General features: G+C 40.6%; 1 protein-coding gene across 4 annotated transcripts; it reads left to right on the forward strand.

The window, feature by feature from the left end:
• Window positions 1-3,907: 3,907 nt before the first annotated feature.
• ACP3 (acid phosphatase 3) lies at window positions 3,908-50,007 on the forward strand. 4 transcript variants are annotated; one of them, XM_040480194.1, is made up of 11 exons: window positions 3,908-4,139; window positions 11,978-12,073; window positions 16,136-16,222; window positions 16,664-16,816; window positions 21,748-21,846; window positions 26,214-26,306; window positions 27,916-28,048; window positions 32,300-32,382; window positions 34,209-34,312; window positions 38,784-38,953; window positions 46,519-46,731. In XM_040480194.1, the coding sequence occupies exons 1-11, from the start codon at window positions 4,020-4,022 to the stop codon at window positions 46,617-46,619; spliced, it is 1,239 nt and encodes a 412-aa protein (XP_040336128.1). In that variant the 5' UTR covers window positions 3,908-4,019; the 3' UTR covers window positions 46,620-46,731. The 4 variants fall into 4 exon arrangements, with proteins under 4 accessions (XP_040336128.1, XP_040336126.1, XP_040336129.1 ...); XM_040480192.1 differs by lacking the exon at window positions 46,519-46,731 and adding an exon at window positions 49,068-50,007 and having other exon boundaries at window positions 3,909-4,139; XM_040480195.1 differs by lacking the exon at window positions 46,519-46,731 and adding an exon at window positions 39,620-40,428 and having other exon boundaries at window positions 3,910-4,139.
• The last annotated feature ends 22,082 nt before the right edge of the window (window positions 50,008-72,089 follow it).

Genomic DNA, 72,089 nt, shown 5'->3' on the forward strand with positions numbered 1-72,089 from the left:
CTGAGCTGAAGTTGGACGCTTAACCGACTGAGCCACCCAGGCGCCCCTAGTTCTTGATGCCTCAGTAGAGCCATCCAAACCGAGCCTTCTCCTACCCAAGCCTTCATTTCCTCAGAGACAGAACCAGAGGAAGTCAGATCATTTAATCTCAAAAGAAGGGGCGCCTGGGTGGCTCAGTCGGTTGAACGTCCAACTTCGGCTCAGGTCATGATCTCGCAGTCTGAGTTCGAGCCCTGCATTGGGCTATGTGCTGAAAGCTCGGAGCTCGGAGAAATTGTTCTCTCCCAGGTTCCAACTCTCAGAGTCACATCTGGGAACTAGGTGAGGAGAGCAAGGCACTCATCTTGCACTCATGATGTAAAGGGGTGCCAAAAACTTCCTAAAGATGATCGATAATATTTTAACACAGTATTTTTAAAAACAAAAATTAATGTAAAACAATCTGTCATTTAAAAAGATGTCAAATTTGGGGCACCTGGGTGGTTCAGCCGCTTAAGTGTCCAACTCTTGGTTTTGGCTCAGGTCATGATCTCATGGTTCATGAGTTCGAGCCCCGCATCAGGCTCTGCGCTGGCAGCATGGAGCCTGCTTTGGATTCTCTCTCACCTCCTGTCTCTGCCCCTCCCCCACTCATACTCTTCAACGTGCTCTCTCTTAAAATAAATAAATAACCTTTAAAAAATAGATAAAAATATGTCAAAGTTTAGAATAAAGGCAGGATCTATATTACTTCCTTTTGCCTCAGGCTCCCATAAGACTTGGCAGGGCATTGTTGCTTATCTTCCATCTGTCCCCCATTCCACCAATGACATGGATATTGGATGTTTGCCTAAATATTAAAAATAAACTAGACATACCAAGGGCAAATAGATCTACAGACAGACACAAAACACACAAAATGATCCGTTGAGGTGAGGGGAGGAAATTTTCTATTCTTTTTTTTTTTTTTTTGATGTTTATTAATTTTGAGAGAGTGAGAGGGTGTAGAGAGAGAAGAGAGAGAATCCTAAGCAGCCACCGCAGTCAGCTCAGAGCCCAACCCAGGGCTCAATCCCACAAAACTTGAGATCATGACCTGAGCCAAAATCAAGAGTCAGATGCTTAACTGACTGACCCACCCAGGCACCCCAGAAAACTTTTATCTGAACCCATCTTATATTAAATTTTGCCTCAAAACAGCTAACATTGTAAACAAGTTCTGATGCAACAATTTGCCTTTACAATGACTATTGATCAATCGATACTATTCAGTACCCAATAGTCCATAGGTCACTGAGAGTCAAACAATACAGTTGTAAAGGTATAGCAAGTCCTGGAGTTTAAACACAGCCTGCCTACTTGGTGAACAACCAGTATAGCTATTAGTGGATCTTAACTCCAACCCAGACTCTTGCTATCAGAAGTACACTTAGTACTTTCATAACCCTTGATCTACTGAGGATCATGAATTCTTTTCCAATGAATATGTGTTCATTGTCATGGGTTCTGTGTTATACCACCCACATGTCCCTTCATGAGCTGAAGGATTAATTCCCCCCACCTCTTGGGACTTTGTTGTCTGACATCACTCAGCAGTCAATTCCTTTCAGAATTGCCGTGGCAGAAGAGAGCCACCTTCCCTGCGGTCACACTCTCTGCTGGGAGCAGCCTACCTCCAGTGAGTGGCTGACATAGGGGTAAAAAGCCTGGGTCCCTCACCCCAGTTCAGCACCACTCCCAAAGTCTTTTCCAGTTTCAGCATGCCTAGCAGGGTCAGCTGAGGCCTTCTCCCTCTGCCCAACCCTGCTTATTTCTCTTCCCCCTTCTGTTGTTGATCCTGAGAGCATTCCTAAATAAAATTTCCTGCATGCAAATCTCCATCTGGAAGTTTGCTTTCCGATGAACCCAACCTACTCCATTTATGGGACTTCCTAACATCGTGTTAATTGGAGGCTGAACACTTGCCATATGAAGAAACAAAAGTGATTCAGCCAGTAAGTTCTGCTAATCACTGACACTAAGATTATTGGCACGCTTCATTGGGATATCAATTACGACATCCCAATATTTTTTTCAAGTCTCACCTTAAATGCTACCATATCTGTGTGTTTATTTAGATGACTCTTTAAAGTCTTTACAAAAGCCTTATGAGTTTAAGGTTCCAGAGACCAAAGAAGGTTTTTAAATGAATTTTATCTGAGTTGAGATGCTTTCAAACTCAACTTCATGGTGTTCAGATCTATATTTATGATTTCCTCTCCTTATAATTGGATGATCAAAGTAGAAGTTAGGGTGGAGAATAGAAGTATAAACCATCCACTTATTCCAACTTGAATCAGTTTAAGTTGAGATGTATTCACTCTAATCAGCCTTTTTCTGGTTCTCTCTAGAAGAAGTTGTTGCTGCTATTGCTACTATTGTTCCTACTTGGAGGGCTAAAAGGAGCCCAAAAGAGGTGACACAGAGAAAGTTGGGTCTGGACCAGAAAAGGGATTTATCCCCGCTAACAGGACATGGCATAGGTAGGTTAGAGAACGAGTCATTATCAGGAAGCACTGGTATAGCCAATATAGTGCCAGGCATCAATCCAAAGGTAGACAAAGAAGAAGACAGGAGAACAAGGGGCCAGGCTGATCCTTGAAAAAAACAAGACATTCAACAGAATCACGGATCTGGCGTGATTTAAAGCGTGTGGGTCAGAACCAAGTCTGTGGAAGGTAAACAGGTGCTGGAGCTTCTTTGTCACGTGGCCTGGTGCATACAGCAGGGATCCGAGTGGCAATTTCAAGTCTGCCCTGGACAACCTCCCAATCTCCATCCCCCTTTCCCTGAACCCATCTCCTCAAAATGCCACCCACTGAAGAGGAGTGTGGGGAGTGGCAGGTGAAGAATGTGGCAGCAAAGAGAGGGTCACAAGTCCCCTTAAATGTGTAACCGTAACCACACATTCATTTGTTCCTCACACACATCTTCCCATACCAAAAGAAGCAACCTCTCTCCCACACACCACATTCTAGGGCATCCTGTGATCACATTACAACAGAACCTTCTTGTCACAGGGAAGTGCAATATACCAGAGAATAGGTTGTGGGGAAAACCACTGTTCTCTCTCTGCTGATGGAGTAGAAGCATCGTGACAGGGAGTTTTGCACCCAAATCCTGTTGTAGCCTATGATGGAACTGACAGGTTGGGGGAAATGGACAGCTAAGTTCCCTTAGTCCGGATTATCCTCTTTTATAGCGTCCCTGATGAGATCATAGCTGGAGAGGCAGGGGTGTGACTCCCAGAATGAAGAATGTAGGGCTAGTGGCCAAAGCTGGTGACTGACAGTAGAGAGCTATAGGTAAGTTTGTCCTTGTCATTGTTTTTTAAATTGTGTCAGGTTTGGAAAGGTCCTTCCAATCCTAGTGTTGAGATGCCACAGATGAACCCCAAATATCTTAAGGTGTCACTAAAAATTTTGAAAATAATATTTCTCTTACTTGCCTTCAATTTGAAAACACCCCTCTAGGCTACATGAGAGTTTTACAAAGGGAGCCATATTTGGCATGGGGAATAGACCCCCAAATATGCCAGAACCCACAGTTCCTTCCATATATCTCTGCCTATAATTCTGGATTCCCAAAAGATGAGGAATCCCTGGCCTAAGGTTTCCAAAGTCAAGATTGATCCCTTTCCCAAGTGACAGTCACAAAACAAACACTGTATCACACCCCACCTCAAGAAAAGAGAATTGTCAACTACAAAAAAGTCTCTCAACATGCTCTTTGTGACCTTAAGCAACAGCTTTCCCCTCGTTGGGCCTCAGTTCTACCTTAAATTCAGAAGACTGTGATCGCTCACACCCAGCCCCAAAATTATCTCACCAGTCACTTGCCAAGCCCCGCCCCAAGCTACCTGGCGACCTTACTATTTCTGAGTCTGACTCCTCCCAGCGACTCCTTCCCTTTCAATTCCTTTGATAAATAGCTTCCCCTCTAATGGCTTTTGCTCTGGAAACTGCACCTCCTAACTCCTGCCAGAGACAGTTCTCCCCAGCATGAGCGCTGTCCCGCTCCCCTCGGCCAGGACAGCAGGTCTTCCTCTTAGCTTCTTGTTTCTGCTTTCCTTCTGGGTAGACCGAGGTGTGGTAGCTAAGGAGCTGAAGTTTGTGACATTGGTGAGTAGACTTTTCTCATTGCTTTTCCCTTAAAACTGTTACCAGCAGCGGCTGATAACCAAGTGTCAGGTTTCATATTAGCCTCCTGTGGTCTCCCAGAGACCAAACTCAGAAAGTGAATAATCAAGTTTCGCAAGTTCCTCCTAACGAATACTTAACGTGTCCTGACAAAAAGTGTTTGGTTTGGTTGTATGTGCCTTTGTCGATGTTCTTTATTCACTTACTTCACAACTGCCCTAAATGCACGTTCTTTTTGACAGCCTCAAAGGAAGGGGGAGCTTCCTCAAAGTGGGGGGAGGCCTCAGCTGGCCACGGTTGGCACTAGGAGCTTAATCGGGCTTCATTCAGTTTAATGATGATTAGTTTGCATACCAAAAAACTGTCCTTTTCTGAATTAAGTAGCCCCTTCCCTTTTATTTATCAGGAAATTGGAAAATATATTTGTAAACAGTCTTTGAAGCGTAAAAATGAAACTAAACTCGAGACTTCGAGGACTTCCTGATGCATAGATTTGGTTGACCATTAAAATAATGTTTTTCTCCACGCAATGTAACATGCGACAAATTATGGGGAAAAGGGGTGGCATGAAGTTAAGGAAAGAAAATATACTGTTGATGTTATTTTAAAAATAGATAGAAAGGGGCTTTGCAAAGTAAAGGGGATTTATCATTTTACTTGGGTGTCCTGGAATCAATCCCTGTGTCTCCTGGTTTCTCTTTGTGTTTGATTTTCTTTGTATGTCTGTTTCTCTTGTTCTGCTTCACTCAGTCTCCGTCTGCCTCTGACCCTCTCTTTGTCTTTCACAGCCGCTCTCTCAATCTCTTTCTCTTCCTCACTTTTTTTATTTGATAGAGTGAAAATATGCTAGTAAATAATTAAATTTTCATACTGTAAGAGTACTCAAAATTTATTTCTATAATTTGCAGGGAAGTCATCTTTTACTTAAAAATTAAACATGAAGTTCCTGTTTTCTCAGCGCAGAGTATCCAGCACTCCTTTCTTTCCCTACAGAAAATAAAAATTTCATACCATATGATTATTAGTACAGTAAATCATTACTAGGTCATGAGTCAACAAATGAGAGACAGAGAATCAGAAACATATCATCAATTTATTTACAAATGATTTACCAGCTGCCAGACTTCTGTGCTAAAAAAAAAAAAGTGTGTAATATTGTGTACCTTCTGTAGAGACATCCATGCAAGTTAGACTTTTTTGTTTGTTTTTTTAACGTTTATTTATTTTTGAGAGCCAGAGAGACAGAGCATGGATGGGGGAGGGGCAGAGAGGGAGGGAGACACAGAATCCAAAGCAGGCTCCAGGCTCTGAGCTGTCAACACAGAGCCTGACCTTGGGGCTGGAACCCACCTACCGAGAAATCCTGACCTAAGCTGAAGTCGGACGCTTAACTGCCTGAGCCACCCAGGCACCGTAGTTAGACTTTTACTTGTATTCCTTGCCAACACGTGCGTTAAGTGAGTGTCGGGACTCTGCAGAAATTACACTGTCAACACTGTAAACCTGTTGCAAGCTGGTTGAGTGGAATCTTCTCTGAGATATTACAGGGAAGTTTCAGTTAACTTCACGTGGCCAATTCTCTGCCTCTTTTACCGGAGTCCAGGCTAACTTCCATTGGTACCAAACTGTTGTGGCTTTCCTTTCTCCCCCATCACTCTCAGTTAACATGTATTCAAGGACCACAAGTTAATTCGATCTAAGGACTTCAGCAAGAAGATACTACTTTCTTGTTTTTATTGATTATAGATAATATTTGACTATACATGGTTAAATTATATACCCAGGCAAATCCTTACAAAATTATTAGAACCAGGAGCACCTGGGTGGCTCAGTCGGTTAAGCATTCAACTCTTGATCTCAGCTGAGGTCTTGATCTCAGGATTGTGAGTTTAAGCCCAGCATTGTGCTCCGTGCTGGGCCTGAAGCCTACTTTATTATTATTTTTTAACATAAAAAACATAATTTAATTGTTCTAAAAAGCCTTTTCCCTAGGCATTATAGTCTCACTGTTATAAATGTGCAAAGTAAGACAAAGAAAGTTAGATTGCTTGCTTAGTATCATAAACTATATAAGTGTTCATTATTTTATTTTTTTAGCTTTCTTTTTTTATTGTTCAAAATTTTATTTAAATCCAAGTTAGTTAACATGTAGTGTAATAATGGTTTCAGGAGTAAAATTTAGTGATTCGTCACTTACATGTAACACCCAGTGCTCATCCCAACAAGTGCCCTTAATGCCCATCACACACCCACCACCCCTCCAGCAACCCTCAGTTTGTTCTCTGTATTTAAGAGTCTCTTATGGTTTGCCTCCCTGTCTGTTTTTATCTTACTTTTCCCTCCCTTCCCCTGTGTTCATCTGTCTTGTTTCTTTTGTCTTTCTCTAACTGACGTATTTCAGTGAAGCCTACAAAAAGAAAAAAGAGAGAAAATTGTTAGAACCAGAATAAAGGAAAGCTGCCTCTGATTAAAGTGGTAACATTAGTGACAATAACCAATCGTGACTCAAATGTTTTTTACATGCCAGGCACTGCTCTGAGAGTTCAATATAGAATATGTCACATTATCCTCCCAAAAACGCTGTAAAGTAGGGTTTCTAGGAAAACACAGAATACCAAATTAAATTTGAATTTCAGATGAACATCAAATAAATTTTTAGAATAAAGGGTGTTTCATGCAATATCTGGGCCTCCTGTAGTTTTGTTTGCTATATCTGGCAATTGTTCCCCAAAGTTTTTGTAAAAACCTTACTAACTCTATTTTATCGATAAAGAAGTTGAGACACAAAGAGGTTAAGCAGTTTGCACATGGTTACACGGTGCAGTCAGGATTTGAATCCAGGCTGTATGATCAAAGAGGCCATGCCCTTAATCACTAAACATATTCCATTCCTGCTGTATGTGTTTAAGCCAGCACATGGAACTGAGATCTTTCCATGGAGGTTAGGTGTACAGATTTAACTCCTACTCAAAATCAGCAGGTGGCTTCCTCGCTGTTTCTCTCTGATCCAAGAAAAATAAATCTTCCCCAATTCTAAAAAGCTGTTCTTGGCAGAAAGAGCAGGAAACTGTCCCGGGTTCTTGTTCCCTGTCATGAAGAGTCGTCACATGATCTTTTAAAACAGGTTTATCAAAGTTCGTCTCATGGAATGCTAGTTTGATGACTTGTTAACAGGAGTTGCTTGGTGAAAACAAAATGGGTTTCAGTAGTTAAATCTGCACTGGGAACAGAACAAGAGTTAAACTGCATTTCAGGTGTTTTAAGGGCAGGACTCCTCAGTCTTTTTCTGATATGTGCTGTGGCTTTAAAGGAAAGGATTTAATAAAACTGCATTTCCTAAACTTTGACCATAGAATCTACCTCCTTCTTTTCCAGTGTCCCATAGAAAATCCTTAGAGAATCATTATTCTTAACTTTTTAGAGAGAGAATAATAAGCATGGTGAGTATGGGAGGTCAAGGGAGATCTCTCTCGATTGCCTTTTTTCAGGTGGGACCTGAAATTAGTGACTGCCAGGATTAGAAGCCGAAGTAGGACATTCCAGGCCGACAGAACATCACTGCCGTGAGGCTAGGATAAACAATGTATTAGGTGTATGTGCCACAGGGGCTCTGAGGCAAAGCATGTTTAGTAAGAATATAAAGTTATAACATCCAGGTGGGCAAGACCAGATCAGGTAGGGTGCTGTGGGACCCACGTAACATGCCAAATCTGCTTAGCAGACTCAGTGGAGAAAGATCATTCATGGGGTCCAAACCATGTTTTTTGTTTGTTTGTTTGTTTTTGTTTTTGTTTTAAGTAACCTGTGGGCACCCAGGTGGCTCAGCCAGTGAGTGTCCAAGCTTGCCTCAGGTCATTATCTCACGGTTCGTGGGTTCAAGCCCTGCATCCGGCTCTCTGTTAGCGTGGAGCCCACTCAGAATCCTCTGTCCCTCTCTCTCCCTGTGTACCTCTCCCACTCTGCTCCCTCTCTCTCTCTCTCTCTCTCAAAGGTAAACAAACATTAAAAAAAAAAGTTACCTGTGATCTAAAAGGATGAAGTGAATGTGACATGGTGGGGAAAACAGTGGGTAGCCATCATGAAAAGAAGGAGATCTACACAACTCATTCAATCTCTTTGAGCCTCGGTTTCCTTCTTTGTTCAGAACAGCAACAGTGCCAGCCTGGACTCACAGGAGTTGTGAGAATTGAAAGAGCAGGGAAAGAACTGTACAAAACCATGGAGGGTTGCACAAACACAAGAGGTTGTTATCCTGGATGTCTTCTATTGCAGTTACCACTACTGCAAACAGTCCTATTGCTGACCCTCTATTTTTAGGTTTCTAAAGGATTTCGTAGAGTATGACTGCTGGACTGAGAACATAGGTTACAAATTTGGCAGAGCGGTAGTTAAGAAGATTGCCTTTCCACAGACTTAGAAGAGGACCTAGGCATGTCCAAAGGCTCCAGCTGAAACTCCAGTTGCTCAAGAATCCCACCTGTGCACTTGAGGGCACTCCCTGATATGCACGTGTGCACACGCACACACACATATTGATTTCCAGTGCTGGGTAGGGGGGGATGGCTTATCAAGTGTCTCTGTGGGACACCCCTTCTGAAGAGCTCATGGCATGTTTGAGCCCTAAAACCTATTGAAATATAGAGGAGTTATTCCTGACCTGTAAGGACAGAGTGAGAAAGCTTGTTTAAGCCTTATGATTATGTTCCATGGCTCTGCTGTTTAACAATCCCTCCTCCAAGGGGACCACACTTATTTTCTCCCCAGGCTGTACTGTCATTTAGATGCATAATCTCAGTTTTATTTTTTATTTTAAAAATTTTTTAGGGGCGCCTGGGTGGCGCAGTCGGGTAAGCGTCCGACTTCAGCCAGGTCACGATCTCGCGGTCCGTGAGTTCGAGCCCCGCGTCGGGCTCTGGGCTGATGGCTCTGGGCGGATGGCTCGGAGCCAGGAGCCTGTTTCCGATTCTGTGTCTCCCTCTCTCTCTGCCCCTCCCCCGTTCATGCTCTGTCTCTCTCTGTCCCAAAAATAAATAAACATTGAAAAAAAATTTTTTTTAATGTTTATTTATTTTTGAGAGAGAGAGCAATAGGGAGAGCATGCAAGAGTGGGGAGGGGAGCAGGCAGAGAGAGGGGAACAGAGGATCGGAAGCAGGCTCTGCACTGACAGCAGTGAGTCTGATGCAGGCAGGGCTCAAACTCATGGACCATGAGATCATGACCTGAGCCAAAGTCGGCCACTTAACTGACTGAGCCACCGAGGTGCCCCTCAGTTTTATTTTTTAAATGGTATTCAGGGTTGTTTCTTATATCAAGGTTTTATTTTCCTCTAGTGCAACACTGCCTCCCCCCCAACACACACAGCTTCCAATCTTAGAGGAAACCCCAAATTCCAGATCACCCACTGGTGGGATGTTAAGGACTATGTTTTAGCATAGAAAAATGAGCCTCTTACACAGGTTGAGAATGCAGGCATTGGAGACACACTGTCTGTGTTTGGATCTCTGCCCTATCATATCACTTACACTCTGTGTGACCTTGTGAGGTCACTTAACTATAGGGCCGATTTCCTTGTTTGTGAAATGAAGATAATAATAGTAAATGCTTTGTAGAACTGATGAATGGATTAAATTATGAGAAGCACTTGCCACATTTTCTAGGACACAACAAGCATTCAAAAAAACCTTGAGGAATTCTTGTGGTTATAGTACGGTAGGAAGCATTGTAAGTTTTATTTCACTACAGTGTCTCTCATCTGACTTCTCTTTGGCTAACTCAGGGCCTCTCAGCTACAGGTACCCCCCTAAGGCACATTTGGCAGTGTCTGGAGAACTTTTGGGTTGCCACAATTAGGGATTGTTACCGATGTCTAGTGTGCAAAGGCCAAGCATGCTGATAAACATCCCACAATGAACAGGACAGTCCCTCAAAAGGAATCATCCAGCCCCAAATGTTAACAGTGCTGAAGTTGAGAAACCCTGGAAACTAAACATTGTAGCTTTTATAATCTATTGAAACCATATAACAACTTTAGTTACTCTGATGTAGGAAAGTATTTTTGCGCAATTACCTGGGATCTAAAAAAGTCTAAAATGTGTTTCGAAGATAGAGCACCAATGATTAGCCTCGATAATTTCTGAGAATGTGCAGCCTTTCTTCTTTCCATGAGGGGACCATTCATGACTGCAGTTTCTTACCTGACCAAAATGATTGCTTAAGACCCACTATACCCTTGTCTGTCTGTTTGTTGCAAACTATTCTACTGAGACTTTAATTTCTTAGCAGTTTAGGGAACCAAAAGATCAGTTTTCTTTTTTTTTTTTCTTTTTTTTTTTTTAATTTTTTTTCCACGTTTTTATTTATTTTTGGGACAGAGAGAGACAGAGCATGAACGGGGGAGGGGCAGAGAGAGAGGGAGACACAGAACCGGAAACAGGCTCCAGGCTCCGAGCCATCAGCCCAGAGCCTGACGCGGGGCTCAAACTCACGGACCGTGAGATCGTGACCTGGCTGAAGCCGGACGCTTAACCGACTGCGCCACCCAGGTGCCCCAAGATCAGTTTTCTTTAGACACCAGAGACACAACCCAGGTCCTAGAGGCCTCCCTCACTTTCTTAGAATCCCATCTGAAAGATGACCAAAATTTAAGACTGCTCCTTATTCTACGTCTACTGGAGCATCTTAGCCAGGCAGTGTAAATGATAAGTACAGGAAATCTCAGACACCGCAAGGCGTTATGCAGCCCTCCTCTGTATTAAAAATGTTTGGTGGCCTCAGTGTAGACTTCATCTTGAGTTTCTTGAGTGTTTTACTTGTCTTATCTTTTGATTATAAAATAGCTTTGTGTTTGGTATTATTCAGGAAGCGTATTGGAATCATAAAATACCAGGGTCTTGAAAGTCCAGACTACTCTCCCCCAAGGATAAAATGAGCAATCAAAATAGCATGACATGCATATTAATCCAGAAGTATGTTCTTAAAGGATTGATGCTTAGCTTTTCTCATCTTCCTATCCACAAGTCCTTTATTCCTAATCTCCTAAAAACTAATAAATCATTGGCTCAAGACAGTCACAAATGGTATGTGGCATTTAAAAGCCACTATTTTTATGTTATGTAAAATTTTTAACACCATTTTTACTGTAACCATAATTAAGGAAGAATACTTCTTATCAGAGTTTGTCTGCGGTAAAGTGATTTTTCTAAGCTTTGTGTTCCTTCTTGCCCTGATATACAAACCAATCTCCACACGTGGCTTGCCTGCTTTCTAATGAGTGATCGTCTTGTTACCTACATTACCTGAAACACAGAAAAGTGTTAGTGAGCTTGAAACAGTGGTCCTTGAGGCACCTGGGTGGTTCATTCTGTTAAGTGTCCGACTTCAGCCCAGGGCATGATCTCACGGTTGTGGGTTCAAGCCCCACATCGGGCTCTGTGCTGACAGCTCAGAGCCTGGATCCTGCTTTGGATTCTGTGTCCCGCCCCCCCTCTCTGCCCCTCCCCTGCTCACACTCTTTCTCTCTCAAAAATAAATAAACACCAAAAAAGAAAAGAAAGAAAGAAAAAACAAAAACAGTGGTTCATAACCTGAGATTTACCTGGGGAGATCTTTAAAATCCTGATGTCCTGACCACATCCCAAACTAATTAAACCAAAATCACTAGGAGGGGGATCCAGTCCTCAGAATTTTTTTAATTGCCCCAGGTGATTGCAATGAGCAGCCTAGGTTGAGAACCAGTGGTTTAAAAGAAAATCTATTAGGATGAGCAGAGGCAAAACACCGAAGTGAAATTTTTAACATTACTGTCTTGACCTCTTTTCAGGTATTTAGGCATGGAGACCGAAGTCCCATCGAAACCTTTCCTAATGACCCCATCAAAGAATCCTCATGGCCACAAGGATTTGGCCAACTCACTCAGGTTGGTTGAATTGTTAGCTAAAGATTGCCGATAAGTCTTAAGGGAAATTAAACTGTGTGGGGTCTGTAATATATTGAAGCCATACAACTACTTTAGTTACTCAGATCTGGAGGAGTATTTTGCACAGTTGCTTAGGATCTAAAAAGTCTAAAATGTGTTTTGATTGTGGAAGGAGAGGCAATAATGTTTAATTTCAGTAATTTCTCATTATGACTAGATCACCCTAGTGACAAGTAACTGTGGGAAAATTGTATAAAATAGCCAGTTTTAATTTTTTTTTTTTTTTACCCTGTTTGGCTTTATTGAAGCATGAGAGCTGTGCATGGCCACAGATGAATACATGAACTTAAAGGTGCTGAAGAGAGCCAACAAATGCTTGGAGGCCAGCCCCCCGAGTTTCTCAGCCTCCACCTGAGAAAGTAGAAAATAATCTTGTAGTCGATAAACTGAATCAGCAGGGTTAGGGAAACAGAATTCCTCTGCAAATGCCCATACCAAACTTGATTTTTTTTATCAGCTATGTACACTGGGATTGAGCCTTCCTGATAAGTGGTCAGTTAAACATAGGGAGCCCTGCTCCCTGAAGAGCACCAAAGGAGAAGGTGAAGGGGAGGAGGGCAAAGGCGTCTGTAGTCACCACTCCAGTGCCCCACCCCCTTCCCTTGCAAGAGTGGATGGCGCCTGTTTGGGGCCATGAGGCCACAGGTGTTGCTTCTGTCCCGACCAAAGCAGTTTAAATACATTAAGAAAATCTCATAGAATGTTTAGAGTCAAAAATCTCTAAACATTTAACTGAACATTTAAACCAGTGGATCTCAGGGTGCCTGGGTGGCTCAGTTGGTTAGGCATCTGACTTCAGCTCAGGTCATGATCTCATGGTTCATGGATTCGAGCCCCATGTCAGGCTCTGTGCTGACAGCTCAGAGCCTGGAGCCTGCTTCAGATTCTGTGTCTCCCTCTCTCTCTGCCCCTCTCCTGCTTGTGCTCTCTCTCCGTCTCTCAAAAATAAATGTTAAAAAAAAATTTTTTTTAAACCAGTGTACCTCAATCGTGGCTAAAAATTGAGATTATTTGGAGAGCTTTAAAAAATATTGATGTCTGTCTGGGTGGTTCTTATTTGATTCATCTAAGATGTGGCCTGGACGTTGGGATTTTGAGAAGCTCCTCAGTTGAGCATTTGACTCTAATGTGCAGCCAAGGCTGAGAATCACTTCCCTAACTCAACCATGTTGCTTCATAGAGGAGAAATCCCACTGAGGCTATTTGAGGCCAGTATCTTTTGGCTCCCAGGTCTGAGCTCCTCCCACCATAGCCTACCCAGCTTGCGGCTCCTTAAAAGAGAGAACGGTAGCAAAAACCCAGCACTAGTCCTTAATACCTGTGGCGGTGTGAAGAGTCCTGTTCCCTTGCTTGCTTTTCCAGTAAGACGATAAAATACTTTTAGATTGTGGGATCTGGATTCTCCTCTGGGTGTCTCTTGACTAGCCATCAGACTTTCCTAGAGCAGTGTTTCTCAAGTGCCAAGTGTAAATGTATCATCTTGTTAAAATGCAGGTTCTAATATTCAAAAGAAATAAAAACACTAATTCACAAAGATACCTGCACCCCCATGTTCATTGCAGCATTATTTACAAGAGCCAAGACATGGAAACAACCTAAGTGTCCCTCAACAAATGAATGGATAAAGAAATATATATATAGACATATATATCTATATATACACACATACACATATGTATATATGATGGTATATATTATATATATGGAATATTTTTTAGCCTTAAAATTATTAGATCCTGGTGTTTGGGACAACATGGATGAACCCTGAGGGCATTGTGTAAAGTGATATAAGCCAGACAGAGGAAGACAAATACTGTATGATCTTATTTACATGTGGAATTTAAAAAAAATTTTAAAAACCAAACTCCTAGAAAAAGGGATCAGATTTGTGTTACCAGAGGCAGGAAGTAGGGGGAGGGAGGTTGGGAAAAGGGGGATCAAAAGGTACAAACTTCTAGTTACAAGGTAAATAAGTACTAGGGATATAATTTACAGCACAATGACTATGGGTAAAACTGCTCTATGATATTCTATGATATATAGGAAAGTTGTTAAGAGAGGAGATCCCGACAGTTCCCATTACAAGGGAAAGCAATTTTTTTTTCTTTTTGCTTTCTCTTTTTATTGTATCTGTATGAAATGCTAACTAAATTTATACCAGTGATCATTTCACATTGTATGTAAACCAAACCATTATGCTGCATACCTTAAGCTTATACAGTGATATGTGTCAATTGTATCTCAATGACACTTGGGGAAAAAATGCAGATTCTAATTCAGCCAGTCTGACATGGGCCTAAGAGTCTTCATTTCTAACATACTCCAAGGTGATACCAATGGTGCTGGTACATGAAGTAGCAAGGTTCTAGAGCTCAAATTCCTCCCTTGGCCAGGCACTTCCAATCTACATAATGACCGAGTGATGGCTGTCTAGGTCACTGGCTCTCAAAGTGTGGTCTCTGGATGAGCAACATCACCATCACTTAAAACTTGTCATAAATGTTAGTTCTCTGGCCCTCCCCGACTGAACCAGAAACTATGGGGTTCAATTCTGGGAGCTTTTGTCTTAATGAATCCTCCAGGTGATTCTGGGAATGCTGAGTTTGAAATCCCCTGCTCTGTAGAAGATGACTGTTTCTTCAAAATTCAGCTGTAAGTTAATGCAACAAATTAGGTCCAAAGTACCTGCTTCTTTAGCTACTCACATCACCCAGGAAACTAGCAAAAATTAAAGCACACCTGACTCTTTTCACACCTGCTTCCTCATCCTAGGGAGGTGGTAATGATCATGGTATCTAGGAGTAGAAGCAAATGAACAAGTGGGACCAAGCTGAGCTATAGTGACCATATCCTCTCTGACTCCTAAGGCTCTGGTAAAACTTGGGATTAAAGATGGACTCGAATGCAGTGTTTCTCAAAGCATGGCACTCTACTACATGGATCTGAATCACTCAGGGCACTTGTTGAAATGCAGATTCCAGGGCCACTCCAGGATCTAATGAGCAGGAATCTCTGGCGGAAGTGCTGAGTCATCTGCATTTCAACAAGAACCCCTAGATAATTTTGCTTCTGATGCACAGTAATGCTTGAGGATCACTGAACTAAAGCAACACTCCTCAATGGTTATTGGCCATCAGAATCTTAGTAAGCTTGTTAAAAACAGGTTCCTGAGCTCCATGCCCCCCCCCCCCGAAGATTCTGGCTCAGTAGATCAAGGTGAGTCCTAAGAATTGGGTTTCTAACATACTCCCAAGTGATGCTAATACTGCTGATCCCCAGACCACATTTTGGGTAGGAGGCTCTAGTTTTTCATGAACCAGGCATAAATAAACTGTGCAGATAATAAATCATTACACCTAGAAGTTAAAAGTGATCTTCAGGGGCCCCTGGGTGGCTCAGTTGGTTGAGCATCCGACTTTGGCTCAGGTCATGATCTCGCAGTTCCCGAGTTCAAAGCCCCGCATCAGGCTCACTGCTGTCAGCTCAGAGCCCACTTCAGATCCTCTGTTCCCACCCCATACCCTCCGTCTCTCTCTCTGCATGTCCCCCGCTTGAACTGTCTCAAAAAATAAATGCAACAATGTGAAAAAAGTGATCTTCAGATTCATCAAGTCCAACTTCTTACCAGATGGTTGAATTTCTTCCACAAAACCTCCACCAAGTGGTCAACCAGCTCTCTTGAATGTTCTACAACAAAGATGAGCCAGTGATATTCTACCGCACCAGAGATGAACCATTTATTTAAATCAGATCAATCACCAGCTATTAAGTGTGCAAGGCTCTATGTTAAGTGCTAATAAAGGTGAATGAGTTTTCTCCAGAAGTCAGGGCTAAAGATTACAACTCTCTTTTCTTGTTTTCATTTAAAAATATGTTGTTGTTTTTGTTGAACTATTGAAGTGCACCGTTATTTACTCCGCTCATTCAGTGAGGAGAGATGAGACTCACACATAAGTTCCAGAATTTACTTTCACTGATTTTTGCTTTTATTTGTTCTCATAGCTGGGCATGGAACAGCATTATGAACTTGGACGGTATATAAGGCAAAGATATAGAAAATTTTTGAATGAGTCCTACAAACGTGAACAGGTAAGTTGGGGATCCAAGAGTGGAAACGTTTTTCCTTGATAGGATGTAACATAATGGTGCATTTGTGAAAGTGTTTTACCTGTTTTCCAAGGAACTTATACAAGTCAGAGATCTCATTTACAAATATACTCCTCTTTATACAAACATTTTATTCCTAAAAAATTTATGAATATGAATAAGTTCAAAAATTTATGGATAACTATTGGCAAATACTTTGGCTTGGCAAGTAGCCACCACTTAATTGATCTCTTTTGTCAATTCAGCTATTGACATACCATCTGGCATTCTCATCATACTGTCTCTATCTCCATAGATACTACGATCATGATGCTAATGTTTTGGTGTGAGGGTCCTGGCCTTTCTCAAAAATACTCTTCACTCCACAGTGGAAAACCCACAGTTCCAACTGGTTGGATTCTCCTTTGATTTTCCCCACTCTAGGTTTACATTCAAAGCACGGACGTTGACCGGACTTTGATGAGTGCTATGACAAACCTTGCAGGCCTATTTCCCCCAGAGGGTATCAGCATCTGGAATCCCAGCCTACCATGGCAGCCCATCCCAGTGCACACAATCTCTCTTTCTGAAGATCGGGTCAGTATTCTGGGATAACCAGGACATCCCCTGGGGCTGAGGAGGAGGAAGGCAGGTTGTCCAGTACTTGTGGGCTTGGAGGTCTGGACACTGCTCGGTCTGTGCGATCTCAATCCTTTTCTAATAAAGGTGCAAGGGACAAAGTAGGACACAGAAAGCCCCAGGCAATAGAGAGTAGGAACAGAATTTCAGCTTGGATCTTTATCATCGACTTTGTTGTGCTACTCTTTCACCGAATGGCAGTTCATCCCTTTCCATCTTCACACACACACACATGCACACACACGGGGTTCCCCTTGTTCTACCTTCAATTCCCAGGCTTTTGGCGCCCCGCATAGGGTTCTCTTTCTTCCAGAACATCCTAAGACCTCTCTCCCTACAAAACACCCACCCCCACATTAAACTCTCATTCTGAGGTAGGGGAAAAAAGAAAGATTTGAGTACATAGTTAGTAACTAGCACTTTATACGTGTCATCATATTACCTTTTGTAACAATCTTGAATGGACAATATTAGTATTCTCCTTTTATATCCAGGGATATAAGTACTCAGAGACATAAATAAAATGGGCTCAATGCCACAAAGCTGGTAAGCATCACAACTGGGACTAGAACCAGGTCTGGGTCATTCCAGAGCAATTTCCTTCCCTGAAAAATAGTGGTTCTCAAAGTTATTATATTAGAATTACCTGAGAATGTTTTAAATCCTGGCACCTATGGCACTTCCACAACAAATCAGAATATCTGAGGCTGGGATGCAGATATGAGTACTTTTAAAATAATCTCCCTTGGGGCACCTGGGTGGCGCAGTCGGTTAAGCGTCCAACTTCAGCCAGGTCACGATTTCGCGGTCCGTGAGTTCGAGCCCCGCGTCAGGCTCTGGGCTGATGGCTCAGAGCCTGGAGCCTGTTTCCGATTCTGTGTCTCCCTCTCTCTCTGCCCCTCCCCCGTTCATACTCTGTCTCTCTCTGTCCCAAAAATAAATAAATGTTGAAAAAAAAAATTAAAAAAAAAAAATCTCCCTAGATGTTTCCAGTGGACAGCTGAGTGTGAGAACCAGTACCATAAACCAAGCTGCCTGAATGAGGCTATATAAGAGAGGCTCTCAAATTTATTTGCACTGCATAGGAGGGACCAAGAACTCTTTAACATTTTCAGAGGAATTGCTTTATTTTAATAGTATTAAATACATCTCACTAATCTCCCAGATGCATGATTTAAGACTAGATGAAGGAAATAGTTTGGGACAAGGAATCCATCCTGATTCCCCTGCAGTCACATTGTAAGCATGACCATGTCATTTCTCTGTAGCTGGGGCTTAGCACAACTTCTGCACCCGGATTGTTGCCCAGAGACCCCTGGGGCAGGCCACTGTCCTCTTTGCCCTGCCAGTACTCCTAGACATTTGACTGAACTGTTGCATCTAATGACGTAAGAATATTTCCCAAATACTTTGTAGAAACAGCCTGAGCCTGTCAACCTCACTCCAGGTAACTCTACTTTAACCAGTCGTTCTTATGTTTCCTGAAAAGATAGGATGATTTATTTGTACCTCTTTTTCTTCAACAGAATCAGGAGTAAAATATTATGATGATCAGTGTTCTTAGGAGTTGGTGAATATTGTCTTCCAAAAAGAAAAAAAAAAATCACATTTGCCACAGCCTTTTCTGCAAAGATAGACACTGGACAGCAGAACCAAATTTAGCCAGTGCAGACCAAGGTAGCTGTTTAACCCTTAATCCTGAAAGCTAGTAATTAAATTATGTAGTAAAGAGAATATAGGAGCTATTAGAAGAGGAAAAGAGAAACAAGGAGAGCGAGGGAGAGAGAAGCAAGCAAGATTATCATGGCTTCCAGCTACGTGCTAAGATGAAAACAGTTCTAACATCAGCTAAGAAATCTGACAAAATCAATCAACACACAGTTATTCCCAGAGCGGTGCTAAGTGCCAAAGAGAAATATAAGGCCAGGTTCCTTCCCTAATTTATCATCCACTTGATTACAAAGACTCGCGTGTGTGACACGTGCAGACCACAATACAAGTGGTGGGTTGATGATCCAAGTATAAGCTGCCCGTGCTGAAGGAGCCCAGAGAAACACACACATGTAGCTGCCACAGGGAAGCCCGTAATGACAGAGTCTTCGTGGAGGGAGTGACAGCTCACACCAGACCTTGGAGGAAGGAAGGAAAGGAGAAGAAAGCAGCCCCAAAACATGGCAGTGGGTGAATATACAGAGGGCTTGCCCTTCTGTGTCCAGAGTTCGTATTTAGAAAGAATGAAAATGTCTGAATAACTATATTGGACACAGATTAAAGAATCCAAATTGAATAGCCAGGGGGAATCTTGGGACTAAGTGGCAGTGTGATATAGGAGGGCTGCATTAGGGGTGCCTGGGTGGCTCCATCAGTTAAGCATCTGACTCTTGATTTCAGCTCAGGTCATCATCTTATGGTTCATGAGATCGATCCCCATGTCAGGCTCTGCGCTGACAGCATGGAGCCTGTTTGGGATCCTCTCTCTCTACCCCTCCCCACTGCCCCCTCCTCCCAAATAAATAAACTGAAAAAAAGAAGGAAGGCTGCATTTAAAGTTGGAGAAACCTAGGTCTGAGAGCCAACTACCATTTCAGACACTTGACCTCAAGTCACCCCCCCCCCGCATCAGTGTCCCTTTCTGTAACGTGGGAACAACAGCACCCACCTAACTATTTCATGACGATTCATGAAAACCCAGTTGGTTAAGAAATGAAAAATTTTGTTAATTGCAAAATGCTGGTCAGATGTTTAGGTGATTATCCCACTTATTTTCAGCCTCTCTCATTTCAATGTGTGGGATGAGAAAACTAAAGACTAGGAAGGTTGAGTAATTCATTGAAACCTAGGCCTTTAAATGAACAGTCCTGTCCCTTTTCCCTTCGCAGTGTCATTCGTTCTGTGGAAAAATTAGAAAGTCATGCAGGGAAATGAAGATGTAAAGCAGCAGACATAAAAGAAACCTGTGCATGTTCATTCTTCAGTACCATGCACACATGATAAGTGGTGGTCTGAGGCACCTGTCTGACAGTGGTTGGGAAGTAAAGGATACTGGAGCATCTGAGAATATCTGGGGAAGCAATTCAGCAATGAGGAGATGAAGGTCTGAAATTAGATGCTAAAGACATTAGAGGAAAGAAAGCAAAGTAAGACAAATGAGACAGAGTCAGGAAGCAAGTTATTAAAACAAGTTTCCTGAGTAGCTACTCATATGCCAGGCTCTGTTCGAGGCATTGTCAACACAGCAGTGAACAAGAGAGACAAGATCCTACTGTCCTCAAGTTTGTATTTTATAGGAAACAGATGATAAAGAAGTAAAAAATAGTAACTATTTCAAATGGCGATGAGGTCTTTGAAGGAGATAAAGCAAGAAAGAATGGCTAGAAGAGGCTGGTGAGAGTCACTGGGGGCACAGTCTCAGGCAGGGGACCATCTGCAGCGCCCCCAAGCCTGTGAGCTCAGGGGATAGTAAGGAGGCCGACAGTGTTGCTGGAGAGGAGTGGGTGAAGGGCCAGTAGCAGGAAAGCAAGGCAACGAGATCTCTAGAGTTAGCTGAGTTTGGATTCTAGCAAGTAAGATGAAAGCCAGTGAAAGTTATAAACTGCAGAATGGTGTGGTCTGATTGATGCTTTGGAAAGATTTGTGTTTATAAAAATGAAACGCGAGGGACACCTGGGGTGGCTCAGTCAGTTAAATGTCTAACTCTTGGTTTCGGCTCAGGTTGTGAAATCATGGTTTCATGAGTTCAAGCCCTACATCGTGCTCTGTGCTGTCAGTGCAGAGCCTGCTTGCGGTTCTCTCTTGCTCGCTTTCTACCCCGCCTCCGCCCATGCTGTCTCTGTCTCTCTCAGAAATAGATAGATAGATAGATAGATAGATAGATAGATAGATAGATGATGTGAAAAGGATTAGGGTAACTGCAGTGTGGAGAATGAATTGTGAAGGTAGAAAGAGTGGATGCCTACTGACCAAATAGCAGGCCCTTGCATTAGCTGAAACACAGGTTACAGTGGTTTGGACTGGGAGGGAACAATGAACGAAATGAAGAGGGGTCTATTTTGGATATATTTTGAAAGTAAACAAACAACTGAGTAGTCTATGAAATAGGATGATAAATGTTACCATTGCAAAAGTAAGGAGATTACAGAAGTAAAATGGTTAAAAATGAAGTTGAGTTCAGTTTTGTACATGTTAAACTTGAGGAGAAAGAAACATCTAAGTAGTGATGTCCACCAAAGGCTGGAAATACGAGACCAGCCACAAGTGAAAAGTCAGAGCAGCAAAATAAGCTGAAGAGTCACCAACCTGTAGGTTATATTAAGACTACAAAAGATTGTTGAATTTAAACTCATCCCTTTGTCCTCATAATGGGTTTTTAAATGTATTTTTCTACATATTTAGTATATGCCCTTATTTTAACAGCCTGCGAACTTGCAAGAATCCAAGTCAATGAATGGTTAATCAATCTCTTAAGATTCTTTCCAGAACCTCTTATTCATTTCTCCATACTTATGTGGGGTGGGGGGGAGGGGTTGCATGTGCACATACATGTGCAATTTGTGCTAGAAATGAAAGAGGTCCAGTAGGAAGCAAGATAATCATATCAACATGGAAAACCACGAACTGTGACTCTTTTACCAATGATATAGTCCTACTTAGGCAAATTCATGAAAGAAGAAAAAAAAAAGCTTTTCAGTTCTGGGTACATGTCCTACTCTTTAAGACCTACAGACCATTTATCTCCTTTTCCTCAATTTTAGAATTTCCTTTCAGCTGAAAACACATTTTAATCTTTTATTCAGGTCGCTTTGTACCTAATGAGGCTTAAAATATGTCTACTGCTTCTTTAGTGAAAAGTTCTTCCAACAAAGAATTTATGATTTTTCTTTTGTCCTCAGTTGCTGTACCTGCCTTTCGGGGACTGCCCTCGGTTTAAAGAACTTAAGGATGAGACTCTCAAATCGGAGGAATTCCAGAAGAGGCTGCATCCTTATAAGGTTAAAAAATGGTGTCACTTAGTGGTGTGCAGGAGTGAAAGGGCCAAAGACAAAGGATGAAACTCCAGCTTCTTAAACATGTGGGAGGAATATGTCTGCCAGTGGCTGGTTATAGCAATGGGTTAAAATGTTTAGTGAGAGTCAGTCATCTCTACCTGGTCCCCTTCCCTGTGTGAGACCACAAACTAATAACGAAGCCAGTCCCTTTCTAATCCTATACCCGTGTGTCTGAAGGAGCCAGACGAAATTGCATGGCTAGGTCAGAATAAATGAAAGTCTAAAATGATCTGCCTTATTGAGGTTGAGGGGTTGGGACCATTTATCTTCAAACATAAAGGATAATCTTTTTTATTTTATGTTTCCACTTTGCAAAATACTCCTTTTTAATACTATGCAAAAGATAGATATAATGCTTCATACTTTTAAAAATATTTTGGGGGCACCTGGGTGGTTTAGTTGGTTAAACATCCGACTTCAGCTCAGGTCATGATCTCATGGTTTGTGGGTTCAAGCCCCACATCGGTCTCTGTACTGACAGCTCAGAGCTTTGCATTCTATGTCTTACTCTCTCCTTGCCCCTTCCCCACTTGTGCTCTCTCTCTGTCTCTCAAAACTAAATAAACGTTAAAAAGTATTTTTAAGAAAAAATAATATTTTGAATCTCTAATACATTAAATACAGTGGAAAGTCTCTTAAAGACCCCACAGGTAATTGCTGGTAGTATTTTCATATAAAGTCTTGCAGTTTCTTTATGCATATGCAAATAAATACGAATATATTTTGGTGGTTTCCTCTTTGCTACACAAAAGTGGTATACTATATTCACAAGGTTGGACACTTTGGGTTTTTTTCAATTAACAATAGATCTTAGAAATATTTCTATATGTGTACATAAAGAGTTTCCTCATTTTTTTATAACTGCATTTGAATTCATGGACCTCCCATACTTTCTCTAACCAGTTCATATTGATAGACAAGTGAGTCATTTCCAGTCATTTACAGTCTGTATGAATATCTTGTGCATCTAAATCATTTCGCAAGAATATCTGTGGAATAGTATCCCAGAAGTAGAAAATCTGGGGCAATTGGAAATATTATCAAAATATCCTCCAAAGTGATTATACTAATGGCTACCCCTATCAACAATGCACAAGATTGCCTGTTTCTCTATAGCCTTGCCAACAATGTGTAGACAACTTTAAGGAGATTTGCCAATCTGTATGTTAAAAAATGTTATCATTAGAAGCATCCCCTCTAAAGTCAGGAACAAGACAAGGAAGCCCAGTACCATCATCATTATAGAGCATTGTGCTATAGTACTTTTCTCTTATGATGAGTGAACTTTGGATATCTTTATCTAGTTAAATGTCTTTTGTATTTCTTGTTGTCTTCATATCCCTTTACCATTTATCCTTTGAGTTATTGCTTTTCTCTTTTCTATAAATTTTAGGAGCTTTCTCCCTGTATTTTGACATTTTTTTCCTGTTCCATAAAGGGCATTATTTCTATTGTTTGCCTATTGATGTTGTTTACAGTGTTTTTGCTAGGGCATAATCTTAAGTGTGCTGATGCGTTCATATATGGTTTGTATATTTGTAGTCATATTTAGAAAAGTTTTTCCCACTCCTAGGTAACAAAGGAAGTCTTCAATGTTTTCTTCTAATTCCACCCTATCATACATTTACATAGTGGACCCATTTATAGTTTATGCTGGTGTGAGCTGCGAAATTTGTAACCTGCTTAAGTTTTTCCATATTTCCCTAATCACCCTGTCACTATTTATTGAACAGTTCCTCTTTTTCCCACCTTTTTCTTATTATATATATTAAAATTCCCCAGTGTATGTGGTCTGTAACTGGAATTTTTATTCAATTATTTTTACGTTTCATTAGCCAAAACTACGCTGTTACACTTAGTAACATTTATACAGGCTTTAATATCTAAAAGGCTTGTCACCCTTCACTCTCTACTTTTCTGGTTTTTCATGACTATGTTTTTATTTTCTTTGTGAACTTTAGAGTCCACTTGTCTGAGTTCCAAAACCACTTTTTTTCCACTTTTTAGTGTTTTTATTGGAGTCAGATTAAATTTATATATTAACTCGGAGAATTTGCAATTCTATGATATTGAGTCTTCCTTTCTAAGAACATGGTACATGTTCCTATTTGTTCTCATCTTCAAGATTTTTTTTTCAAGTCTATTTATTTATTTTGAGAGAGAGCATGCACGGGAGGGGCAGAGATGAGAGAGAGAAAGAATCCCAAGCAGTCTCTGCACTATCAGCATCAGGAGCCTGATGCAGGGATCGAACTCATGAACCTGTGAGCCAAAATCAAGAGTTGGATGCTTAGCCAACTGAGTCACCCAGGCGCCCCTTATCTTTAGGAATTTTTTAAGGTTTTCTTCATTTAAGTCTTTACATTTATTGTTAAGTTTGCTCTAGACTTATAACATCTGCAAACAAATATGGCTTATCTCTATTTTTCCAATATTTATGCCTCTGATTTCTTGTGCATATTTGCACTGGCCAATACTTAAAGTACAGTATGACATAATAGTATTGGCAGAGGACATCTTTGTCTTATTTTTTATCTATTAAGCATGTTGGCTTTAGGACCAAATAAAGATATTTGTATCAAGTTAAGGAACTAGCTATCTTTCCTATTTTGTTGATTGTTTTTAATCAATAGTGGTGTTTAATTTTTTGAAAAGTCTTTTTAACATTATTTAAATATAATTAAGTTATTTTACTCCTTGGATCAATTACTAAAATTAATTATTTTCATAGATTTGCTACTATTGAGTCATCTTTACATGTCTAGAATCAAGCCCTTTCTTTGGATATTGAATTATTTGTTAATATGTTACTTAGACCTTTTGTATTCATATTCAAAGCACCATTGGACTATAGTTTTCTGGCCAGTCTTTTGTCAGTGTCAGCGTTGCACTTACTCAGAAAAATGTTTTGGAAGTTTGTTCTTTTTTTCTTTTTCTACACTCTATAACAGTTAAAATAGCATTAGAATAACTTACTCTTGAAAATCTTGGTAGAGGGGCGCCTGGGTGGCGCAGTCGGTTAAGCGTCCGGCTTCAGCCAGGTCACGATCTCGCGGTCCGTGAGTTCGAGCCCCGCGTCAGGCTCTGGGCTGATGGCTCGGAGCCTGGAGCCTGTTTCCGATTCTGTGTCTCCCTCTCTCTCTGCCCCTCCCCCATTCGTGCCTGTCTCTCTGTCCCAAAAATAAATAAAAACGTTGAAAAAAAAAAAAAAATCTTGGTAGAATTCCTCTGTAAAGTTATCTGGCCCCAGAGCTGTTACTTGGTTTGGTTTCATTTCATTTAGAGGGGGGATCTTTAATAATTAATTTATTTTAAGAAGATTTGTTTAGGTTAATATTGGCAAATTATATTTTCCTAGAAAATTTATCCACCATATAATATCTTTCAAAAGGATTCCCAGAAATTGCTGCCAAATCCATCAGGCAGGTAGCTGAACAGTAGGTGTCATTATCATGACAATACAAGAATAATCCAGAATCTAGAGAAATGTGTGCATCCCTCCCAAATTTGATTGATCGCCAGATATCAGGTCCAGTTTCTGCTGTATATTCCTGAGGTGTGTTGGCCTAAGACCTGCTTCCCCTTCCCACCTTGACCAGTCATTTGTATATGTGAGTTATACTTCACCTATTTCCAAAAAAACATTTGAGGTAGTACACTTGGCCTGGTTCCAAGACAAACCAGGAGCACGTGGCAGTAAGCCAGCATGTGCCCACATTTTAATGTAATCATTAAAACTAATCAATTAGTGGGGTGCCTGGGTGGCTCAGTTGGTTGGGCGACCGAGTTCAGCTCAGGTCATGATCTCGCAGTTAGTGAGTTCGAGCCCCGCGTCGGGCTCTGTGCTGACAGCTCAGAGCCTGGAGCTGCTTCGGATTCTGTGTCTCCCTCTCTCTCTGTCCCTCTCCCCCTCACGCTCTGTGTCTCTCTGTTGAGCTCTCAATAATAAATAAATGTTAAAAAAATTTTTTTTTAAGTAATCAATTAGCGTTCGTAAAATTCTTCAGGTTTGTATTACCACAGCCAATATTCCAGGTTCACTTTCATGTGAAGAACAGCACAGCTCTCAATGGCGGCAAATTTGCCCCACAGGGAACATTGGGAATGTTTGGAGACACTTTGGGTTGTCACAGCTGAGGGATGAGGGATGATGCCATGCTGTTCATCTGGTAGATACAGGTCAGGGAGACAGCCAAATGTCCTACAAAACATAGGGCACTCCCCACAACAAAATTAGCCCCAAATATTCATAATGCTGAAATTAAGAGTCTCTAATGTAGAAATGTTTTCTCCCTCTGTGTGTGTTTCAGGATTTTATAGAAACCTTGCCAACATTTACAGGATACCATACCCGGGACCTTTTTGGAATGTGGACTAAAGTCTATGACCCTTTATTTTGTGAGGTAAAAGAAAAATTATCAAAGATTAACCTGCAATCTGATTTTATGACCCCTGCCTATTTTGAGACAGATGAATACATTTTCTTTCACTTTTTGGCAGATATGTTACTTATGCTTCCTTTGACATTGAAACATAATTCAAGACTTATTTATATGAACTTAAAAATTCTGACTTCTTCTCTCCATTATTTATGTTTTCACCCTTTAGAAAATTGCACGCAAAATTGCTTTTCTTCTGTGCCTTGCCGTGTACTTATTTTTCAGTCACTCAGGAATGCTGGGCTCCTGTCATGGATTTTAATGAAAGCAGCAATGTTATTGAATAGACAGGGGAAAAAAGGCACCTCATTTCTGGATATAGAAATAAGCAAGCCAACTTGAAACCAGGTTATTGAAATTGGTTTATCGGGAATCTCTTCCTTGTGGTACAATGCATACGAAATAAACTCTGTAGCTGGATCAATGACTTTTGAGGTTTTCAAGCCTACATGGTATTTTTCACTCACTATGCACCACCTACTGGCCCAAAGGGGTACTCTATAATCCTGTTTTCCCTACCAGGCTCCCTGAATCCTGGGGCAAAATTCTGACCACCCACATGATTTACAGCCACCTCTGATCTTGAGGCCATCATGAATGTCTGGGGACAGCAATTACTTTCATAGTTCATCTTAGTAACAAATGACACAGTTTGCCCCCTTTCATGATTGAGTTCATTGCCTAAAAGTACACATGACTCTCCCAATATTTGCACTTTATCATTAGCCCCTGTTTCAAGGAAGATTCGTTAGCTTTACAAAAGACTCCTTAGTGGGGACAAGAGCCCACATTTTGGTTCAAGTCTTGATTTCTTTTCTTTCTTCCTTACCCTGGGTTGATTTGAGCTGTTCCATAATGTGGGTGTGGTGCGTGGTTTCCTTTTCTCTTCCCTCCCACTTATTTCCTCTCTGGGCCACTCCACTTTGATCTCCTCTTTCAAGAATTCTCTGTCTCTCTGTCTCTCCTGTTTCGAATCTGGGGGAGTCTTAATCAGTTTTTCATAGCAAGTAATAAATATTGGCACAAAGCCTTTACCCACCATGCTATACAGCTTGTTCATCCGTTTAAAAAGTTTCACAAAGAGTCTACTGTATATACAGTGCACTTTCTCAGGAGTCAGTGAACTGGAGCTAATGGGAGTGGGGGTCTGGTACTGAAGGTTCCAGAAATATATTGCCTCTCCCAGCTATCCTCTCAGGACGTTCATTCAGCTTTGAGGAAAACATCATCAAACCTTGTCAGTGTCACCTTCCCCACAGGTTAATAGATTTCTAAACCTTTCATAAAGGAATGAGGTACATTTTTACCCTATCTCACCCTTACTTTGCAAAATAGGAATCATCCTTTGGACCCACAGTTAAGCCAAAAGCTATGGGCTTGGTAGGAAGGGGCAAATTAGTCCCTGTGAATTTTTCTTCTGAAAATTAATACCACTACTTATCACAAAGGAAAGGTTTCCTAGAGACAAATGTCAGGACAAGAAAGCCTAGACCCAGGAGTTCTTGTGGTGGAAAGAGGACAAAAAAGTTAACAAATAAAAATACACATTTTCTTCCCTTTTTCTCTGCTACAGAGTGTTCACAATTTCACTTTACCCTCCTGGGCCACAGAGGACACCATGACTAAGTTGAAAGAATTATCAGAATTGTCCATCCTGTCTGTCTATGGAATTCACAAGCAGAAAGAAAAATCCAGACTGCAGGGGGGTAAGTATATAAGAAAGTGAAAGGAGCGTGTTGGATTTGTGGTTGAGTGATATATACGTATGTATTCGATAAACGTATATATTCAAAAAGCTTAGGGCAAATAGTACCTGGTACATAATACACTGTCAGTAAACATTATGTGTTTTTATACTCATTAACATTGCCCACTCTGGGCCTTAGTTTTCCTATCTGGAAAATGGAAGCTTTGGGATAAAGGTAAATGATACTTTTCATCCTTTCAAACAATTAAGGCTTTTATTGTTGTTGTTTTAACTTTTTAAATGTTTATTTTTGAGAGAGAAAGAGCATGAGCAGGGGAGGGGAAGAGAGAGAGAGGGAGACACAGAATCCAAAGCAAGCTCCAGGCTCCAGCTGTCAGCACGGAGCCTGACACAGGGCTCGAACTCACGAACCATAAGATCATGACCTGAGCTGAAGTAAGGGCTTAACCAAATGAGCTACCCAGGTGCCTCAATGACTTTGTATCAGAGCTCCATGAAAAGCAATTGTGTCTGGTGGCCTATAGTATGAATTTTTCAAGGGGGAAGTATGACAAAAGGGGCCCATTTCCCAAAATTCTTGGTGGTATCCACTGTTTAAGTTAATAAAACATATTTTTCAGGCTAATTATGTCCTGTAGATTAACACATACTGCAACTGACAAGTTTATGACACAGCTTAAATGTTCCCATTGGGGGTGGAAGGTGTTTATTTCTCAGTGATGCCTCCTTTCAGCTGGATTTGGCCCTTCATTGTGTAGGACATCCTATCATAACAAAGGTAGACCAGGCAAGAGGATGCCAAATCCTTATAATCAGGATAAGGATTCTGAGGGCAGTTGGGTGGCCAAGCCAAGATACCAAAGGAAGCGTCAGATTCAGGTGTTGTTAATATAGGCATTAAAAGTAAGGATGGAGAGGGGCGCCTGGGTGGCGCAGTCAGTTAAGCATCTGACTCTTGATCTTGGCTAAGGTCACGATCTCACAGTTTGTGAGTTCGAGCCCCATGTCGGGCTTTGCAATGATTGTATAGTCTGCTTGGGATTCTATCTCTCCTTCTGTCTGCCCCTCCCCTGCTTGTTCTCTCTCTCTCTCTCTCTCTCTCTCTCTCTCGCTCTCTCTCTTCTCTCTCTCTCTCAAAATAAATAAAAGTAAGGATGGAGAGTAAGATAGTCCATTATGGCAGGTTGACATAACAGTGAAGAAATTCTAAGCCACAGGATTAGAATTTCCAAGTAATATACTCTAGACAGTTTGAGAAAAAAAGGGCAATCACATCAAGACTCCAACCATTGCCAGACCCTATTCACTGGCGGGGTCAGGACAAGTTCAGCAGAGCCCCAGGAGAATACACAGAGGCAAAGCATCCTGGTTGTTGGACCAGACTGGGCAGATGTTCATTCAGGGCTGGGTGTAGGGACAGAGACCAGGAAGCAGCCCAATCTGATGTGCTAAACAGGAAAGGAGACAGAGGGTGAAAGCTGGGCCTTGTTGACTACACATACACCGGGTCTTATTCCTGAACCACCAGGCCTTAGAAGTGTGACTCCATCCCAAGCCACATCAGATGGTAGAGACAGGGTTCTTGATTGAGGTCCCTCAACCTAGTCATGATGGGCTGAGGAATTCAGCCTCTCACTACTCAAAATGCAGTCCATGGGGCAGTAATCTCAGCCTCACCAAGCCTCTGGTTAGAAATGCAGAAATTTCAGGCCCCACCCCAGACCAGATGAATCAGAATCTGCATTATAATGAAATCCTGAGGTACCTCATAAAACATGAAAGTTCAGAAGCACTTCTCTAGATGCAAGAAACAGTGAAGAAATGGGCAGAGAAAGCCAGGCAGAAGTTGAGAATAGTTTAATAATAGATGTAGAACTCTGTACAGGAATAAAAAATGGGGGTTTTCCTCACAGCTTGTTCCTCTTCTTTTTTTCCTTTGACTACTAGAGATTGCATTTCAGGGAAATAACTTCCCTGCTCAGCCAGTTTCCCCATCTAGATTCTGTCTGTGAGAGTCTTTCCCTCAGGGGTTCTTTCCGTCTTGGACTTTGAAGACTGGTTTCTCTGTGAACGCACCTGCCCTGTTTTCTGGAGAAGTCCAGTGTATTGATAAACCAGGGAATAGTTTCCTGAATGATTCCTACCAAAACCCAAGTTCAGCCTATTGTTTGGATCTGGCTAGGCAAGAGAGATTTGTCAACTACGTGCTTGTTGAATGATGAAGTGGCTGAACACAATCCTACAGAAAAAAAACATATTGTCTAGGTGACAGAGTCACACAGGAACATCAGGACTTTGACTGGTATCTTCTGATCTTTGCCAAAACTTTTGTTCTACCAGTTGGTGTTAGGGATGATACAATTTGGTAATATGCACACTCCACCCACATTTTGCCACATACACACACACACCAAGAAAATCCCTAAGGTTCATTTAGGAATATATGGCTGGTCACATCTGTATTAATATAAACCTCTTCTTGCTATAGACCACAGGTTAGTAAACTATAGCCTGCAAGCCAAATCCAGCCCGCTGCCTATTTTTTATAAATAAAATGTTATTGACACTCAGCTACACTCATTCATTTAGGTAGGACTATGGCTGTTTTGGGCTTCCACCCAAGAGTGAACAGTTATGGCAGACCATATGGTCCACTGTCTGGTCCTTTGCAGAAAAAGTTTGCCAGCCCCTGCTGCAGCTCAAGAGTGTGGGAAGGGAAGTTTATGTCTTCCAGTCAGTGATATTTTGTCTGGTTTATGCAGTTAATAAATGATGTAACAGGGAACGGAGAAGCTAGTGCACACTACAGTGGAATCTAGTGATTAAGACATGCTGGGTTCAGAGAAGTTCAGCCCCCCTGTGCACAAGTTGTGGAATCTTGGACAAGTTGCTGAGTGTCTCTGAACCTAGTTTCCCCTCCTATAAAGCAAAATAATAGGCATGTCAGAGCCCGGGGATAACTATGGTAGTTACCCCTAGTTTCTTCTGGGGGCAAGGTGGACAATCACCTCAGAACCAAGAGCTGATATCATCTCCCATTATCAATGCTGAAGGCAGCTTCAAAGTACCTGTTGCAGAGCAAGTTGCTGGTAGGTGATGGTGTTATCCCTAAAGGACTCTGAGAAAGCAACCTTCTCTGAAGCAGAGTGATGTAGACCCGTTGGAGAAGCAGCATCTAGCTTCTTCCGTTCCCAGTCAAGGGAGTCACAGCATCTACAGAAAGAAGAGACCACCTCCCTTTGTAATTAGCCTTTTATTGTGCCTCTTGGTATATAGATGAATAAACAGTCTCTGTGTACTATTTTAAGAGATTTTCGAAGGCAGGAGTCTGATTCACCTAGCATAGTATCTGGCCCATGGTAGCTGCTCAGTGTGTGTTTGCTGAGTGGACCACAGAGTCCAGAATGACCTTCCATCTGTTAACATCAATGCCCTGCTCTTGACAAAAATGAACTGATCACTGGGAAGCCAGGAGAGTACACGTGTAGTAAAAAAACCACCAGAGATATAAGGAGTCTTCAGATGATGGTTGTGGAAGTTCCTGGGGCAGGATGCCCTCAAGACCATGCCTGGCACTCCAAAGTACCCCTCAGCCTTCAAGGACATGGAGACTGTGAGTTGTGTACCCGCCTTCATCACCTCAGGAGCAACAAACATGAAAGACAGATGGATTCCTTAGATGAAAGATGCTGACTGCCCCCTAATAGTGATGTAACCTGGAGTAATGGGCCACAGAAAACAGCCCATGACTTGTACAGACATCCAGAGAGCTGCTTTCTCCCACAGCCTCCCACAGGTTTGACCAAGGGAACAGAAGCAAGAGGGGGAGACAGAATACGTGCCAGGCTATCGCATCATGGCTGCCCTGGAGAAGAGCACTCACTAACAACTGTCTGAAAATGCCATTTGCAATTCCTTTCAAGTTCCTCAACCTCCTGTCTTGAGCTTTAACAAAACCTGGGGGTGGTAGGGTCCCAGTGTGCCAATCCAGCTCTCTTTGCACAGCCTGTATATGACTCGCTGTCTGTCGCCGGGCCTCAGCTTCCTTGGTGTAAACGGGGGATGGAAGTCAGGTTCAGTAAACTAATGTGTATAAAGCACAATAGATGCTCAACCAAAGTTAGTTCTTTTCCTCTCAAGTCTTGAGAATCATGGCAGAGAGAATCACTAAGTAAGAATAAACACAAAGTTTAGGAACTAAAACATAAGCTCACGTTTGGTTCAGCTCCTTTGTTGATCTATCTTTAAGGTGTCCTGGTCGGTGAAATCCTCAATCACCTGAAGAGTGCAACTCGGCCACCAAACCACAGAAAACTTGTCATGTATTCTGCAGTAAGTATTTTCATCTCCAATCAATATCCATTTGTCCAGTAAGTGACCTCTTTAAGGAGGGAGCCTCATTTTCATCATCATTTCCCTAATGCCCAGCAGGTAGTAGACAGCTCTTCAAAGCTTTTCAATATTGATTTGTCAGGTCTCCTGAATATGTGTATATGTGACCACCGATGTGGTTGGCATTTTTTAATTTTATTTTGCTTTTATATTTAAAATTTTTTAAACACCTAATTCTGGCCCTTGAGTTTACAGTCTAAAACTGACAGGAAGACATAAATACCATACAAAGCAGTATGGAAATGCAGTACAGGTAAAAGCTTTGCCTTGGAGAGGGGAAGCATCATTTCTGTTCCAAACCAAAAGCAGAGCATGAATTAGATGTAGGCAGAGAGTAATGACGTGGAGGTAAACCCACAGGTGAAGGCCATGTTTCAAGCCTCCAAGACCAAAAGGAGGGTGGAGCCATTAACGGAGGTGCTCCTGGGGCAGGGGAATGATTAGACAATTGGGTCTGAAGCACCAGGGAGCATCCAAATAAAAATCTCCAGGTGGCAAGGGGAATAGGGGAGAGAAGGGGGCAAATGACCGCAGCCTGAAGTTAGAACTACACTGGGTGCAGGAAGAAAAAGAGAGGTCTCAGAGAAGACCTCCATCTTGGAGCAGGAGTCAGGCAAATGGGCACTGTTGGCGGGGTGGAGGGTGGGATTTGAGGGGTGCATTGAGCACTGAAATGGCCGTCCATGGACTGAGTCTGCAAAGATCAGCGAACCAGGACACGCAACATGGTGACTCGGCTTCCCACCCACTTCTCCATGATAGAGGATTTCTCAGATGCGGTTTGGCTGAAGAAAGCCATGTTTCCATTCTGCAGGAAGATGGATGAGGTGACTATAGATACAAGGAAGTTTGTTTATGATCAGAGGTTCTAAATGGGGTAAGACAAAGAGCTTATGGATGAAACAGAGTGTAGTGCTTCCTGGAGAAGGGCTTCCTGAAACCAGTCCATTCTGCCAATTTTTTTAGCTTCCCATCTGCTTTCCAGTTCTAACTTGTGTGATTTCTGGCAAGTCATAATTCTGTAATTCTATTTCTTTCTCTAGTAAATTAGTTCTAACCCCTTTTTAATATATGTACACTGCCATATAATTTAGGCAACCAAATGTTATGCCCGTTTGTCGATAGAGAAGCTGAGGACTTTCAAAGATTGTGTAGTTAATTAGTGGCAAAACTAAGACTGAAAAACCAGTCCCCTATGCCTTCCAGCCACACTGGGATAAACCTTTAACAATTACTTTTAAGCTGTGCTTTCCATTTCCTTACATTTTTGTCTTCCCTGATATTTATAACCTTACATATTCTTCCCCAACTTTAAAATCACAGATTATTCTAATCTGTAGAAGAAATACAATCTAGCACTAATGTGTTCCAAAATATTTTAAAATGTAATGCAAATCAGTGAAACCAGCTAAAACAGAGATGTTCCGCTAGAAAAGGCAAGGGACAAAAGCAGAAAACTTGACTCAAATTTATTTTCTTCCATTTCAGGGTTATATGACATTAAGCAAGTTACTTAATATCTCTGGGTCTGTTTGCTCATCTTTGTAATGGAAATAATATGTAGTTAAGTCTCACTGCCTAGCACACAACAGATGCTCGACCAAAATTAGTTCTTCCCCTCTCTACCCCTTGAGTCATTGGGGTTATGGCAAATTTAATTGGATCGGAAACCAGCATGGTTTTCTACAAGTGCTTCAAACTACCTATGGAATGTACATCTGAACCAGAGGTAAAGATCAAAAATTATTTGTTTCAAATCCCCACAGCATGATACTACCGTGGCTGGCTTGCAGATGGCACTAGATGTTTACAATGGAATCCTTCCTCCCTATGCTTCCTGCCACATAATGGAATTGTATCTTGAGAATGGGTAGGTATCTAAAAGGTGCTTTTCACAATCAATACCACTTGATCTCAGGTTTTATTATTATTAGCTTAAATATTTTTTAATATTTAATTTTCAGTTAGGTACATAAATTTAAAATCAAATACTAAAGGAGCACCTGGGTGGCTCAGTTGGTTGAGCATCCGAATCTTGATTTTGGCTCAGATCATGACCTCATTCATGGTCATGAGATCAAGCCCTGCATCAGCGTAGAGCCTGCATAAGATTCTCCCTCTCCCTCTATCCCTCCCCTGCTCATGGACTCTCTCTTATAAAATTAAAGTAAAGTAAAGTAAAATGTAAAATAATTCACTAAGTTAAAAATATTGCTTTATTCCACTTTCAGATTTCATGAAACAATTTTATCCAGACTCTTTGTATGCATCTTAACTTGTGTCTTCACCACTAGAGTCAATTTTGAGTCCCCTAAAAACTGTTTTCCAGATATATTAACAAATAAAGGTAATTTTAGCCGCTGTACAAATGAACCTCAGATTCTCAGAGGTTTACCCCAATGGACATTTCTTTCTCACATATCTAATACTCTAGTAGAGATGTCCCTGGCTAATAGGAGTTGATTCACCCATGGCGTGATTTGGGGACCCAGGCTTCCATCTTTTATTTTTTAATTTTTTTAATGTTTATTTATTTTTGAGAGACAGAGCACAAGTGGGAGAGGGGCAGAGAGAGAGAGGGAGACACAGAATCCGAAGCAGGCTCCAGGCTCTGAGCTGTCAGCACAGAGTTCGGCACAGGGCTTGAACTCACAAACCGAATCATGACCTGAGCCGAAGTCGGATGCTTAACCGACTGAGCCACCCAGGCACCCCCAGGCTTCCATCTTTTGGACCAATAGTTTTCAAGAGTGCTGTGCTCACCTGCAGGCAACTTATAGAAAGAAATGAGAGGGTAGAGAAGACAACCTGTTTATCAACCACTTTAACCCAGAAGGGGCACATATCACTTCTGCTTGCATTCTACTGGCTAAAATGATAGGCATACCTCATTTTATTGTACTTCACTTTATTGCACTTCATAGTTATTGCATTGTTTGTAAATTGAACGTTTGTGGCAAACTTGTGTCAAGCAATTTTTTCGACAGCTGCTATTTTTTTTTGTCAGCAATTGCTCATTTTGTGTCTCTGTATCACATTTTGGTAATTCTCACCATATTTCGAAGTTTTCACTATTATTATATTTGTTTGGTGATCTGTGATCAGTGATCTTTGATGATACTATTGTAATTGTATTGGGCACCATGAGCCACATTAATATAAGACCATGAACTTAGTAGATAAATGTGTGTGTTCTGACTGTTCCACCAACTGGCCATTTTCTCTCTCTCTTGCTCTCTCTCTCTCGCTCTCTCTTTCTCTCACTCTCACTCTTACTCTCACTCTCTCTGTCTTTCCCTCTCCTCAGGCTTCTCTACTCCCTGAGACACAACAATATTGAAATCAGGCCAGTTAATAACCCTACAACAGCCTCTAAGTGTTCAAGTAAAGAGAAGAGTTGCATGTGTCAAACTTTAAATCAAAAACTAGAAATGATTAAGCTTAGTGAGGGAGGAATGTTGAAAGCTGAGATAGGCCGAAAGCTAGACCTTTAGTGCCACACAGGTAGCCAAGTTGTGAATGCAAAGGAAAAATTCTTGAAGGAAATTAAAAGTGCTGCTCCAGGGAGTACATAAATGATAAGGAAACAAAACAGTCTATTGCTTATATGGAGAAAGTCTTAATGGTCTCCATAAAAGATCAAACCAGCCACAACATTCCTTTAAGCCAATGTCTAATCCAGAGCAAGCCCAGACTCTCTTCAATTCTGTGAGGGCTGAGAGAGAGAGGAAGCTGCAGAGGAAAAGCTGGAAGCCAGCAGAGATTGATTGGTTCATGGTCTAGGAAAAGAAGCCGTCTCCATAACATAAAAGTGCAAGATGAAGCAGCAAATGCCAATGGAGAGGCTGCAGCAAGTGACCCAGAAGAAGATCTAGCTGAGATCATTAATGAAGGTGGCTACAGTAAACAACACATTTTCAATGTAGATGAACCAACCTTCTACTGGAAGAAGAGGCCATCTAGGACTTTCACAGCTAGAGAGAAGTCAATGCCTGACTTCAAAGCTTCAAAGTACAGGCTGCCTCCCTCGTTAGGGTCTAATGCAGCTGGTGACTTTAAGCTGAAGCCAGTGCTCATTTACCACTTGGGAAATCCTAAGACCCTTAAGAAGTATGCTAAATCTAATGTACCTGCGCTCTGTAAATGGAACAACAAAACTGGATGACTGCACATCTGTTTATAACATGGTTTACTGAAATAGTATTTTACAAAAGCCTACTTTTGAGACCTGCTCAGAAAAATATCCTTTTAAAATATTACTGTTTATTGACAATGCACCTGGTCACCCAAGAGCTCTAATGGAGATGTACAATGAGATTAATGTTTTCATGCCTGAGAACACAACATTCATTCTGCAGCCCATGGATCAAGGAGCAGTTCTGATTTTCAAATCTTATGATTTGACAAACACCTTTTGGAAGGCTGTAGCTGCCATAGATACACTAGTGATTCCTCTCTGATGGATTGGGGCCAAGCAAATTGAAAGGATTCACTGTTCTAGATGCCATTAAGAACATTCATGATTCATGGGAAGAAGTCAAAATATCAACATTAACAGAAGTTTGGAAGAAGTTGATTCCAAAACCCTCATGGATGATTGGGGTTTAAGACTTCAGTGCAGATGTGGTAGAAACAGCAAGAGAACTAGAGTTAGAAGTGGAGCCTGAAGACGGGACTGAATTGCTGCAATCTCATGACAAAATTTGAATGGATGAGCAAAGAAAGTGGTTTCTTGAGATGAACCTACTTCTGCTGCAGATGCTGAGAAGACTGTTGAGGTGACAACAAAGGATTTAGAATATCACATGAACTTAGTTAATAAAGCAGTGGCAGGGTTAGAGAGGATTGACTCCACTTTTGAAGGAAGTTCTTCTGTGGGTAAAATACTGTCAAACAGCATCACATGCTGCAGAGAAATTGTTCAGGAAAGGAAGAGTCAACTAACTGATGTGGCAAATTTCACTGTCGTCTTATTTTAAGAAATTGCCACAGTCACCCTCACCTTCAGCAACCACCACCCTGGAGTCAGCAGTCACCAATACAGAGGATGACCCTCCACCAGCAAAAAGATTACAATTGACTGAAAACTCTGATGATGGTTAGCATTTTTTAGCAATAAAGTATTTTTAATTAGGTTATACACATTTTTTAGACATATGCTGTTACACAGTTAGTAGACTACTGTAAAGAATATACATGACTTTTACATGCACTAGGAAATCAAATAATTCCTTTCAATCACTTTATTGTGATATTTGCTTTCTTGCAGTAGTCTGAAACTAAACCCACAACATCTCCAAGGAATACCTGTAGTCACTTGGTCCCACCTAGGTACAAGGGAGTCTGGGAAATGTAGTCCATTTTCAGCCATAACTCCTTTCAGTAGAAAGAGAATCACGAATTTTGATTGACTGTTAGTTATGTTTGCCATATCATCTTGAGATAAAAGATGCTGTCACTGGAAAATTATCCCGGGGTAAAAGCACTCATTCACATAATATTGGGAAGTTTTTAAAAATTTCTCTAAGTGAATATTTGCGGTTAATACTGTTTATGTGGCTTTCAAAGTGATGTTTTAAAGGCTTGTTTATGACAACAACCAACAGTGGCAGCTGTGAGGTTACTACGGCAAGAATGATCACTAAATCCTACTTGAATTTCTCTCCTGCATGTTTGGCAAAAGACTTCCATAAGCCCCTCGTACTAGTTTTACAAGGTTGTCAAAGGCCAGTGGTTTTTCCTGAAACAACACCTTGTTTTTTCAAGTATTGAGGATGAGGGAGTATAAATTACCTAGGTATACACCCACACCCTCTTTCTGAGATGTAATTTTGATAAAATCTTGATGTATATTTAAGCGCATGTTTCCAAGTTATTGCCTGGCTAAAGAGAAGAGAGACAACTTCATTCAGGGGAAAGGCTACAAGAAATACTGAGAGAGGAAAAGAAAATGAAGCAAATGGGGATCATAAAGGGGAGAGAATAGGAGAAAGAAAACCCAACACCCCACCTGATCCCCACTTCTTACTCAAAGGCTCATCAAATCATCCCCAACTCCCCCAACCACCACCTGGTAGCTCCCTCTCTGATTAAGCTTCCTGGTCCCTACCTCCTTTGTCTCTGGTTATCTAACAAACCAGTCCTCCCATTTCTACCCTCTGGATCTGACCCACTGGCCCCAATCTCCCTATTCCCACACCTAAGTTAGCTCATATCTACTCATTCCTGTATATTCTTCCCCTAGTCCTACAGCTGACATGTTACAGGCCAGATGGGAAAATATTCAATGGCAGTTCAACAACACAGAACTAACAGCTCTCTCTTCTACCTTCTTCCACCAGGGAGTATTTCATAGAGATGTACTATCGGAATGAGACGCAGCACGAACCATATCCCCTCACACTGCCAGGCTGCACTCCCAGCTGTCCTCTGACCAAGTTTGCTGAGCTGGTTGCCCCTGTGATCCCCCAAGACTGGTCCACGGAGTGTATGACCACAAGCAACAACCAAGGTACTTACTGAGGATGTTATGGGTCAGTGTACATGCAGAGCTCTGTAGAGAAGGCAGAATACCCTTTCTCCAGACAGGTGGTGCTTTGAGAATATCACTCAGCCATCACTCCCAGCTTTGAGGGAAATAGGTTTGAGGTGATAATTGTGTGTTCCGGGGACCCCCCCCCCAACTTCAGGCAACTCCAACCTCTCCATGAGGCCCTGCCCCTACTTGCCTAAACCTTGACTTGGTTTTTTCAGTGTTTACGGAAACAAAACATCATGTCAAAATATAATCAGAGGCAAAACTTAAATCAAAGTTCTTGGGGTTGCCATGAACTGGCCACATAGAGCCTTTTGGTTTTTTTAAGGACTTCCAGATTTCATTTGAGCAGGATTAATGAGGTTGCTCTTGAAGTGTCTGAAGTGGAACAGATTTCAAACAAAATCCACAATCTAGGGTGAGAGCAAGGAAGGGAAGAAGTTCATCCTAGGCAAATGGGCAGAGGACCAGCTTTGGAACTGTTAGTTCCAGCCTTCTCACAAGGAGAGGCAGATAAATGGATACAGTGGAACAATCCGGAGAAATCACCTCCACCGGGACACTGGTACTATCTTTATATATTTGTGTTAAAACTAATTGGGTAGAAAAGCTGAAAAATAAACACCTCTTTGTATCCTTTAGCCCTGGAAAATCCATGTTACTTTTGAAGAAACCAAAAGCAAATTTGCCAGAAAACTTTGCTGTATGTAATATATATGGCAGCTCTTGGAGAGCAGACATCCTGGCAAATAAGTAATTTGGTGAGAGCACAATATTTAGGCACAACCATCAGAGATGAGTACCCTGCATGAGTGGTTTCTCTTGGAAGATGGTAAGACATGTTGAATGTGGAGTTGATTTGGGAGAGGAAGTATGATACATATCAAACTGGAACAAAATTAGAAATGTAAGAGCGTTCCTGAATGCCTTCAAGATCAAAACTTACCGGAATGTTGAAAAGTATGGCTGTGATAGCTATTCTGAGGACGAAAGGAACGTGTAAGGTTTCGATCCTGATTATCTTCAGAAAACCTAAGCAAACTCCTGGCCCTGCTGAAACTACTCACTATGCAAGAAGAAATCATGTTCAAATGGCACTCTTTAGAGTCTTGTAGATTTGCCATGTGGCAGATGTAACACGCCTAGAGAACACTGTGCTACGTTACCATTGTAGAAAAAGATGAAATGTTTTCTAGAGATGGTTTCCGCTGGGTGCCAGAGTCCAGAGGAAAAACCATTCCCTCTCCCAGTGAGTCATTGAACGACTGACTTGAGACACTGATTCATATATTTATTTGCATTATTTTTTCCCAAGGCAATATTTGTCCTCAGGGCTGCTCTCTGATTACTCTTCCTCCCCCATGCATGTAACTTTCCTCCACAATAAGACAAATGTAAACTAGTGAATAAAGTCATTAGTAGAGAGTTCAAAAACATTACTTTTAAAATGATTTTTGAAAAGTGTGTGTGTGTTTAATTAGAATAAAATACGTGAAGGGCAGATTTTAGGGGCTACATTTTTGTTTGGGGATTTTATTTTTAATGTAACAGGAGGGAAAATATTAATGTAAAGTAAAAATGATCTTGACTGGCTTAGGTGAATATTTTACATTGAAAATGAGTTTAGTTCGGTCTTTACTACTTCAGAAAAAGGTTAAGCTGATGGATGGCTCTGCTTTATCTATTAAGATGGAACTTGCAAGAAAACACCCTTGGGAAATTTACAACCCAGTGGGAAAGCAAAAAGATACATATTACACAGAATAACAAGGGTTATATCTTACCACCACAAGGGTTGCTATGGAACAAGAGTTAACTAGATTCAGAGGGAGGGAGGCAGTGAGGAATGTCAGGAAGGGCTACCTGTAAGAGGTAACAATTGCACCATGTGAAGTCAGTTTGGATGGAAGTTTCTAATGGTACAGCACAAGGTACTAGAAAGCCATTTATCAAATCTTTTAGTGGCTTGAAGCTGGAAAGGGTAGAGGACTTACTCAGCAGAAGGTTCTGGGTCCAATGAGATTCCCACAGGTTTCCTTCAAGGGTCCAATTCTAATAAGATCAAATATCAACGACACAAGAGCAAGGGTTTTTATCTGTTGTGGTCTCTCTTATATCTGTCTCAGAAATACCTGTGCCTGACATGAATTAGTGCTCACTAAATATTTGCCCAATGGATGTATAGGTCACTTACCTTTCCTCCTTGAACATACCGTCTCTATCTTGATCAGCAGTGATACCTGCTAACCTGGGGAGTATTTTTGAGCCCATCCTTTCCTTTATCCTCCATAGCCAGTATGTCACCTCCTCTTCACAAATCTTCCTGTAGAGTATTTATAAAATTCTTTTCCTCAAGACACCAGTATCAATTCGGTATTCAAATGGAGTGAAACCAATTAGCAAAATATGTTAATAAAACAAAAAGTGAAGCATCGGTGTGCTGGAGCCAACACATACCAACCTCAAGAGTGGAATGTGCACAGCCCTTCCCAACTCTGAGTTCAATCACTTGACTTTGGCAGCATGAAATTGGTCATGGTGTCATGGCTGGAGTGTCTTCATCACAGAAATCAGCATATGCCACAAACCAGGGTTTTGTCTTTTGTGGTTTTGATCCAGTTTACTAGCACACCACTGGATTGAGCTCATAGAAAACTTAAGAGTTTATAACATGAGGCGGTCTCCAACAAAGCAAATTCAATATCTGAAGTTCTTTAAGGAAAAGGGATTTGATTTGTTCTATATGGTCTCAAAGAGTGCTGCTTGGGGTATCAGGTAAAAATTTCAGGAAGACAGACTGTTTTCAGTGTTGGGAAATTCCTGGGACAGGAAATCCTATTTGCCTTGCCAGAGACACCATGAAGCATGCCAGAGCATGGAAGCGTATAGGCATTGAATGATTCCTTAGTAGGGCACAAAATTTAGCAAATAGGATGCCCAAATCAATTTGAATAATAGCTTTAACTGCTGCATTTTTATAATTTACTCAGAAAAAAAATGGCTACAGAACATTTAGGGTGTCCTGAGAAAGCCAATACAGGAAGCAGGACAAACCATTAAATACAGGACACATCGTGTATGTGCAGAATGCCTGGCTACTCTGCCACCCATGAAATCCTACCCATACCTGTAAGCAGTGTTATTCACTAGCGTTAGTAGACCAAATTAATATCACTGTCATATCAATTAAAGTAAGCAGACTCTTTGCTGGGGAATTCATGATAAGTCTAAGTTCCATACTATGTTACTTGAAAGTAAAATCCCTTTTTAGAAAATGCTTTCTTAATTCCAAAATTTTACTAACACAGTCAGACTTTCATTGCTAGCACTCTCCCACCCCTCTCCCTCAATCTCCAGCACCACATACTTAGTGGGAAGGAGAATTAATGGTGGGAAGTTCAAGTTTCTCCTTATAAAAAGCTTTGTAAATCTTCAGCAAATATACACATGCCCAAGATTCAACCATGAGCTTCCTAAGGTCAAGATCATTACCCTTTCCCTCCTTAAATCTTCAGACAATGCCTAGAACCTGGTACCTTCAGTCAGTATTTGCTAATTGAATAAATGTTCAGCCCTTCACACTTAGCCTGGCTTCTTCATGGCTGGACCCAGGTATCAGGAGCTTAGAACTCACTTGTTCAATAAATAGGGGAGAGAAGCTATGAATGAGCCTCAAATGGGAGTGTACTATAAAGACCCAGTCACCAACTACATACATATATGTATATACCAATATGTCTGTATTATTTGGCCTGTTTTCAGCATTGTCAGCTTGGCATTCTTTTGTTCTCCTATTGCTTTTTGGAGCCACTGTTCATTGATACCTCTTCCAGCACCCCTCCTCCCTCAGAGATGAAGCCAGTTATAGCACCTGTTTCTCATTCTTGTTGCTACTATCATCAGTTTCCCAGGACATGTGTCATCATTCATTAATGGCATTGGGAACTTGCTCTGGTATATATGCCAGCTCACTCCTCACTCCCCCTCCTGTCCTCAGCCTAGGCAATTCTGACATAATAGTGGCCCATCCTATACCCTGCCCACCCACAATAATATCCAACCCTTGGTTAAACCAACCACACAGTGTTGGCATTCTGATCTGCTAAGTTGGAACAGAAGCCTATTGTTACCATTTCAAATTATGAATATTGAAATTTCTACTTCAACCCCAGCTGGTTCTTTCAACGCTGTTTGGCCAAAGTATTCACCCTTCCTGGACCCTTTTCCTGAGTTCTACAGGAAGGCCTTGTTATTTTCCCCAAACTTTCAAGTTCATCTTGGCTTGTTTAATTCTAGTGAGATGTCCTTAGAAGAGCAAGATAGTCCACTGAAAACTCTTTTAGATTCTCCTGTCACTACCACCAAACATATTAGTAGCCTTAACTTGACTCTACTGCTACTCCTCAAGAAAACATGTTACTCCCTGAGTATCCTTTCCTCATGTGTATGATCCCACCCCTCATTTCCTGGGACCTCAGTGAAGCTTAGCTTCTTTTTCTTCCTCTGTGGTGGCTTCCTTCTACTAGGAAATGCCTACATCTCTCATCAAAGGACATCTCAAGTGCCTGCTCCATCTCACTCTCTTCAATCCCAATTTTCTTGAACTAATCATTTGTATTCTGTATTTCCTCCTCGCTCACTCCTGAACTATTCCATAAAATGATGTTCTTCCTTCCATCTCTTTTTGGAAACTTCCCTTTTGAAAGTCACAGCACCTAGCTCAGTGACCTGTTTTTGTTTTCCTGTCAATAGGACATATCCCCACTTTACAGAGAAGAAAATAGCCTCAGAAAACAACATGCCACAAGTATTAGGGTCAGGGTTCAAGCCTCACAGTCTCTAACACCATGTTTTTACTATATCATCTTCCCTTTCCATCCCACACTGTCTTGTTGACTATTCCCCTGGGACAAATGCCCAAAACTTGAATTAGTGGGTCAAAGTATATGAATATTTAATGGGGTGCCTGGGTGGCTCAGTTGGTTAAGCATCCGACTTCAGCTCAGGTCATGATCTCACGCTCCATGAGTTCGAGCCCTGCGTCGGGCTCTGTGCTGACAGCTCAGAGCCTGGAGCCTGCTTCGGATTCTGTGTCTCCACCTCTCTCTGCCCCTCCCCTGCTCAACCTCTGTCTCTCTCTGTCTCAAAAATAAGTAAAAACATTAAAAAAAACTTTTTAATGAATATTTAATAACAGCTATTTTTTGAGTACCTCTCATGTACCCAATATATGTCTATGTAGCAAGTGTTAAGTTTGTTGAGAAAGTAGCAGCAATACAAGAAAATTGTCCCCATGTGACCTGGACCCCTTGGCAGGGAGGACAGGAGGATAAAAAATTAAATAAGCCCTAACAGTTAAGTATGGTAATACTATAATAAAGGATATAGGGGAAAGGAAACTAGCTTAAGTCTAAGGGGTCAGAGAAGGCTTCTCAAAGGGGGTGCTGTTTAAACCAAAGTCTGGGAGCACCTGGGTGGCTTAGTTGAGCATCCAACACTTGATTTTGGCTCAGGTCATGATTTTACGGTTTGGGGGTTTGAGCCCTGCATCAGGCTCTGCACTGTCAGTGTGGAGCCTGCTAGAGATTCTCTCTCTCCCTCTCTGTCTGTCCCTCCCCTACTCATTCTTTCTCTCTCTCTCTCAAAATAAATAAACATTTTTTTTAATTAAAAAAAATAAACCGAATCCTGAAGGAAAGAAGGAATTAACAGGGTGAGTGGAGGTGAGGAGAGAGGAGAGTATTACAGACAAAAGAAAATGTGTAGAAGCCCAGAGGCTAAAGACAACATGGGGCATTTTAGGAACAGGAAGGAGTATGTCCGGTCATAGTGCAAACACTGGGAAGGCGGACATTAAGTGTCTCAGGTCAAGTTGAATAGCTCTAGTCATTAAGAGGTTTTCGGCAGAGGACAGATGATGGGATGGGCTTCTTGTTTTAGAAAGACCTCTGTCCTCAGTGGGGAGAGAGGATTGGAGAGCAGTGGGACTGAGAGCAGGGAGCACAGCTGGGAGACTGTTGCAGTAATCCAAGGACGAGGATGCGGACAGACTTATTCAAACAGGAAAGAGGAAGAGTATACAGGACGTCAGGAGTAATGGCGAGAGGAAGAGGCTTTTTGATACACGTTGCCAAAATAGATCTCAGAAGAGCAGTGCTGACTCACACTGCCTTCAGTGGCTTTCATGTGTTCCTGTGTGGTAGGAGAGCTTGTCTGTCGTTACCGGTCCTACCTCTTCGCAGTAAGATGCAACTGATCGCTTTCTTTCTCAGACCCTAGAACATTACTCTATCAAACTCACAAAATGCTTCTCAATACAAGGGAGCATAAATTTTTAAAAATTGAGGAGATATGGGGCACCTGGGTGGCTCAGTCCGCTAAGCATCCAAATTCGGCTCAGGTCATGATCTCACAGCTCATGAGTTTGAGCCCCACATCGGGCTCTGTGCTGTCGGCATGGAGCCCTCTTGGGTTCCTGTCTCCCTCTCTCTCTGCCCCTCCCCAGCTTGTGCTTTCTCTCTGTCTCAAAAATAACTAAAAACATTTAAAAAAATTTTTTTTAATTTAGGAGAGGGAGAAAGAGTCTCTCCTGAGTCTTTTCTACGTTCTTAGACTCATATCTTCCTCCAACCCCCTAAATGATAACATCCTACTGGCTTGTCCTTGGTTCCGTCATTCTACCCTCACCATGAGCCAGCATTACCCAGGCCTCCATCTTCTTACGTCTACAATTCTTATTTCCACATCTGCATATAGAATTCTAGATCTGTTTTTTTCAGCTGCCTACTGATCATTTCTACGAGGATATTAACCCATCTCAATCCTACATTTGAAATAAAATGTATTATCTCCTCCACTCCAAACTGATCCTTTTTAATGGACTTCCAATCTCCGTTCATAGCCTAATCATCTTCTTCACCCAAGCTAGAACCCATGGGTGGCCGTGACTCCACTTCTCCTTTACCAGTACATTGTAATCCATCACAGAACCTGTCAATTCTACTGCAAGAGTATCCTAGAATTCCTTCATCTGCAATGTCGACCACACTTCCAGTGCTGAACCCTAAGTATCTTGTCAAAGGCATTTTAATAGCCATCAGGCCTAGGGTGTCTCCACCACCCTATCTTTCTCTTTAGTTGTCTTCTTTTTTTAAATACAAATTGGGCTATGTCACTTCCATGTGTCATAATTGCTGATGATTTCCATATACCCACGACAAACCAGACCTAAAACCTAGGCCTCAACCTACCTATCTAGTCTTAACTCACCAGAAGCTATACTCCAGCCACGTGCAACTGCTCATTATTTCCCAAACACGCTCTTGTGCAACTCATTCTGTCGCATGGAAAAGTCTTATTTACCTCAAAGTTCTGCTCAAATCTTATCACTTTCTCAGAAGACTTTCCAACCTCGTTCTCTTCTAAATAGAAAGCTTTGTATTAATTGCAACTTTTTCTCTACTCCAATGGCATGTCTTTTATACTTCTATTTTACTATTTATCACATGATCTCATAATTGTCTATCTGGTTCTCCCACTAGATATTGGTGATCTCAAAATCAGGGATCATGGAACCCCAGAACCCAACACACCGCTGACCTGGCGTATGGTGTGTGCCCACTGCATGTCTAGGAAAGACTGAAGGAAGGGAAAATATTGGGGAAGTATATTCCATGGGACTATTATGACAATGTAGCCAATAAAAATAATTGAAAATACATTTCCAAATACAGATAATCATCCATGAACATTAACTTTGAAGAATCATTAGTCTCTGCCTTCTTCCCCCATTTTATTTAGCTCTTTCCTTCCTTCCTTCCTTCCTCAATTCTCTTCAGTTTCCTCCACCTTTATATAAACTCCATTCACAGGGGTGATGGCACCCATCCACCACGACCTAACTTTATTAATATTAATCTTCTCGTGATGCTAAGAGGCATCCTGACATTGTGAGAAAAGCACCGAACTAAGAATTGAGAACCTGTGAGTTCTAAATCATTCATTCTTTCCACAAATATTTATTGAGCATCTCCTATGTGCCATTTATTGTTCTAACTGCCAGGGATACATTCATGAACAAAAAGACAAAGTTTTCTGCCTTCATGAAGCTTACATTCTATTAGAGGGAGAGAGGGTTGGATAATGAGTAACAAATATAATAAATAAGTACTTTGGAAGGTGAGGATCCCAAGTGCCAAGCTGGGGGTGGGAATGGGGAAAGGGCATATTGGTTGCACCTTTAAGTAGAAAGTCCTCATTGAGAAGATGAGATTTGAGCAAAGAAAGCAATAGAGTTACCTGACGCAGAGATTCATGAGAAGAGCATCTAGGCAATAGTAGTAACTATAGCAAAAGTTGTAAATGGGTGTGTGCCTGGCATGTCTGAGGAACAACAAGGCCCGTGTGGCCAAAAGAGAGTAAGCAAAGGGAAGGTGGTAGGAGACGAAATCTATGTTAATCAGGCCTGATGATATAGAGCCTTATAAACTGTTATCGTTAGGACTTTGGTTTTCGTTCTGAGTGAGAAAAGCATTCATTGCAGACTTTGTTTTAGGCAGAAGAGTGTCATGATTTGAATTGAAGTCATTTGGCTGCTGTGTTGAAAATAGATCATAGGGAAGAAAGTATAGAAGCTAGGGAACAAGTCAGGAGGATGTTGTAATAATCCTGGGTGGTGGAGAGAAGGGGAGAAATCATTGGTTTCTAGATATAGTTTTTGGAAGAACAACAGGACTTACTGACAGATTGATTATAGGATGTAGAGAAATAGAGGAAATCAGAGGAGATTTCAAGAGTATGGGGCTGAGACAGAAGAAGAAATTTTCCATCAAATGATATGAGGAAGACTGCAGGAAGAACAGAGTTTGGGGCAGGAGAAGGCATGAAGGGATTGGGAATTCAGTTTTGGACTCGCTGAGATTGAAATGACTATTCAATGTCCAAGGGAATACGTCAAGTACACAGTTGGATATATGAGTCTTGAGTTTGCAGAAGATTTAAATTTGGAAGTCATTAGTGAACTGAGTCATTAGTGAATCATGAGACTGATAAACCTATATATTCCAACCCAAATACAATTATCTGCTTATCCTTAGCCAAATTACCTAATCTCTCTACTATTTTTTTTCACGTCTACAATGATAAGGTTAGGTTAAATAAGTGATTTTCAACTGTGTTCCATGGAGCATGAGGGCTTCTGTAGACAGAGCTGCCAGGTCAGAGAGATGTTCACTCTCCCACTGCCTAAACCAACCACCAATCCTTTAGTTTTACAATGAAGATCAGACATCCATTTAGAAATGGTACAAATTGATATTTATGATGGATATACTACAGTGTACCAGGGTGTGTGTGCGTGTGTGTGTGTGAATGTGTGTGTGTGGAGGGTAACTTCCTATATGTAATAATGAATAGCATCTCATAAAAAATGACCCCGTATATCTCCCCATGACTGGTCAGCTATCAAAGGGCTATGTGTAAATAAAGGTGCAGATTAGCAATAGTACACAATTATCTTAAAAATGCTTGTGATTGTTAACATGTGCTCAAGGTTTCTTCTCTAAAATGTATTTATTGAAAAACAAATCAGAAACTAAAAGATGATATTCCATTTCTTTTAGACCCAATTAATGATAGTATTTCTGTTGACACTGAGACCATGAACAATTGATCATTTTAACTGTATAAAAATGCATGAAGTTAATGCTGGAAAGGACTTTAGAAATACTTCAGTCAAAAAAAATAGAAGAAGAAGAAGAAGAAGAAGAAGAAGAAGAAGAAGAGAAAATAAAAGAAAAGGAAAGGAAAAAGAAATACTTAAGTCAATCACCCTCCCTTTATGGTGGAGGAGCTGAGACTCAGAGGTCAAAGGTCATGCCAGAACTAACCTAGGTCATTTCCTGACTCCTGGTCTAGTGTCTTTTCAGCACACGCTACTGGTTTCAAGGTTGCTTCAGAAACACCACTGAATTTTTACAATTAAGGCAGAAATCAACATTGATGTGTGATCTTCCTATTTTCCTCATTTTATAATCTTCATATTTTCCTAATCCATTAATTTTACATTATGGGTCTTCCAATTTTTCCACAGTTCTAAGGGTTGTCCTTGCTGTTGCCTTTTGCCTGGTGTCTGGTGTCCTCGTGGTGTTGCTGCTTACCCTCATCCGCCATGGGCCCTGCTGGCACAGAGACCCCTATCGGAATATCTGAACAGATGGCTGAATAAGGGCGGACACACCACACCAACCACCAACCTCCTGGGATGCAGCACCTCTCAGTGATGCCTCATGGAAAGGACTGGCTTTCACCATGTGGACATCACCCTGCCCACACCCTTCCCTTTGAGCCTGGCTAGAGCAGGGTCTGAACTCATAGTGACCCAGGGACTGATGAATGAACCCCAAGTTACTTGGTTAGGTCTCCTGATGGTTAGGCCTCCTCATCATAGTGCAAGCTTCTCACGCAGCTAGAAAGAAGTTCTTCTGCAAAAGATAGTTGTATTCTCTGGCATGGATGTCCAGAAAGAAAGAAAGAAGTTAAACTCCAACCAGCCTTTTGCCTTCAAAGAGCAAATGGTTACAACGTGTGACAACATAGATTAAAGAAGACTGGATAATGACAATACTTACACTAGAAATAGTATCATGTAGGATGATTCTTAAGAAATAAGACCCAACCAGAAGGTGTAAATAAATCTTTTTTTTAGCTGTTAAGTAGGTTGAATACAAACATGTATACACTCCTGAAAAGAAACTCCTACCCAGTGTTTGATAGCTAACAGATTTCTGTATGTGTATATATACTAACACATACAAACACATAGCTGTATTGAAACTGCCTTAGAGAGAAGTATTTAATTCTCAGAAACTGTAATATCAACTATTGTAATTGTTGCTCAGGTCATTTTCCCCACAATTTCTATAATGGGGAATAACCAGGAAGTCCATGCAGTCATGTTTCTTTTTTCTACCTCTACCATGAGACTGTATTTTTATTTTATTTTTTTTCAATATATGAAGTTTATTGTCAAATTTTTTTTCCATACAACACCCAGTGCTCATCCCAAAAGGTGCCCTCCTCAATACCCATCACCCACCCTCCCCACCCTCCCCCCCCCCCATCAACCCTCAGTTTGTTCTCAGTTTTTAAGAGTCTCTTCTGCTTTGGCTCTCTTCCACTCTAACCTCTTTTTTTTTTCCTTCCCCTCCCCATGAGTTTCTGTTAAGTTTCTCAGGATCCACATAAGAGTGAAACTATATGGTGTCTGTCTTTCTCTGTATGGCTTATTTCACTTAGCATCACACTCTCCAGTTCCATCCATGTTGCTACAAAGGGCCATATTTCATTCTTTCTCATTGTCACGTAGTACTCCATTGTGTATATAAACCACAATTTGAGACTATATTTTTATAGTTTCAATTTCTTCATTTCATTTTTAAAGTAAGAGACTTACTTTCATGAGAATTTTCATGGCCACTATGAGATAATAATATATTTAATTACCACAAATAGATCTACATTTCCCAAGTGGTGAAGTAGAAAGAAAAATGGGATGAAGGTTGATGACCCTATGCCACAGCTCTGCACTGGCTTTAGGCCAACAACTTGGAACAAGTTCTTTTAAGTCTGTTAAACCTTGGTTTAATTATCTAAAAAAGAAGAGTGGACTAGATAAACATGGAAGTCACATCTAGTTCTCATATTCTGTGAACAATTTGTTTTTCATTTCATTTCATTCATGGATTGGTCATTGTCCAAGAAAGCATGTTCATAAATGGTACCATTACAGTAAGCCTGATATGTATTCTAAACAGTCTTAACCCATCCTGAGCTTTTAACCATCCAATTGGTGGGAAATTCAATCTCATTCATTGGTAGAGTTCTTCACCTTCTCAGGTATTACTAAAGGTCCTGGAATGTTGTGGGAAGAGTTGGATGAGGGTCCTTTAGACTGCTATCTACACTGGTCTCCAATAAACACACTGTCTATTCCCACATGGTCTCCTGAAGGTAGGCAGAAGACATCTATGCATGGCTCCCAAGACCACACACTTGGACTTCACCATCCTGGCATTGTCCGGTCCCCTACCTGGGGTGATACCTATGAACCAGAAACCCTCCTAGAACCCCACCCCATCTCTGAGTCTCAGGAATCTTCTTCACCCCTTGGATTCCATGGCTTTCTCCTGTTAAACTTCAAGCACTTACCTCTATCACCCTCACTTTCTATGTAATTTTCACTGAGCTAAGGCTATGCAAAAAAAAAAAAAAAAAAATCTTGAGAAGGAGTTGTGTTCTCTTGCCTGGCAACTGCTGCTTTCTCCAGTAACACAAAAGGCATGTAGGAAAATAAATGAAAGATCTGGCTTCATCCTCAACTTGGGAAGAGGTAAAACATCTATAGCAGGAAAAAGAAATGACAAATTACTGTCTCTATAAAGTAGCCAGTCATATTAGTAATGGGACATAATATCTTATGCTAATAAGTTATGAGACTTTAAAATAGAAGTAGAAAACAGAACCACAGGCCAAGGATCTTCTCACGTATTTAACATTGTTAGAGGACCTACTGTTAGCTAATCGCTGGCCTACATGCTAAATTGTCCATCCCTAATGTGATTAGTAAGGCGTTTGACCCCAACAACAGCCTTATACAGGGCTGGTAGAATGTGAAAGTAAAAACCTTCACAAGCTTTCCCTAATATCATCTTCTAACAGTGTCAATGTTTAATACTTTCTATTGTTTCAGCAGGGGGAGGTTAATCTCTCCCATTTCTCTTCCTTCTCCTATCTCTTGATTATTGCAAAGAAAGCTGTCATTCCCAACTGAGTTGTTTCTTTTCCCTTCCACAGAGCTACTCTGTTGACAAACACTGTAATTGCTTTTCATAGTTCAAGGCAGAGTGAAAAATCACAAGTGACAAATGATCTATGGCGATAAAGCAGAGAGCACAGATGCACTCTCACATTCCCCAGGAAAAAAGCTAATCATCCAACTTCAACAGAAAAATACAAATTCTCTCTACTGATAAAAGTGACTTTTTCAGATGAGTCAGAGAGGCTCAGCTGACATGAGGAGAAACATTGCTTGCAAGATAATTGCTAGGATTGAGATAACTTCTGCTCTGCAGTGTATTCCCCACATCTGAGCCGCTATAGACACCTTCGAACAGGATTAGAATAAAGTAGTAATTACCACATGGATGTAGGGAAATAGCCTACCATAAAAAATATGATCAATATACATGTAGAAAAGTTCTATAAAAGTCAAGGTAGAGTATTCCCTTGACTAGTCTAGCTAGTATTCCTAGCTAGAATGGCATTGTGTAAGGAAAGTATTAAGAAAATATGATTATAAAAAGAAGAATGTATGATATTAGAAGAGTATAAGACAGAGGCAAACATTTTACTGGACGTCATTCAACCAAGAAACCTTTTTATAGGAAAACTGGCATTTCTTCTCCCTGAATTCAGTCATGGTCTCTATTTTCCCAACTTCCTATTCTCTGTCTGTCTCTTTCTTTCTGTCTTCTAATATCGCTAGCATTGATTGTGTCTTCATAGCCAGAGGAGTTTCTTGGTAAGTGAAAGCCAAAATGTTAGTTTTCTCCTTCAAAACTCTCTTTATAGAAACCCCACTGGGGCAGCAATGAATGTGTGCTACGTTTTGGTGCTTGGGACCAGGGCTCTCCAATAGAAGCATAATGCAAGCCATGAATAAGTCCTACACATGGGATTTAAAATTTTCTAAGAGCCACTTTATAAAAAGGTAAAAGTAGACACAAAATTAATTATAATAAAATTTATGTCACCCAGTGCACTGAAAAAATCATTTCAACACATTATTAATTTTTATCGAGATATTTTTCAGGTTTTTTTAATAGTAAGTATTTGAAATCTGATGTGTATTTTACCCTTCTAGCACATCTCCATCTGGACTAGGTACATGTCAAGTTTCAGAAGCTATATGTGGCTGGTGGCTACCATATGGGACAGTTATACTTTCTACCAATGACAAACTTTTTGAAGCAGAAAGAATGCTGTGTGTGTGTGTTTTAGTTTGCAAGATTCACTTTCAGGTCACGGTGAAGAAATGAAAGTCATCCTTTTTATGTGCCTACATCTTACTATTTGTGTGTGTGTGCTGAATTGATCAAGGTTTTCTCTGAAATATTTTATTTGTAGACTTGTCTTCACAGCAACACCCCAAAATTTTCCAACACTATCCTATACTAAATGAACTATTTCTTCTTATAAAATGTCTGAAGAAGGAATCTGACAACACCCTTTAAAACTACTGCAAGATTGGGGAAAGGGTACCTTTTTAAATTTTTATTAAATTTTTTATCAAGTAATTGTTTTTAAAACAAAAACAAATTAAGATGATATAGAAGAGTATAAAATACAATAAAAAATGTCTTTCTACCCATTTCTAATCATCAGAGACAATCCTGTCAACGATGTCTGGTTTTAGTTCTTCTAGTGACTAGCATGAATTTTATGAACTTATACCTAGATTTTCTGAATTTTCACATCTTTCCCTGCTTTTATAACCTATGGTGTCCTCTTTCTTGTATTATTTTTTTTCATTTTCTTTAAGTAATTTTTTAAAGGACACTTGAGCACTAAGCTTTCTGATTCTGATATGTCCAAGTACGTGTGTATTTTACCCTTCCACTTACCTATCAGTCAGCAAGGTATACATTTTCAGGTTGAAAATCATTTTCCCCCAGAATGTGAATGTAGTATTCTGTTGTCTTCTTAACACACAGGCCTGCTGATGAGAAGTCTGATTGGTTTCATTCTCACCCAATGTAAGTAATCTGATATTATTTCCTTTCCTTTCCTTTCTTTTTTCCTTTTCTTCCATTTTTTTTTCTGAAATTTTTAAAGATATTTGTTTTATCCAAGGAGTTCTGAAATTTCACTAGGATGTATTTAGGCATGGGTATTTGTTTTTCTATCTAATTCTATCTGGCTTATACAGGTCTTTGAATTAAAAAAAAAAGTATCTGGAATTTGAATTTTCTGGATCTATCCTCCATGCTTCAACTTTTCTCACATATTTTCCAGATTTTTCTTTTATTTCTAGGAAATTTTATCTCCAGAACACTCAGTCTTCAGGAAATCTGTTCTTCTTCTTTTTTTAATTATTATTTTAAGAATACTTTCCTATTCATTGATTGTTCCTTTTTCATAATGGCCACTTATTTTATGAATGCAATCTATTCTTGAATATCTTTAAGAATCCTACTTGGAATTTTTTTCAAATTCTCCTCTGCTCCCTATATTATCTCTGTTTCTCTGGGCTCTGTTGTTTAAACGTATTAATTCTGGACCTCCTTTTAGGCTCTGGGATTTTCTCACATACTCATGAATCACAATCCACAAATAAAGAACTCTGTGGATTAATAGGGATGGCTGGTCTTGGTTTCCCTTTTAGTCATGAATATCTCTTTCCCCAACAAATGTCTACTTAAATAACTGCTTTAGGGGCGCCTGGGTGGCGCAGTCGGTTAAGCGTCCGACTTCAGCCAGGTCACGATCTCGCGGTCCGTGAGTTCGAGCCCGGCGTCGGGCTCTGGGCTGATGGCTCATGAGCCTGGAGCCTGTTTCCGATTCTGTGTCTCCCTCTCTCTCTGCCCCTCGCCCGTTCATGCTCTGTCTCTCTCTGTCCCAAAAATAAATAAACGTTGGGAAAAAATTTTTTTTTTAAAAAATAACTGCTTTAAAATTTTCGTTTGCTAGTTGCAACATCCTTGTCATCTCTGGACCCGTCTTAATTGATTGTCTTTTCTCCCATGTATGAGTTATGTTTTCCTGTTGCTTTGAATATAATTTTGGATAGTGTCTTAGACATTGTGAATGATATATTGTAGAGACTCTGGATTTCATCGTGTTCCTCGAGCTGTCAGTTAAATTGACTAAAATCAAACTACAGTCTCCCCTACAATGGACAGCAGCTCAAATCTCAGCTCAGTTCTTTTAGCCTAAATAAGGCTGCTTGGAGTCTTCCCTGTCTATAGATAGTTAAGCTATGGGGTCAGCCATAGAGTTGGGGCAGAGTTTATACACAGAACTTGGGGTTTCTCCTCTCTGGCTTTCAACTGGGGGGAATTTCCTTCTCACTTTTAAGAGACTATGGGTGCCCACCCCCCAAACTCTGTCCTCTGGTGGTTCAAGTGGGTAGGATTAGGATTATGTTTTGTTTTGTTTTGTTTTGTTTTCCCTGTATTTTAACCATTCCATCCCCACACTCTGCCCCTGCATGGCATGAACTTGAGGCTGCACTTGGACTAAAGGCCATAACAAAATAAAACTAGCCTAGCAGCTATTCCCTTTTTCCAAATGCTGATTCCCCTCCAAATCTGCCTGGTTTTGATTGCTCCCAAGTACATTTAGTTAGTTGTATTTTATATTTTTCCCTAAGAGTTTATAGTTGTTATCTGTGGAAATTACCTTGATAAGAGGTACATAACCACAGATGGAAGTGAATGCTCTCATTTGAATGGGAAGGCCTGATCTGAATTTCTGTGGGAGGGCAAGAGCTATAGCATAGGTGCCCAGTAGTGTCTGTGGGCAGGAAAGTGGCATGTCAGCTAATGACATATCAAAAAATTAAGACTTTACTCTTGGCTGGGGTGACTGTTTCTGTGTCTGTATCTCCTGGGTGGAATGACCTTAACTTTAAAAAAATTTTCCCTCCACTCTCTCTTTAAAATAAAATAAATTTGTTTTAAATTTGTTTTAAATGTTTATTTATTTTTGAGAGAGACAGAGACAGAATGCGAGTGGGTTAGGGGCAGAGAGAGAAGGAGGCACAGAATCAGAAGCAGGCTCCAGGCTCTGAGCTGTTAGCACAGAGCCCGACATGGGGCTCAAACTCAAGAGCTGTGAGATCATGACCTGAGCTGAAGTCAGATGCTTAACTGTCTGAGCCACCCAGGTGCCCCATAAAATAAAATATTTTATAAAGGGGACCTGGGTGCCTCAGTTGGTTAAGTGGCCAACTCTGGATTTTGGCTCAGGTCATGGTCCCAAAGTTGTGAGATCAAGCCCTGTGTCCGACTCCACACTCAGCATGAAGCCTGCTTGGGATTCTCTCTCCCTTTGCCCTTCCTCTGCTTGTGAATGCATGCTTGCACTCTTTCGCTCTCTAAACTAAAATAAATAAAATAAAATAAAATAAAATAAAATAAAAGCAGGAGGGGCGCCTGGGTGGCTCAGTCAGTTGAGCGTCCGACTTCGGCCCAGGTCATGATCTCGCAGTCGGTGGGTTCGAGCCCTGCATCGGGCTCTGTGCTGACAGCTCGGAGCCCGGAGCCTGTTTCGGATTCTGTGTCTAACCTCTCTCTCTGACCCTCCCCTGTTCATGCTCTGTCTCTCTCTGTCTCAAAAATGGATAAACATTAAAAAAAAATTTTTTTTTAATAAAAAAAATTAAAAAAGCAGGAAAGAGTATCCAATGGAAAAAAAAGACAGTCTCTTTAACAAATGGTGCTGGGAGAACTGGACAGCAACATGCAGAAGAATGAAACTAGACCACTTTCTTATACCATACACCAAAATAAACTCAAAATGGATGAAAGACCTGAATGTGAGACAGGAAACCATCAAAACCCTAGAGGAAAAAGCAGGCAACAACCTCTTTGACCTCAGCCACAGCAAATTCTTACTCGACAGATCTCCAAAGGCAAGGGAATCAAAAGCAAAAATGAACTATTGGGACCTCATCAAGATAAAAACCTGCACTGCAAAGGATACAATCAACAAAACTAAAAGACAACTGACAGAATAGGAAAAGATATTTGCAAATGACATATCGTTTAAAGGGCTAGTATCCAAAATCTATAAAGAACTCACCAAACTCCACACCTGAAAAACAAATAATCCAGTGAAGAAATGGGCAGAAGACATGAAGACATGAAGACAGAAGACATTTTTCCAAAGAAGACATCCAGATGGCCAACAGACACATGAAACAATGCTCAATGTCGGTTATCATCAGGGAAATACAAATCAAAGCCACAGTTAGATAACCACCTCACACTGGTCAGAGTGGCTAAAATGGACAAATCAGGAGACTATATATGCTGGCGAGGATGTAGAGAAACGGGAACCCTCTTGCACTGTTGGTGGGAATGCAAACTGGTGCAGCCACTCTAGAACATAGTGTGAAGGTTCCTCCAAAAGTTAAAAATAGAACTACCCTATGACCCAGCAATCACACTGCTAGGAATTTACCCAAGGGATACAGGAGTACTGATACATAGGGGCACATGTACCCCAATGTTTATAGCAAATAGCCAAATTATGGAAAGAACCTAAATGTCCATCAACTGATGAATGGAGAAAGAAGATGTGGTTTATATATACAATGGAATACTACTTGACAATGAGAAAGAATGAAATCTTTGCAGCAATGTGGATGGAACTGGAGGGTAGTATGCTAAGTGAAATAAGTCAGTCAGAGAAAGACAGATACCATGTGTTTTCATTCATATGTGGATCTTGAAAAACTTAACAGAAAACCGTGGGGGAAGTGAAGGGAGGAAAAAAGTTATAAACAGAGAGGGAGGGAGGCAAACCATAAGAGACTTAAATATAGAGAACAAACTGAGGGTTGATGAGGGGTTTGGGGAGAGGGGAAAGTGGGTGATGGCATTGAGGAGGGCACTTGTTGGGATGAGCACTGGGTGTTGTTTGGAAGCCAATTTGACAATAAATTCTATTTAAAACATAATAATAAATTAAAAATAAATAAAAGAAAATAATAAAAGAAAATAAATTAAAATTTCACTCCATGTCTGTGATGTAAGTCCTGAGTTATCTCAACATCTACTCTGTTTCTCTTTCTGGGCACAGCAGCCACACAAGGTGTCCTCCCAAATGAGCACCCTCTTTCCAAAGACAGCACTCCTCAAAGATTTTATCTGGGGGGGGGCGGGGCAGTCACCCTATATATGAGAAAGGAGTGGGATGTGCAGCTGATAGAGAATGCGTTCCTTAGCTACTTGGACAAGTACTTCACAGTTCCCTAGTGATCTATGAGATGAGCCAAGCTCCCACCTTCTCTGTGGCTCCCTCAGAAAGAACCATGTTCATCTCTTGTGGGTCTGACTATAATTTCCCTGTTTTGACTTCTTCATCAGTTCAATCATATCTGCCTATCTTTGAAGAATTTCTTAAAATATCTGACCTGCCACTGGCACTCTCTATAGCACTGTTATGATTTCATTCTTATTTTTAACATCTTTTATATGACTTCAGTACAACTTTGGGAGGAAGGGAAGTCAGATGCAATGGATTTTTTTTCCCTAAACAGGAAACTCTAAGTTTGTTTTTTTAGCAAAGGAGTCTATAATTGTGTCTGTCAAAGTTAAGGAAGTGAGCCAAGCCATTCAGTGAAGGGGGAAAAAAAAAAAAGACTTAACACTATGTACACAATTTAATCTCCCCGACATTTGCTAAGTGCCTGCTCTTAGAATGAAGTAGGGTCCCTAGTCGCTCTCATATTTTTCAAAGGGAATCTTAACTCAAGGAAAGGTTAAGTACCATTGTGCCATGATTTGACATAGGGAATACAGTACTGAATTATTTATAGACCCTGCCTTTATAAAGCTCACAGCTAAATAATTTCTCTAACTGGGCTTTTCTGTTTTTACTAGCTTATATCGTTTTTCCTTTAGCGTGCCTCAAGGACTTGGCCTTTCCTATATAGTGCCATCACCAAATTTTGCCCTCGAGCACATGTCTGGTTTTAAACCACATGGTCTCCTCCTCCTTCCAGTTAATTTTGCATAGAACATACATATTCCCCCTGAAGGAATCTGGACTGCCTTGCCAAGAAGGGGCCTGGCAGGCTTCCAGGGTATCATCAGTAGGAGAAACCTGGGAGACTTGATAACTGGTAAATGAAGGACTCCATAGGCAACCACACCCAACAGGGACTGATGGGTGTCTCCAGCTTAAAGCTGCTGCCTCAGAAAGAGTTTTGGGAGGTGGGTTCCCTCCACCCCAGAGGTTATGCAGATGGTTCAGGACTGACTCAAGCCCCACAGGCCTGGAGTGCCCTGGCTCCCCCTGGGGAGCTGTTCCTCATGTATGAGCTGCACATGTCAGTGTAGCCAGGGACCTGGAACAGGACATCTATAGGGAAAGGTAGGGTCACAGGAGGGGGTAATTGGGAGTACATGCATCTGCCTTGCCCAAGCCATCACCTCCACAAATGCACGTATTCCCCCTGAAAGCAGAGCTGGAGAAATCTGGACTGGCTAGCCAGAGTGGGGGTGTGCAGGGTGGTCAGAGCACCCTCTAAAAAGAGACACTTGATGGCTGGGGACGTTGATACTCCACCAAGCAGCTAGTCCAAATTGGGGCTATTGCCAACTTAAAGTTGTAGACTCAGAAAGATTTGGGGGAGTTGGCCTTCCTCCTCCCTGTAGGCCAGGCAGGTGGTGGGGCTCATTCCAGGGCTCACCAGGCCTGGAGTGCCCCCTGCAGTCTAAGGCCAAATGACAAGGTGTGTTTACACATGCACACACCATGCAGGTCAAGGTAGCCAGGGACCTGGAACAGGGCAGGTGTAGCAGTAGGCTGGCTCAAAGAGAAGGCTGTTTAGGGTATCTGGTATCATCCTAATTCCAGTCTTAACCCACAAAAATGCACATATTCTCCCTGAAGGTAAAGCTGGAAGAATCTGGACTGCCTTGCCAATAGGAGCCCTGGAGGTAGCCTTTAGTGAGAGACACCTGAGAGCCTTGATTATTGGTATGCCCTGGACCCTATCAGGCAGCGCCCAAATGGGGACTGCCTGTGGGCAATCTAAACTGCCTCTTCAGAAAGAATTTGGGGTGGTGTGCTCCCTCTGCCCTGGAAGCTAGGTGGATGATTCTGGACTGGCTGGAATCCACAGGCCCAGAGGGCTCAGGATTCCCAAAGCAGGCTGATGAGCTGCGTTCTGTGCCCCCCAGGTCAGTGTAGCCAGGGCCAGACCTGGAAGAGGTCAAGTGTCTGGAGAGGCCGGGTCTCACGGGAGTGTGCTGTTGGGAGTACAAGGTATGTGCCTGATTCCAAGTCCTAACCAACACAAATGCATATACAGGCATACCTCAGAGATATTGAGGTTCCATTCCAGTACCTGTAACAAAGCAAATATTGTATTAAAGTGAGTCAATTTAATTTTTTGGTTTCCCAAGGCATATAAAAGTTATATTTACACTATACCGCAGTCTATTAAGTGTGCAATAGCATTATGTCTAAAAAAAAGAAAAACCAACGTACTTGGTTGGAATACTTGATTGTTGAAAAATGCTAACCATCATCTGAGATGTCAGTGAGTCATAACCACTGTTCAGAGATCACTGTAACAAATATAATAATACTGAAAAGGTTTGAAATATTGTGAGAATTACCAAAATGTGACACAGAGACATGGAGTAAGCAAATGATGTTGGAAAGACAGCACTGGCGATTTGTTTAATGCAGGGTTGCCACAAACTTTCAATTTTTAAAAAACAGTTATCTACAAAGCACAATAAAACGAGGAATGCCTGTATTCTTAAGATTCTTTTCTGCCCCTTATTCAAGAATATACATTGGTTTGATTCAAACTAGGTTCTCTATAAATACTTGTTGATTGACCCAACCAATATTACTGTTGGTACTGACTGTATCACGTTTGATCAATTTCAAGCCGGAGGGGTTTCATGAAGCCCCGCCTCAAATTCATTGATTATAGGGACATTCCTGAAGTGTAACTAAACTAGCAGTTCTTAAACTTCAGTGTGCTGAAGAATCTACAAGGATTCAGATTCCCAGTCCTCTCTCCTAGAAATGCTGAGTTAGTAAATCCAGAAATCTGCCTTTTTAGCAGGTTATCACACCTGATTGTGCTGTAGGCATTTCCTGACCTTCTTTGGAGAAACCCTGCTCTAAACTATGCAGGACCCCCTCAGGGTGAGCAGGATACTCACCTGTTACTTCAGGTTTATCTACTTCATCTGTGAAGTAACTCAGAGGTCTAAAACAGTGCCTTCATTAAATAGACATTGAAAATAGACTATTGAAATTAAATAGTACTTTCAAACGAAGAATCAAAGAAGAAATTGGAAACAAGCTCACATTCTGAAACATAGTTTTAATAAGTCTTGCCTGAAGAATAGAAGAAATTAAAGAATTAAGGCCTATTAATTTACAATTAAAATTGTGGTCTTGAGAACAAAGAGCGATGCCTCCTCAAAAAGGTCAGCCATTCTCAGGGCACCTGGGTGGCTCAGTCGGTTAAGCATCTGATCAGCTCAGATCTTTGGGTCATGATCTCACAGGGTTCCTGAGTTCAGTCTTGCTGCTGTCAGCACAGAGCCCCCTTCTGATTCTCAAGCCTCTGTCTCCTTCTCTCTGCCCCTTCCCTGTTCATGCTCTCAAAAAAAAAGTCAGCCATTCTCAATCTGTGGTTTACAAATTAACTCATTTTATTACTAAACAAATAGAAATATGCTTACAGTGATCATATTTTCCAGGCCCAAATATAGGAAAAATAAATTTGCAATGCAATAAAATATTTGAAACAATAACTTCCCTGAAAAGCCTGGGACAAGTCGTAATCTTGCCAAGGTAAGTAACATACCAAAGAAAATTTAAAGTCGAACTTTAATGTGTAACTCATTGTTGTTACATCTTCTAGAACTACTTCCTGTTTATCTTCCACCCCCTTACATATATTGTACAAAGCAAATCATACTTGAAATAAATAAGATGGATGGAGGAAAATAAAACATGTATGTCTGTCCTTCAATCTTTAGAAGTGTGTTTTTATTTTTTTTCCTTTCTTCCCCTTTTCTGTCCCTGTCTTCTCACATCTATGTCTGATCTACGAATAATTAAATTATTTTAAGTTTTTATAGAAGAGGAGCCGAGTCTTTTAAGCCAAATTTTTGCCAAGTGCTTATTGTTAGAAGTTACCATTCTTAGTGAAGTAACTCAAGAGGAATTTTATTCAATACCATTATCAAACATGGGAGACAAAAAGAATAAAATAGTGGAGCCAGATTCCATGGTTTCAAATCCATGCTCTGCTACTTACTAGCCATATGACCCTGGGCAAGTTATTTAACGTTCCTGTGCCTCAGATGCCTCATCTGTAAAATGGCAATAATTATAGTACCTACCTCAGAGGATTGTTATAGGAATAAACAGGTTAATATTTGTAAAGTGCCAGGAACAGTGCCTGGCACATAGTAAACAACATAAAGAGGGTTTTTTAAATAAAATATGGAATGAAAAGACAGGAATTTATCATTTCCATCTAAAAACATTATCATTTTGAATTTTATAAAGTAAAAAGAAATAACCATGAGATGTCGTTTTTCATTAGCTCTCTGTATATTCTCAGAAGCATGGTTTTTTTTTTCAGTCTTATTATACCACATCTTGAAGTGACAGCTATTATTAAAATGATGGAAGTTTCATCTGGTGGAGAAATAAGAAAACTTGAGATCTTATTAAAAATGTTACTTTGGGGGCGCCTGGGTGGCGCAGTCGGTTAAGCGTCCGACTTCAGCCAGGTCACGATCTCGCGGTCCGTGAGTTCGAGCCCCGCGTCAGGCTCTGGGCTGATGGCTCAGAGCCTGGAGCCTGTTTCCCATTCTGTGTCTCCCTCTCTCTCTGCCCCTCCCCCGTTCATGCTCTGTCTCTCTCTATCCCAAAAATAAAAAACAAACGTTGAAAAAAAAATGTTACTTTGGTTGAGGATTTATTTCTGAGAGAACGTAGTACTCTTAATATTCTCCGGAAAAATCAAAGCAACTAGACATTAGCGCAAGGTCAATTGTAATAGAATGCCAAGAAAAGAAAAGCCATTAAAGCATGAAGAAAGATTCCACAGGGAAGCCGGCTTAAGTTATTACCAGTTCATTGTGAAGATAAGTATTGTAAACAAACAGAACACAAGCAAATGGTTTTCTAAAAATGTGTTATCTTGTTAATGATAAAATAGAATAATTTCAAGTAGACTAATATTGAGTGTAGGTGGTAGATGTCTTTCTTTAATCTCTGGCTATGACTTAACTTCTTTCTTATAATTATAGAAGTCAGTTATCTCCTCTGTGCCTGGGCTTTATTGACCTCAGTGGCGCAGACATGACCATTGCTCCAACACTGAGCAGGCTGCTGGTGAATGGGGGTCCTTCAGTAACTGGATGATTCCAAGTGGGGTCCAGTCACCCCCATGATCAGACTATGGACCAGCTTTTCCAGGTGGCATTTGTCTTCTCTCTCTGATAAGCCAGCAGAAAACCATGAGTGGCCCTTTCCCACAGCATGTGAATCCTGGGTACAGTGGACTAGGAAATCATCCAAGTTACTAAAACAGCCACTTTGTTCATCTTCTTTTCCTTTCTACCCAGATCATCTTCCTGGCCTCTTGAGGGTGACATTCATGTGCAAAATTACCTCCCTTGGTTTTCTAAAAGACTGACAGGAACAAATGGAGATGAGAAAAGCATTTATAATGCTTTTAATGCAATGACGTTTCCAAACATAAGACATTAAGAAGCTGTTATCTTCATAATTTAAACATTCCATATATATATGTATATATATGAATTATATGTATGAATTATATATATATGAATTTCATATATATGAGTTATATATATAATTCCAAAGAAGTTACTCTTTGTTAAAAGGTGGAAAAGTACCCATATGGATGGTAATATGAGACCTTGGAATACCTTAGTTTCATTAAAGCAATGGATGAAACATCCCTGTGGTCAACAAATGAATTTTTTACATTCATTTAACAAACACTTATATGGCACCACTTACTATGTGCTAGTCCTGTGAGGTAGGTACTAATAATAACACCATGCCCATTTTACAGATGGGGAGACTGAGGCTAAGTAATCGGCCTACAGTCACAGAACTGGAACGTGGCAAGGATGGGATCTGAGCCCACAGTGTCTTATTCTAGACACTGCACATTTAAACTGCTACACTACACTTGCCTTCCTTTGAGGAAAAGCACTCAGGTAAGATTCTCAGAAAATCACATCTCAGTCTTATTTTATTGTTTTACTTCTATCCAAGATATCTCACTTGTGTGGTATCAATGCCTAAAGGAAAATGACTGCTAAGATGATATGTGAGTCCTACTCTAGTAGAATATCATTTTATTTTGATAATTTCAAACTTGATATCTCTTGAATAAATTAACTTGGGGTTGTTTTGTTTTTGTTTATGTTTTCACACTTTTATAGGAAAATAATATTCCTATCTGGCCATTTCAAAATCCCTGAAAGATTTGGGAAGTAACTCTATACTCACAAAATATGTAATTCTCTTGACTAAATTTGACCTGCCACAATTACATAGACACGTAGGTGCAGTCAGATATGAAGGTAAGATTTGATACTCTCACGATTTTATGAATGACATATTGGGGCTCAGATATTCACGTCAACAATTTAATATGCTGATAAAAATAATCAGGTGTTTATTAATGACTCAGATCTCCCTTAGCCCCACCTAACAAAAACTTAGTGCTGAAAACTCCGAGTTGTCAGATCTCCCCCTAGTTTCCATGCTGCAAAGTCACTGCCAAATCATGTCATCACAACTGAATAGCTGAGTAGTATTGAAAGTCCATTGTAAGCTCCCCAAAAAGTGATCAACCTCGGCATCAACACACACACACACACACACACACACACACACACACACACACACACAAAACCAATAAGGACAAGTTTCCAGAAACCAGAGCACGTGACAATAAAGTTAGTCAACCTAATGAGAATTTACTTTTACCAAAGTAACACATTAATTTTGTAGACCAGTGTTTTGTAGACCATAATTAATGATCCTTTTCAGGGAAACATGCTGAAATAAAAATCTTACTGCTTGCCCCATTGAAGACGCATTGCCCTTTTGGAAGGCACATGTAGATTCTAAATGGTGTTGCCTATTTTAGAGTGGTCAAACACAAAATAAAATAAATTAACTCAAAGAATTGCTGGTATTGGATGCTGATTGAGTGAATATGAATAAATGACCCCATATCTGTATTCCTCTCTCCTTTGTACACTGCTGGATTTGCAATGCTTGCATGTCCATTTCAGGCCTTTTAGTTCCATCCTCACCATTTGGGCCATTGCTATTCCCATTTATGGCTTCATGTATCTTTCAACTAACCCCTTGTAAAATATACTATCCTATGTGTGAGCCCAGAAATGCTGGCTATCAATATTCTAATATACATTAAGCCAAATATAAACTACCATAGTCATAAGAAGTTGATATATGCACTATCTGAAATCACATGTGGCACATAGGTATTTTAGGAACCACTTAAATAATTCAAGAGTCACTGAAAGTAATTCAAGAGAGATCCATTTGGTCCTCAGTGGGACATCTGTGTGCCAAACAATGTTTCAAATGTATTAATTCATCAAAATCTCATTATACTCCTATGAGGCGGGCAGGGGAATGCTATTTTATTCTTAGTTCACAGATGTGTAAACTGAGGCACAGAGAGATTAAGTCACATGTCTTCGTCATATAGCAAGCCCTGTGGTGGAGCCAGATCTCACTTATGACATGTTGACTTCAGAGCCAGTGCTCACAACCATGATGCAATATTGCCCCTCTGAGCCTGTCACCAGGCCCAGTCCAAGTGTTTGTATGCACCAGAGATTGCTTCCAGCACAACTACACCATTTGAATTGTCATTTCCATTATCCTCTCTCTAACCCTCTTATACTCCTCCCTGGAGCGAGTGTAACCTCTGAGAATCTTTGGAAACCAAGCCAGGAGTCAGCATTTGGGGAGGATCCTGGGGCTAATCTGAGATCTCAGAAAGCAGGTTGGGTACCTTAGAACCTGAGGTCATTTATTGGACAATATACTTTGATCCCATGATGTTACTTGCTGTGGTTCTTTAACAACAGCAAAATGCTATGCAAGCCTCAATATGTCAACAGTTCCTGAGTCCCCTTTTTATGCCTGTCAATTTGCTAATGAACGTGAAGGATACAAAGGACACATGGAACATGGTCATGGTCCTCTATTCCATCTGTTACTCCCTAACAAACGACCCCAGATTTTAGTGGCTTGAAACAGGCATTTTATTTTGCTCACAATTTTATAGGTCAGGAATTCTCGAATAGCTCAGAGGATCAATTCACCTTTGATCCACATGGCATCAAGTAGGGTGGCTTAGAGTAAAGGATCCCCTTCCAACATGGCTTCTTCACTCAAGTGTCTGGTGCTTCAGTGTTCCTTGGTCACTTTTTCTCGCCACATGGTGTTTCATCCTCCAGGGCCTCTTCATAGGGCTTAGGTTTTTCATAGCATGGTGGTCTAGGTTAATCGCACTTCTTACATGGTGTCTTACCTCTATGAGGAGCAAAGCAGAAGCTGACGGAGCAGTTAAGGCCCATGCTCAGACTGGTATAGCACCACTTCTAACATAGTCTGTTGGTCAACACTGTCACAGGCAGATTCAAGGGAGTGCAGAAATATCTCCCTCTTGAAGAGGGAATGTCAAGGTCATAGACTGGAAGAACGTGTGGGGGTGGGAAATACTGCTGCCACCATCTTGGGAACACGCAGTCCACCACATCTGAAAGAGCTTTTACTCTAAGTCAGGGATTCATAAATAGGAGTCCCTGCATAAAACTCAGGAGGTCTTTGAACTTAGAAGGAAAAATTATATTTTTATTCTCCCTAGTCTCTAACTAAACTTTAGCATTTTTTCTCCATTTTGAATATAAGCACAAACTCAAGTGTTTATAGAAACACATGTGATTTTGTTATCAAAATAAATCATATATGTTTTTATAGCACATTCAGTTGTTACAGATATCTCAAAATATCATTTATACACATCACTGTTTTGAAATTATAGTAGATATAAAATCCTCCACTAAATCTTACTTAAGGTGTTCATAAAGAAGCAATATATTACTCTATTACAATTGTGTTTTTTAGCATTTTGGTAACTACAGTTCAATTTTAAAAGTCTCTTTTATGATCTTACATATTTTATTTTAAACATTTAAAAACATTATTCTGGAAAGCAGTCTAGACTGTACCAGAAAGCCGGAAGTTTCATGACCCAAAAGAAAGTTCAAGATTTCCTACCTTAGATGAAGATCAAAACATTAAATATATAAATGCAAACTAATTAGAGAAACCCTACATAATGGTATCATCTAATGTTGAATGTTGTAGCACAGGCTTTAAGTATTACAGGATTTCTTCCTCCTGATGCTTCAATCTGATTCAAGACACCATGTTTTTTGATGATTTTTGACAGTTGTATATACTCATATAATCATGATACAAGAGGACTTCAAACAAAACAAGGGACACCTGAGTGACTCAGTCAGTTAAGTCAGCTTCAACTCAGGTCATGATCTCATGGTTCATGCGTTCGAGCCCCACACTGAGCTGTCAGGGCTCTGTGCTGAGAGCTCAGAGCCTGGAGCCTGCTTTGGATTCTGTGTCTCCCTCTCTCTCTCTGTGCTCCTCCCCCACCCATGCTCTGTCTCTGTCTCCAAAAATAAATAAATAAACATTAAAAAACAACCCAAACAGCAGCAGATCTTCAAGAAATTTCTTAACTCCTAGTGTATAGAGAATATCCTAAGTTTCCAGAGAGGGAAAAATATGTCCTACAAGGGAACAAGAATGTGATTTCATCTTAGGATCCCTGGATGCAGTAGCTTCAACTCTCTGAGAAAAATAATTACGAAACTTTACATTCTATACCTAGTAAACATGTCAATCGAGAGGCAAAATAAAGTCACTTCAGACATGTAAAATTTCGAAAGGTTTATTTCTGATGCACGCTTTCAAGAAAATTACTGGAAGATATTCTCAGCTAAAACAAGAATAAAATCCAAGAAAGGTAAAGATTTGAGATCCAAGAACACTGGCTTCAACCCAAGATCAGGGTAAAAGGAAATCAGGATGAGGCTGGCATCCAGCCCAGAGAGTAGCTGGTCCAGATTGAAAAAAGAAGGCAGAAGGTGCTGCAAAATATATCTTCAATAATTACATTGTATCTTTTACCATGGATATGTTTTAAGAAGACAGAAGATCTGACTGACTTGATGAAGACATACGACCAAAAAAATGTAAAAATAAGGGTACTGAAATCATTGAATAATGAGCAATATTAACTAATCACAATAATGGAAATACTGTATATTGATATTACCAATTTGATTATTTTTTATTTTTTAAACGTTTACTGATTTATTTTTGAGAGAGAGAGAGAACACGCATGCGGAGGAGGGGTAGAGAAACAGGAGACAGAGAATCCCAAGCAGGCTTTGCACTGTCAGCGCAGAGACTGACTTGAGGCTCAAACTCACAAACTGAGACCATGACCTGAGCTGAAATCAACAGATGCTTAACTGAGCCACCCAGGCGCCCAATATTACCAATTTTAGATCCAACCAAAAAACAAAGCATACAAGGATGAATTATGATTACAGATGAGATGATGAATGTTCCCAAGTTTGGAGCAGGTTACAGATAGAAAAGTGGAAAAAGAGGCAAAAGGAAGAATAGGAGTCCTAAGTTACTCATGTTATTAACAATAGCTAAAACTCTGAGTACTTACTGTGAGCTCATTCCAAGAGATAAACATGAATTAATTCATCTAATTTTCCACAATGAGGAAACTGAAGCACCAAGGAGTACCTAACTTGTTATCATCTGTTGCTTCTTACTTCATGGAAAGTCAAAAAGGTACAAGAGATACTTTGTGATGGATCTAGAGAACAGGAGATTTATATATATAATTTCTAGAAACCATAATATATCTACCAGAGGCATAATGGCATAAAAGTAGGTATGTATATGACAATGGTGATTTTTATAACTCTAGAGGAATTAAATCAGTTTGTACAGGTCTGTGAATAGACAGCCCAATGAGGGGGAAAGTATAAATTCCAGAAGTATGCACAAATGATGTAAATCAATATATGAAACAGGTGGTATTTCGGTGAAAAGACAGGGCTGAGAAACTGGCTAGCTATTTAGAAAGCATATGAAAAATAATTTTCAGACAAATTATACATTTATATTTTTTAAGGAAATCAGATATAGTATACCAAGAAAGCACGTAAGATTATACAGATTATACATACGTATATATATGTATGTATAATCTGGGAATAGGAAAAGCTTTTCAAGAACTTTTTAAAACTTAGAAGTGATAATCTATGAGCTTAATAAATAAAACTACATACATATTAAAAATTAGAGCATGGAACAAAATAGCATAAACCAAGTTAACAAATGACAAATGACAAACCTGGATAGAAAGGGGAAATATAAATGATAGTGGGCTTTTTTCCTTTCCTTTGCAGGGAAGGAGCTCTTAGAAATTAATGAGCGGAAGGCCAACAATCCAATTGAAAAGCTGACAAAGGATAATACACCAAAAAAGAAAATGCAAATCATTTTCAAAGGGAAACCTTACTGAATGATATGCAGTTTGAAATGCAGCAAACTGTCTAGGGAGTTAAGCAATTTTGTTTACGTTAGATTTGGCTATTGAACCAATATTAACAACCCTCCTGAAAGCACTTGTAATGACTTGGCAGGATAAAGAACAATCAGTGGGATGATGAACTCATGGGGTGTAAGGAAGAAAAAGTGAAGAATGTAAAGAGAAAAAATGGGAGGGAACTGAACAAGACTGGAGGTCACTGCATCAAGGGAAGAAGGAATCAGCCTAAGAAACATTTCAAGCTATAACAAAGAGGGGCTAGTGTTAAGAAAGTCAAGTGGTGAACTGTGAATTTCAAGCTGGGCAAAGGGAAGAGGGAAGAATGTGGAGTCTGTGCCAAAAGGAATATGAGAGATGGCGGGGATCTGAGGTTTTTATGAGGCTGAATGATGCGGGCAGGAAAGACCTAGAAGTATAGAAGGACTTTAGACTTTGATTTCTAGGATGGCTCAAATTCCCACAAAGAAAATGTGACCCGTTCAGTGGGTAACTGAACTGGAGAGAAAGTAGTCATTGGAATTGAATTTGAGCAAGATTAATATTTCAGACGGAGGGGGCACCTGGGTGGCTTAGTTGGTTGAGTGTCCGACTTCGGCTCAGGTCATGATCTCATGGCTTGTGAGTTTGAGCCTCGTGTCAGGCTCTGTGCTGACAGCTCAGAGCCTGGAGCCTGCTTCGGATTCTGTGTCTCTCTCTTGCTCTGCCCCTCCCTCACTCATGCTCTCTCTCTCAAGAATAAAGAAAACATTTTTTAAAAATTAAAAATAGTTTCAGATGGACCATCTACAACACTACAGGAAGGCTATAGGATGATAGAAGGAGCTGAGAAGCATGAGACTGAGACCCAACAGCTCACATTGTCAGAATGGCCAGCAGGAGACATAGAGAAGGCAACTATTAGCATGCATACCTGAAGGCATACTTGCTGGGAGCCCAGCAGGAGTGAGGACCCTGGGGGTTGCAAGGTCATGGTGTCTAGGATGCCAGAGCTGGAAATGCATTGAAGAATCTCAAGTTTTCTAATAATTAACAGATCTACATATAATATCTGTTTCATAAAGCTGTTGTGACAGTCCAATGAGATGACATATGTAAATAGCCTAGTTCAGTGGTAGCTAACATTATAATTAGCATAATCAGCCTTATTATGGACTCCTAGGAGCAGAGAAGAAATACATGAAATTAATCACATCTCACATTTTTATTTTCATTTGGGAGGTGGAATACTGGAAGGAAGACTAAGAGACTTGTTAGGTCATGCCACCATTCTGTGCTAGAAATTCTAGATTCTGGAACTGGTTCCTTATCCCCAACACTGAATTAGTTCATTCTGTAAACACACACACACACACACACACACACACACACACACACACACAGATAGATAACAAATCCAATGAGTAAAATGAAATGAGTCATTGAATATTGAATAATTTTAGGGAAATATGGTTTATTAATATCAGACAGGAAAATACAGCTCAAAATTGTTTTATTGGTCACTTCACCAACTTCATATAAAATGCACTAATGGAAACTTAAAAAGAGCATGTCTTTCAGTGAAATGTAGTTACAATTTAAAGTTATATAGATAAATAGATTAGTAGAATAGAGGTCTATATACTCATATAAATCATTAATGAAATTGTTATTAAATTAATCAGTTAAGTTTTTGATAAATTGCAGTTATATTTTTGTGTGATAGACCTAGTTCATGGTCTCAATTGTATATGATACAGATAAATACCACTTCACAGCTCAACAATAATCCTTTTTTTAAAAGCATAAGACTATAGTATTCAACTATGTAGCCACAAAAGACTTTTTTCTTAGGCTCACTCAATATCTGTCTTTTTGGTGGAACAAGATAGAGAACTGAGCAAAACTTTATAATTCTGATTGAGGAGTATGGAATTTAGATCCAACACCCTCCTTCTCTTTAAGGGCTTTTAAAAGAAAGGGACAGGAGTTCCCAGGTGGCTCAGTCGGTTAAGTGTCCAACTCTTGATCTCAGCTCAGGTCATGAGCTCACCATTCATGGGTTTGAGCCCCATATCCATCCCTGTGCTCCCTCTCTCTTTGCCCCTCCCCATTGCGTGCATGTGTGCTCTCTCTCTTTCAAAATAAATAAACTTAAAAAAAATAAGATAAAAGAAAGGGACATTAGAGACTGACTTCTTGCACTCAGCATGCTTTTAACATTCATCCAAGATGTTGTGTGTATCAAGAATTTGTTGCTTTTTACTGCTGGGTAGTATTCCTTAGTACAGATTTACCACACTTGGTTTCTATTTAGCCGTTGAAGGGAATTTGTGTTGTTTTCAAATGCAGGCAATTACAAACAGAACTATGATAAATATTTGTGTACAGGTTTTTTTGTGGATATGCTTTCATTTCTCAAAGCAGGTACCAGGAGTGGAATTTGGGGGTCATGCAGTAAGTTTATGTTTATAAGTTTCTAAGAAGCTATCCATTTTTCAGAGTGGCTGTACCATTTTGCATTCCCACCAGCAGCAGTGTATAAGAGTTCTGGTTGCTCCACAACTTCAGTAGCACCTGATGTTGTCAGTAATTCTTATTTTCACCACTCCA

The sequence above is a fragment of the Herpailurus yagouaroundi genome, unplaced genomic scaffold (assembly GCF_014898765.1).
Source record: "Herpailurus yagouaroundi ecotype Mexico unplaced genomic scaffold, PumYag 159, whole genome shotgun sequence".
Taxonomy (NCBI): Eukaryota; Metazoa; Chordata; class Mammalia; order Carnivora; family Felidae; genus Herpailurus; species Herpailurus yagouaroundi.

Excerpts from the sequence above, each read along its gene's own strand:
- ACP3 (XM_040480192.1), top strand. The coding sequence starts at position 4,020 with ATGAGCGCTGTCCCGCTCCCCTCGGCCAGGACAGCAGGTCTTCCTCTT. Across the intron at positions 16,223-16,663 it reads AGTCCTACAAACGTGAACAG|GTTTACATTCAAAGCACGGA; the intron begins GTAAGTTGGGGA and ends TCCCCACTCTAG. Across the intron at positions 28,049-32,299 it reads AAAATCCAGACTGCAGGGGG|GTGTCCTGGTCGGTGAAATC; the intron begins GTAAGTATATAA and ends TCTATCTTTAAG.